This window comes from Gymnogyps californianus, chromosome 4 (genome assembly GCF_018139145.2).
Source record: "Gymnogyps californianus isolate 813 chromosome 4, ASM1813914v2, whole genome shotgun sequence".
Classification (NCBI taxonomy): Eukaryota; Metazoa; Chordata; class Aves; order Accipitriformes; family Cathartidae; genus Gymnogyps; species Gymnogyps californianus.
In genome coordinates this window covers 14,764,155-14,835,849 of record NC_059474.1, presented here as the reverse complement: position 1 = coordinate 14,835,849, position 71,695 = coordinate 14,764,155, and the positions used below count along the sequence as shown (strand labels likewise).

At 37.9% G+C, this 71,695-nt stretch overlaps 4 protein-coding genes across 4 annotated transcripts in view; 1 reads left to right on the top strand and 3 right to left on the bottom strand.

Annotated features, from left to right (window-relative positions):
* OTOP1 (otopetrin 1) overlaps window positions 1-10,723 on the bottom strand; it is a 14,859-nt gene extending 4,136 nt beyond the window's left edge. The window contains exons 1-3 of the mRNA XM_050896564.1: window positions 10,438-10,723; window positions 4,488-4,624; window positions 1,445-1,503 (exon numbers count right to left, since the gene is read on the bottom strand). Coding sequence (XP_050752521.1) covers window positions 1,445-1,503; window positions 4,488-4,624; window positions 10,438-10,723 — 482 coding nt within the window. The remainder of the gene's footprint in view (window positions 1-1,444; window positions 1,504-4,487; window positions 4,625-10,437) is intronic.
* A 2,542-nt stretch (window positions 10,724-13,265) lies between these two features.
* TMEM128 (transmembrane protein 128) lies at window positions 13,266-21,577 on the bottom strand. The gene is made up of 5 exons (XM_050895979.1): window positions 21,457-21,577; window positions 20,083-20,224; window positions 17,994-18,155; window positions 16,676-16,784; window positions 13,266-15,084 (listed from the first exon to the last, which is right to left on the bottom strand). Exons 1-4 carry the CDS (start codon window positions 21,575-21,577, stop codon window positions 16,685-16,687), a joined length of 525 nt encoding a protein of 174 aa, XP_050751936.1. The 3' UTR covers window positions 13,266-15,084; window positions 16,676-16,684.
* Window positions 21,578-33,333: 11,756 nt separating this feature from the next.
* Window positions 33,334-44,030, bottom strand: LYAR (Ly1 antibody reactive). Its single transcript, XM_050896507.1, has 8 exons — window positions 43,856-44,030; window positions 42,800-42,914; window positions 40,086-40,193; window positions 38,592-38,675; window positions 36,332-36,668; window positions 35,950-36,054; window positions 34,950-35,035; window positions 33,334-34,633 (listed from the first exon to the last, which is right to left on the bottom strand). Exons 1-8 carry the CDS (start codon window positions 43,975-43,977, stop codon window positions 34,499-34,501), a joined length of 1,092 nt encoding a protein of 363 aa, XP_050752464.1. The 5' UTR covers window positions 43,978-44,030; the 3' UTR covers window positions 33,334-34,498.
* Window positions 44,031-46,356: 2,326 nt separating this feature from the next.
* On the top strand, window positions 46,357-64,151 carry ZBTB49 (zinc finger and BTB domain containing 49). The gene is made up of 7 exons (XM_050896619.1): window positions 46,357-46,521; window positions 48,638-49,743; window positions 55,862-55,908; window positions 59,782-59,855; window positions 60,448-60,530; window positions 60,621-60,782; window positions 62,793-64,151. The coding sequence occupies exons 1-7, from the start codon at window positions 46,370-46,372 to the stop codon at window positions 63,464-63,466; spliced, it is 2,298 nt and encodes a 765-aa protein (XP_050752576.1). The 5' UTR covers window positions 46,357-46,369; the 3' UTR covers window positions 63,467-64,151.
* Window positions 64,152-71,695: the final 7,544 nt, after the last annotated feature.

Below are 71,695 nucleotides of genomic sequence, written 5' to 3'. Positions count from 1 at the left end.
AATTTTAGAGAAACACAATGGCTTAATGTATTAAACCATTAATAGCATGCTGTTATTATTTGTTATGCTGTCTTATGTGATGGTTGTTATTCTTTGGGCTGGACAAGCTTTATGTTAATGACAGTGACTGAACAGTCTGAACAGGGTTAATTGTTTTGCAAGCCATATTTCTCAGCCTTCTGCGGTGCTCCTTCATACTCACTGTGGCTGGTCTTTCTTCACAGATACCATCGCCTTCTCTAACTTCTAGTCCATGCATTTTTGTCTCCTGGAGAGAGCTGAAGCCAACAGAGGGCTTTATCCCATTCAGACTACTGGTACAGTGAGGGTAGGTCTCCAAGTGTTTTTGAGACTCCCGGTTTCTGACAAGCCAGGCATTTTTCTCCTGCACCTGAGGCTGGTAATGTTCCTTCACCAAGAAACAGTTCTTTATTACTGCACTGTTCTCACTGACAGACTTGCAGTTAGGGATTTTTAAAATTCTACTTATAAACAGAGCTGATTTCACCAGCTGACATTGCAAAGCCTTCTGTGATCTCTCTCCTCATTGGCATGAGGCTTGAACTCTTACCCAAGAGAGCAAAACAAAAGCAGAACCTTCTCCATCAATTATGTTTCTGAGTAAATTTCTTTTACTTCCTATAGAAACTGGTCAGCTCATTGATAATTTGAGATGAGTATTTTAAAAGTTACCATGTTTGTTTATTTATGTTCTAGGTACAGATAGATAGATTAATCTACATTAATCCACTTTCTCAGAAAACCAAAAATACATCAGAGCCGGCTCTGCTGCCTGAAAGACTAGTCCTCACTTCTGTAAGAAATGTATGTATTCAGTTGTTCACAGGACACATCAGTTACACTGCGAGAACCAAGTTCTGGTGTCAGAAATGTGCACAACCCTTACTGATTTGGGTATATGGGATACCACCAGGGAGGCTGTGTTTCCCAGTGAATTTGTGTACCTGCACCTAGTTCCAAAAGGTGCTTTCCATAAAAATCAATATAAAATACCTCAGATATATTGCACTGACTTCAGGTTGCTGATGCAGATTCCCTTTCAGTAGCTAAATAAAGAAAACGTAATACAGCACATAGTCCTTAAGACATATACGTGGCACTTCCTTCCTTCAAAAAAAGCAAGTGACACTGTGGTATCACACCTCGCCCATTTCCCTCTCTCATGAGAGAAATATACTTGTTCTGTGACCGTTGTGTATTATAAAATATAAGCACAGTTTAAATAAGAAAAAAATAATTCAGACTAATGATTATCTTCTCACTTGGGTAAATGGAGTTACTTTTTATTTATATTAACACAATTAGGAGGATCAAACTTTGTAAGTTTTCAATGATGTCCCTCATACAGTAAAACTGTAGGTGTTAAAGCACTGTGCAGACCTACACCTATTAGCATTCCCGATGAGGATCAGATCCACTTTACCTTTCAAGTGTTTTGAAAGACTGGATAATATCCTTTGCATGACACCAAAGAAAGTACACCTAAATGAAAGGAATACAGAGAAATGTCATTACACTAATGAGCACATGTGACACTCAAAAAGGAAAGTGCATCTGTAGACAGAAACACTGATGATTATATCCTCTGATGATTTAAACTGAGGTAGCTCCATTTCCACACATGTGAAATAACTCATGATTTCCTCCAACATTCACTCAGAACCTCTCTGGCGTGATGAACCTAAGATTTCTTATATGCAGGGTCAGCGGCTCAACAGTAGAAAGTCTCAGTATGACTCACCAAAACATATCTTGTGTCTGTATCTGGAGAGGCTTTTATTTCAATGACAAAGGAAATATAGCTACCAGCTGCGGACAGCAGTTTGATTGCTGCAGGGTGTGGTGATGCTAAGTTTGAATCATTTATTAAATATATGAAATTCTGTAGAGGGAGAGAGATAAGTGAAAGACTTGATTACTAAAACAAACAACGGACACCCAGGAAGCAAGAGAAAAGTTTGTACTATCAGTCTGAGAGACAACCACATTAGGAACACATGCAGTTGCACTCAGGCATGGTGCAGAAAGCTCAAGCTGGACAATAAAAGAGGGAGAGATAACAGTATTGAGTTAGCAAGTAAAGGGGAAAGAAATATTAAAAGTGGGAATCTCTGTGGGAGGATAACGGACACCTCAGGATACAGATTGTTGCTGATACAAAACTGGTTCCAAGTGCTGATAAGTGCAAGGAGAACGATACCAATATTCCTCAGGGATGTTAGGGTGAAACTGGGGGTCCCGTTTACTCAGAATAGCTCCTACAATACTGAACTTGACAGTAAGTGAATATCAGGAGAGAAAGGTCCAAAAGGTTTCTCTTAGAAACCTGCCTGGTTTGGTGTTCCAGAAATGGTCTGTAAAGTGCAAAGAACTTTGGGTTCTTCTTCAGCAATTAGAGTAACTGGAAGTCCATTTTACCACTGTGCCCATTATTGTGGCACCCTACACCACACCTGGTATTGTCCAAGACATTCAGTATCTGATTTCTGAAAAAGCTAGGAAAATGCAGTTCTCTGTGGGTCGCCTACACCACCCAGCAATAACATGTTCATTCATTCGTCTAATGAAGTGTTTATCAAAAGGAGGTGTGACTACTGTAAAACCCCAGGTGTAGAGACTACAAGATACCATGGAGGTTTCAACTGAAATCAAACAAATTGAAATTAGCACCTTAGTCTCATCTAATGCCGTGTTTAATTTCCCATTCTGGGATACGTGCAGTAAAATCTAACAGCAGATGTGAAAGCATTCTTCAAAACTTAAAAAACATAAGTTTTGAAGATCTGTTCAGACATTAGAGTCAAGAAAGTGGGGGGAAAGAGGAACAGAAAAGTCAATAAGGTAAAGAAATAGCATAAAATCCAATTTTTGCTTACAGAGTACTCAATTGCCTCAAAGGGACTTCTGCCTGCGAAAGAGCGTAATGCAGAGCCTGTCTTGGAAGGGCAGGTACGTGACAGTTCATTGCTTGCACAGGTGCAGTATGTATATATTTATTAATTTAATGACACATATCAGGATGCCTCATTAGAGTAAAATACAACAGAATCTGACATATTCTGTAGAAAACAAATCCTTCGGGTTTTAGATGACACATAATTATGGATGTTCTTTGCTGTAATTTCATCCTGTGTTTCAAAGACATGAGAAGATTTGTCTTAGATACTAAGAGGTATCTGGTAAATTACTTTTTTACTTTTTCTTTGATTGCTCAGGCTAACATTCAAGATTTCATTATTTTAAGCTAAGGAGATGATAAATTCAGCAACATTGGGTGATGTAAAATTTAAATTAGAATTCTTGTTCCCTTTGTTCAGCATTGTTATACACTGTTTCTTCCACACTCCAGTTCACGGTAGCTGGAAACCTTGTCAGCTCAGGGTCACTGGATGTAATGAAGAATGGTGCATGCAGATCAGCAGGGAAAAAAGGCTTAATTTCTTTGGTTTGGTTTTCAGAGGTAAAGCAAAGAAGTTGCAAGACATGGAGAGTGGATATTACAAGAATGTGAAATCAAGATTACTTCAACCAAATCAGAATTTCACCCTCAGAGAAAAAGATAGAAGACATCAGAGTTACTGCTTAAATTTCAATGCTTTTTTTGTTACAGAAATCAGAAAAATGTAGGTTGTTCAAATATTTATTTACATGCAACCACAACTGCTAGGAAAATCTTTTCTTTCTGAATGACTTAATAATCTTGGAAAGTGCATTAAATGACCTGGCTATAACTGCGTATCTTAGCTGAGTGGCTTTTTCTTTCCTTCTTTCCTACAAATCTGCTGACAGGGGCTCAGAGTAATTCATGTGATAAACCATCAGCTATGGAATATCACCATATAATATAGACCCAAAGCCTTAAAATAAACAAGCAGCTGGAATATTTTACCGGAGCCACTGACTATGTTTGCTACTGTGCAGCCACTGATAAGCATAACCAAATGCTTCTAGAACGAAAATCCATGTTCATTTGGTACAGGAAAGATGTGCAAGTATTTTATAACAAGCTAAATACATGGGAAGGGTTTTGTCCCTTTGAAGTATCAGACCTCCACCCCTAACCACAATGGGACATCAGGACAAACTGAATTGAACTTGTGTGGCAAGTCCTACATACAGAAATAAGTGAATTGTCTTTAGCCAAGCTGCCCATTTCAGCCTGAAAATTCTAAAAGTTGTATATGTATCTTGAACTAAAAAAGAGCATGTAACTTCAACTATAAGAGAGCATTTTTTGATTATTTCTTTTTTGAAGCCATGTGAGTTTTACAGCTGAGCAATTTCAGGTTGCAAAGCCTGAATTTACGCATAGAAAGGATATACATGCACAAGAATTTAGCTCTCAAAAGTATCCTGTAATATGCTTAGAAATTAAATTAGTGTAAAATTCACTGATGATGAGAAGATAAAGATATTTTTGGTAAGAAATACAGATATAATATAAAACTGCAACCAGTGACTTTTACCTGTAAAATGGTGTGCACGGCATGGGTAACAGGAAAAATGCCTTCAGTTGGTGATAAACAGTTTGAAAAATCAATATAATATCCAATTTTAAAAGAGTCCAGAATTAAAGTAATCACTGCAAATAATGTAATCCCACCTAGAAATGAAAAAGATATTAGAAAATGTCAATGTACAGTTATAGTGTCTAGAGACATTCTGTACCAATATGCTAAAATCTGTTTAGGGAAATAAAAGTCAATTAATATCCATGTTCTTGTTTAGGGAAATAAAAGTAGATTGATGTTCATGAAGATAATTGACTCAATGTAATAAGTCCCTCTAATTTGTGAAAGCCTCTGCCCAATGTATTACGAAAGCACACCCTGTACACGCCTTGCACGGTCAGTGTAGAGGAGCCAGTCCAGCTCCAGGACCTGGAGACACTCAGCACCTTGCGGATGGCTCCCAGCTCCTTCAAGGTCAGCCTCTCAAGTAACGGTAGCACTGAAGCAGCCATACAGTGCATGAATTAATGCTCTATACAGCCACACAGCAAACTATACAATTCCAGGGAGCTGAACAATCATGTTACAGTCTCCTGGCCCAAGAGCTCGACAGTGGGAAGTAACACAATCACTTGGTATGCCTTCCCCATGGTTCAGGAGGTTGCGCTTTAACTCAGAGACCAAAACTACAATGAGCTATCGTTTGTTCCCCTAGAAAGGAACCAAAGATTTCATTTCTGTATCTATTATTTCCCCCCCTCCCCCAAAAAAACCCTGATATGTTTCTCTAAATATGTATTTCATATACTAAAGAACTTTCAAAATACATGTTTCCCCTTGTTTAATTTTTTTTTTCTTTCAGGAACATAAATATTTATTACAAACTCATTCTGGAAAGCTATATGTAACACAATGTATATTATTAATTATTGGGTTTGTACCCATATGAGTAAGCACAACTGGCAATAACATTACTGAACCAAACTCTAAAGAGTTCATTTGCTTGGGTTTTTTTCTCTCTAGGCTTTTATTCAAACAAGCTTCCCCTGGATTTAATTTGGGCTTATTTGAATTAAGACTAGATAAAAATCTATCCATGGACCTTAACTGGACCTTAAGATATAGATCAGCATCAGTATCTTAATCTTTCTTTGTAATTCCTCACAGAATAAATAACATCACTAGTGTTGACTTTGATGAATATTTATCCTTTATAAGGAACCACAACCTAACTTCCTTGTAAGGACCACATGTTCCCCTTGACTTCTGTTAATAAAATATAACACTAATTTAATAATTTTTTAAATTAATAATACATTATTAAAGTCGCATTGATAAAAATTAAGTGTAAATGATAAAAACACAATGTATTTTTGTTTATTATTTCATTGATCCTTTAAAATTAAACAAAAACAGACTTCAGAAATTTTTTTAACCACAAGGGTATGAATTCCAGTAGGATTTTGTTTCTGTTTTACAATCTCTCTATAATAATAATGTCAAATTACTGATGGAGTGTAATTTCTACCAAGAGATAGAAACTTTTGCTTTCATATTGCAAAATCTAAAACCTCAGCTCTGCACATCATGCACGTGTATAATCCCATACATTTTTTTATTTATGCTTATTATGTCAGCTAATTTGTATTATTTCTAACACATGTAACAGGACTGGAGCCCACATTTAAATAGATATGCCATTTTCATTACGTATAAAACTAAATGACATCACAAAATGCAAAAATCTAGGCTACTCTTGAGATCAAATGATACGTTTCCTTCCTTATTTAAAGAATTTAAATTATTCTAAAATAAATTAGAATTGTTAATTCTTCTGAAATAACTTTACCTGAGGTAATTGGACCTGCTCTGAGCAAGGTGTTGGCCTAGATGACCTCCAGAGGTCCCTTCCTACCTAAATTATTCTATGATTGATTCTGTGATTCATGGTTTATTTAGAAAGTATGCAGGAAACTCAGCCTGTTTCACTATCTGTCTGGACTTAATGTGTATTATAATTGTTTCAATGAGAAGGAAAATGCTATCTTCTGAAGCAAAAAGATTATAAAAATCTTCCACAATTACTCTACAGTGAATTGTTGTACATATGTTGACTTTACAGAGTATTTTAGAAAGGTATTTAATTCCCCAATCGTGACACTAGTAAGGTAATTTCCCAATGAATTCATGGTGCAGGATCAAGCCCTGACGAACTGCTTTAGTGAAGTAGTAATGTCAGAGCAAAATGGGTGGAAAATGTATTTTATAATGCAAAAGTTCTGCATCCTTGCTTCCATTACTCATGACAGTGGCTCAGAAGAACAGGATCACAAGGGACTTGTTAACTAGAAGAAACGGGAAGAGAGAAGGCAGGGCAAGGCAAAGCCAAGCAAGGGGCTCAGGTTTAAATTCACAAAAATAAAAAGCAAATACATCTTAGATTAGTGATCTGTCTCCTGCACCATACGTGCATCTTGTCTTTACAAGGATGACCTGTACTGTGGTTCCACTCTGTCTTGCTTCCATTACACAATATCAGTATTTCAGTTGTATAGTTTTACAGTTTTACATCAATGTCCAGCAGACCATTGAGGGGGGAAAAAACCAACAGCAACAAAAACCAACCAACCAAACAACCCTCCCCCCCCGAAGTTTCTTTCACATTTAGTATTTTGGTTTATGCCTTAGTATCTCTCTTAATGTTCCCTTTACATCCATCAGAGATTTGATGGGCTTCAATCTATTCTCATTGAAATCAGCAGTTTTGCCATTGTCCTCCAGGGATTAGAAGACTTTATATGACTCATTTCTTTTAATGTTCCATTATTTCATTTATTCAAATGATATCTAGATGTTTCTGGCAATCACTCAGGTGGCCACACTGTAAGCATATACAAAGTGTCCAACATACATATTTAAGGGGCTTCAAGAGAGAATGATTGTACTAATTTGCTTAGTCAAAAATCAAAGCACAACTATAATGACCATACATATGGTGTGCTAATGGTTTCCATGTTAACTTTTCCTGATGCAAACTTCAGTATTACGTACTAATACGAAATACTAGATATATATCAGTAATTATAAATAAGGAAGACAGTTCCACTGTTTTGCTATTTCTATTTGAAAGTTAAAGAAACATGAAATGATTGCTATTGAGCACTGTATTATTAAAAAAAAATGGGATTTTTTTCAAATGTTTATTGAAACCTGTATATCTTAGGGGATCAAGAACAGGATTTTCAGCATTGCTAAGTGCTGGCTTAATTCTATTAACCATCAAGAAGAAAAAAAGCCATAATGATACAGTTGTGAAAATGCCACTCTAAACTTAAAATATTGTTCAAATAATAGACAATTTAATGGAAGCAGTAAAAAGATACACGTTGAAGTCTGCCAAGACTAGCTGTCTGTGCTTTAAACAGAAGCTGTGCTGCTGGAGGACGTGATAAAATAAAGCCATTTGCGAAGCCAATTGATTTTCATTTTGAGTTCTCTGGCTCACTTGGCTGAACTTCCAAATAACGGTCAGAGAGCTGTTCCTAACAGGAGAGTGTACTCAGGGGAATAACATTTGGAATAAGTCAAGGAAAGGACTTCCTAAGCTTCTCTGTGATTATCTGGGGCAGGGTAACTGTACCTTATTAAAGACAAAGCTCTTCCTGAAACTTTTCCCACATTCAGACTGTAAGAGTGGTTCTTGGTCTACCACACAAGTGGGAAGACGGCTGTGCTCTAGGGTTCACACAGTTGCAAAAATGCTCAAGGAAACCTTTCTGTGAGCAATTCTTGTAAACTATTTGTCCTTCTAGCGTTGTTAACCGTGTGCAAGGACTCGGTTATAGGAGGTTTTTGTTAAGTCATTCTTTTTCAACATTTGTCATAGCAAAATGCTCTAAGTAGCCAGCTACCACCACTTTTACTGAAATGATATTCACAGTTTGAAGGGAATCATGAAAATATACTTATTTTATACTGCTTAATACAAGAACATTTGCTGTCACAATGACAGCAAGGAGATACTCTTTCAAAAGCAGCTGATAGAGCTAGTCAAAAATTGCGAAGAGCTTTCTGGGGAAAGACTTGATGAAAATTTGTCATCCCCCCCTCCTCTTTTTTGGACTTTCAGTCTTTGAGATAAAAGATTTCTATGATAAAACCATTGATAAAGAGGAGGGCAAGGGCTATCTTGGCAGAGGAATTGCCACCTGAGTTCTTCCTTAGCTCAAGTAAGTTTTCTTTTACCAACAGAGGATAAAGGATTTGTACAGCCTTGTTGTAACTACAAGAAACTCCTAAGAATAGGAAAGTGTAGGTCTTTCCCTAAGGGCGAATTTGTTGAATTGCAGCCTAGACATCCAAGAGAAGCCGTGGAAGCTGCACCACTTGAGAAGCTAGTACAAAGAGCCATCCTGTGCTGGTAAAAGAAATGGATAAGGTAACCTAGTAGCTCAATCCAGTATCTTATTTCTAAGTTTCTGTGACTCCTTATATCCTGTAGGACAAATGAAATGCTGTGAATGCTGTGCCAAAAGAAAAAGGGCAGGGGGTCCTGCTGTACTTACCCGTGTTAAGCAGTATTTATTCCATACTTAGGAGGGGAAAGCTACCCTCTGAGTAACAAAAGCATAGCTTGGTCCAAAATGGGATCAAATTAAGCCTTGCATTAATGAATTTCAGGAGGTTGTAAACCACATAAGCTAATAAATGAAAAATGCCTGAGAGCTGAATATTGTTTTGGAAAACAGTGAATAATCAAGGAGAACAATTCAACAGTTGGTATACGAACTCCATACATTTCAGGAAAGAGTCTACAGATCATGGCTGCATGTTAGCCATTAAAAAAAAATATTTTCCCTGAGCAATTCATACAGCACAATTGTTAACAGCTGCAAAGAAAATAAAAGACACACAAGCACTGAGACTAAGAACAAACTAGATTTCCACAACACAACCTTACTTTTCAAAATAATCAGGTTTTAGATGTTCTCGGGATTTTCATTTAGGTATTTCATTACCTGCTGTCATAATTAACTGTCGTCTCATTGCTAGTAGGTAGGAAATATTTTATGGAAAAGCTGTCTTATAGCACTCCACTTAAAATACTTACTTTCCAACTTATCATTTACAGTGCCAAGACTGGAAAAGAGGTCAGTAAAACTGGGCTTGCCTATTACTCGACACAGTGCTGATGTAGGTTGTTTCTTTTTCTTGGGACCCAGAAACACAGCATTCCTGTCACTATGACTCTGTGATGTGCTCCCCAGCTACCTTCTCTCAATATACCTTTATATCCTTACTCCAGTACACACCTGACTCTGCAGATAAGGGCCATCACATCCCACCACTACCCTTGCAAACTTGCATACTTTTCCTACAAGCTAATGCTAGCTTTAGATTCCTTGCTTAGATGTTTTATGTACTAATCTACAAACTGATCTGGCCAGGGATTTTGTCCTCTTCTGTCTATCTCCAGATGTTTCTAAGACACCACTGTACACATATAAATGGGAATCTCTGATACATATTGGTATAGAGAGCACTTGAGAACCTTTCTGACTGGTACTAGCCTAAAGTAAGTTGCATTACATTGTCTGGAAAAGGTGACAATTCCTCCAAAAGAGTTGCATGACACCAACAAAATTGCCTCTCCCCTTAGCTATATTTTATTTTTCAAGTGTCGCCAAACCAGCCTGGTAAGGGAAAAAAGGTGCCAGAGCTTTCAGCACTGTAAATGGTACGTCGGAAAGTGAGGATGTTTAGCAAACAGCTTTCCCATACAATCTCCTAGTATGTTCAGCTTATGCATATATTTACTTTAGAGTGCACTGCATGCGCGTTAAGTTCATGAATACCAGGATGCCTCCTGGTAGGGATGGAGAGGGTAACAAAGTGGTAGCAGACAGGTGATGGCACGGATGTCCCGTGCGCGGTGCCACCCTTTGTGCCACCGGCCAGTACTTACACTTCAGCCAGCGGGCTCCGGCGTGCGTGTCCTTGTCCCGGATCAGCCTCCTCTGCGTGCAGCTCCTGCAGAGGTACCAGAGCATCCACAGCAGCTGGATGAGCATCAGCGTGATGAGGTAGGAGAGCAGGTGGCTCTTGCTGATGCCCACGGCATGCACAGCCCAGGCAAAGGTGAGCAGCAGCCCGGCCAGGAAGAGGTTGATGCCGTACTGGCTGCTGAGGATCTCGGCGTTTTTCTGCGGGTAGCTGCCGCCCACGGAGCGGGAACCGGCGGCTTTCTCCATCTCCCACGCCGCCGGCCAGGTGCTGCAAGCAGGCCGCCCCGCTTCCCCCGGGGAGCCCCGAGGCCGACGGCTGGCCCGTCCCCCATCGGCGGCCGGGGGCGGAGCGGGGCCGCCGGCCCTCGCCGTGCCTGCCCGCAGCCGCTGCCCGCCGGGCGGGGGCCTCCGGGGGTCCCCGGCTGCCGGGGCGGGGGGAGCCCCGAGCTCCCCAAGGGGAAGGTGGGCTGCCGGGGGGGGGAAGGCTGCTGAGGCTTTGTGGGGCAGGGGAGTCTTGCCTTAGACTCGGCCGACAGGTAGGGTCGAGATTAGGGTAAGGGAGAAGTTACTCAGCGGAAGACGAGGCAGGAGGTGGCCGTGTCCCTTGCAGAGGGGCAGCGGAGCCCTGCGCGGCTGGTTGCGGTGGGGGACACGGAGCTCACGTCCGTGTTGACAGAGACGTGTGCGGCTTAACATGTTCCCTAGATAGGGAGACGGGAAAGATAGCGAGCGGTGAACAAAACACCCCTGACCGTTAATGGCTGGCTGGAAAGCCGAGGAACAGCCAACGTGTGGGACATGTTCAGAGGAAGCGAGGACGGGGCCGATGGAGCCCGCCCCGCAGCCCAGGGAGCGAACAGCCCGGGATGCAGCTCCTTCGCACGGGGGTGGAAATGGGACCACCCGCCGCGCCTTCATGCTCTGAGCCCCACGGTCCACCACCTTTTTGGCAACTGGCACTTCCATTGGTAGAAAATAACCTCGGGTTTCAGGAATTTTCTAGACCTTTCAAAGGCGGTAATTTACCTCATTTTTTTAGTAAGTCCCATTCTGACAACAGAGTATTACAGTGATTGCTAGCTGGAGTAGCAACTACTGAGCTCAAAGGAGCAAAGACTTCTGTAGGATTTAGTCCACTTCTTATTTATTCATTTTCCCAATTTTTATACACATTTTAAGTATTGGCCTTTTTTTATTTAAACTGCTTAGGTGTAACAGTGACCTATGGTCATAAGATATTAAGGTACACAAACCTCAAGATTTGGAGCACCAGGTGGTTGCCTATAGGGGTTGAGAGGAATTTAGCCTAGTGTAAAACACTAAATATTTTAAATGGTATTTTGTTTGCATACAATACAAATTCTCTTAATTCTAGGTATTCAGGTACCTAGCCATAGCTTGGAGGCCAAATACCAAGATAGACTGGTCCTTGTTCTGGCCAGGCAGGTCTTACATTTTTACGCTGTGGCTGTTGGTAGCATATCATATATCCAAAGCATTGTTTTTTACAGTGAGTGACCTATGTCTCACATGAAAATAAGCCAGTAATTCAGCTACATCAAAAAAATGGAAGAAATGAAAAGACAGTATCTACTCCACTTCCACTGGCAAAACTTAGAGACGTTTTAAGCTTTTTCTCTTCTGAAACCAGAAATTATTAAAGAGGGTTTTCTTCTTAAAGGACATTTCTGAACTTGTATGTAAATTTCTGAGGTTCGCATTCCTCTGAAAGAGCAGGGAAGGAAAACAAAATGGCAGAAGGGTGGAATGAGTGAATTCTGGACAATCACCTATTTAGGTAAGCATAAGGAAGTAATAGCTCATGTCCTTTATTCATTTTGGCCTGTTCTCAAGAAACAGGTATTTTAAGCCATCTACAAATTTTCCTTTTGAAAAGTGCACTTAACTGAAAGTTAGGCCTATGTTTCTGTCTGGCCCACAACAGCAGTATAAATAAAAAGCATAATTAGTCAAACAGTTAAGGCCTCAACCACCTCTAGCTCAGAGCTACATCTATCATTATCGGAAGCTTATGGAAATGCCAAGTCCTACTTTTATCTTATGTAATGTAACCTTTAAAGAATAACTAAGGAAGATGCTTTCATTTTACAGAGCTTCTATGGGTAACTGCGATAAATAATCTTCACTGGGTAGGCTATTTTATTTCAAGATTACTCTAGAGCATCCCTTGTCACCTGTGAAGAAAAGCTCTTGGTGCTGGTACACATTCTCATCTTCAAATGAAATTAATGTAAATGGAGACAGAAAATACCTATGGTGGTCTGTAGCCAGCTAATACAGTCAAGCTTTGGTAGAGGTGGGGATTTTGACCACCTAATAATGGTTTTCAGGAAACTATTAAGATACCTCTTTCTATTCTCTTGCTGCAAGTTTGTTATTTGGTGGTACGGAAAATAACAAAAGCAAGGAGTTCACAGAACTGGAAGTGGTAGCAGCATTTTGTCAGGTTGCTAATTACAGCAAACATCGTTTTAAATTCTTACCAGATTCGCCACTACTTCCCTTTGAGCATGTAAGTGAATGAGTATTGCACTGGATACTCATAACTGTTACTGAAAGACGTTGCAGGCTTTTGTACAACGAGCATATCTACCCGGGATTTTCAGAAAAAGACATAAAAGTAGTCAGAGGGCAAATAGCTCTCCAAAGGTGAACAGAATGGTATTACACCTTCAACAAACCCAGCTGAGAGGTCATGAAAGACAAACATACTCCAAGTCAAGTACAGTATTTAAAATCTACATGAACATCTATTTTATAGGCAAAATAGGCAGTCCACAAGAACAGTGGAATTAGACAGTTAAACAATTAAGTACTGAACAATAATTGATCACTTTTATACAAAGTTTATTAAGATGTCCAGAAGAATAAATCTGAAAAACCATGTAGCAAATAGTAATTTTAATTCAAGAGTACAAGGCAACTTAAAACACCTAGAGCATTTATATAGCTGACAAATAAAATACAGTTATAATTACCATCCCTGAGCAACACTGCATTTTAAATACCATAATAAACAAAGTTACCTAAATGTACCTGTGTATGCAGAAGTAAAATTGTTAAAATTTGTTAAAAGATGAAGACCTAAAGATAAGCAACTTGCCCTTTAAAGATGTGAAGTACAACTGGTTTTGGAAAACTTAAGTATTACATTTCAACAAATCAAGCTGTTAACTTACTCTACAAGCTACTTAACAGTAGTGCTAAATGTATTTTATTTTGGTTTGACTGATCCTTTGTATTGCGTAGCCATGGCAACTTTTTTCCTCAATGAAACAGTAGCAGCTTAAGACAATGCCTATCTTTTTTATTACTAAACATTTCATGTCTTGTGTATTCAGCAATGATGTGAATTTGAAAGTCAGAATGAAGAACACAGTCTCCTCTAACAGTCCAGACTTCAAGCAACGGTCACAAGGAGTAAATTTTAACAAGTTTTGATACCCAGCTTCTACATTCTCCTATCTTCCAAAAGGTGCGGATGTGAAAGTATTTGACACAAAGATCTATATAAAATGGTGTAGCAACTAGATGGTGTCCAGGTTTCCAGATACTTCAGTAGCTTAGCCAAGGTGAACAGACAGACAATGTTATTTTATTTTCCCAACTGCATATGACTAATACCATTTAAGTTAATACCAGCCTCTTTATTGCTGAGGAAGAAAAATGGCAACTTCATTAACAGGCACTGCTAAGAATGAAGTTAATTTACAGAAGAAAAACATCCTGAATACTGAAAAATAGTGCATACATCAAAAGAATTTACTTTGTGCTCTTAATTTCTTGTGTAGTGTTAATATTGTTCATTATATTGCTCGTTGTTGACAGCTTGATCATCCATCTCTGGCTGTGGACAAACTGTATCAGCACAAGTAGAATCTATTTATTTCACTGATGGCACTGCCAAATTAACAATGACGTAAACATCAACCAGCTTTCTAGGCCCTTACCCCAATCCGTATCTTTTTTCAAACACTAGCAGATCTGAAGTCAAGAGATTAGGTAATAAAATATTTCCTACATGATAACACACATAACATTGGAAATTTAATAGATCAAGAAATCTCTCCTGTGTCATCTATGAGTATGTTTTCAAGCACACACACAGACTCCAGATAACAATATTTTAGTTGTCAATTCAAATGGAAAGAATATAGTATTAAAAACCCACACCACTTGAATTAAATATCAATTACTTTCAAACCAAACAACCTGCTTTGAGCAGGAAGTTGGACCAAGTGACCTCTGGAGTCCCCAAATAGGATTTAGGACTATATAACTGGCTTATTACCCATCTGCTTAATATTGAAATATGAATAAAAGCTTTACAAAGCAGTGATGAAATGCTTTTGTTACTAAGAGAGGTAAAACCTATCTATCTTTCAATTATTCACTAATCAGTTGCTTTTTCCCAGCCACTGGCTGACCTATGGTTATGGCCATTTGATTTATAAATCAGGTAGTCTAAGAATTACAGTATCAGTTAGAGCAAACAAGCAGTATTAGAAACAATAAAAGTACTGGAATGTTAACAAAAGTGATATCCACTTTGCAGGACAACAGTTACTTGAGTCCTTCACATGAAGCTGAAAGAAAAGAAAAAACAAATCCAACTTTAACGAAAATGCTGTAAGGTTGTATATACTGCACAAGCTGTATCTTGTACTAATTCGATATTTATTAGTTAATGATTTTGCATCACCAAGTAATAATTTGGCCCTAATTATTAGGCCGATAATTATTTGGCCTAATACAGAATTAATAAATTTTGTGTAACAGAATTTACTTGGCTGTTCACATAGAAAACCATAATGTTTTCATAAGGTTCAGCTGTTCAGGATATCTGTAATTCACTTGTACTTCTTACTTTCTAAGTACAAATTAATGCAGAATGGTTGTTTCAGTCTGTTAATACAATCAGCTCTAACACACTGGAATGAGTCCTTTTCCCAGATCCTTCCAGTGCTCAGACAGAACATAGCTAATGACAGAATGAACAAACATGATTTGAAGAAGTTTGTATTAACCAGTGTGACTGAAGCTCCCATAATAGAGTAAAGAGGTTCTGAACTAAGTATTATATTTTTCAGAAGTCTATAGGTGTTCTCAGAGTATGACCTAAGTTAATTACCTCCTTAAAAAAAATCAGGTTTGTTGATATCTAGAAAATAGGGGGAAAAATGCAACACTAGTTTCAGTTTGTTTATGCAAACAAAAGCTATGTTTCAATGTCCCAGCCATTAAATATTTTTTGCCTACAAGTCTGGCACTACAAGAGGCTACACACAAAATCCAGCACTGTCTCATTCTTCTTGCTGCACTCATAAAAATGCTGGGGGACTTCCTCAATGGAAAGGATTTGTGAAGGAAAGCAAAACCAAACAGGCTTCCCCACATTCCCCTGAGAAGTACAGCAAACAAGACCTGCTGAAGAAGTCACTTCACAGGATGATGTAGACACCTGTGATACAGGGGACATCCCTTACTCTATTTACTGAGCGGTCTTTGATGTCTTCCTTAAGCTTTTTCAGTTTCACAGGATTCATCTGAATAGTACATCCTAACAAAAGATGCGAGAACCACTTTTCAACATGGCAGTTATTGAGAATGAATTTTTCAAGTCAACAAAATACCTGGTTTTGCCTTTGAAAGGTTGTTTTTTAGAAAGAACAAATTACTTATGATATCTGGCAGTTTTCTAGATAGCAGGTTGAACCTGACTGTTCATCACAGAAAATGAAAACAGCATACTTAAAGACAAAGATAAGACAAAGAATTTGAATTAAAAAAAAAAAATAGAGAAGACAGTTGCATATAGATGTTAATAGCTTCTCCCCTTTACTATCAGCTCAAGCAACTTCACTAAGAAGTTTTCCCAGTCTGGGTAAAAGCTGCAGGTATTTGGCCTGTACTCCCCCAAACCATCCATTCTCACTAATTGCTTCTTTTCACTGTCTAGAACAGAATCTTAGAGAAGAGAAAAAGGATATTCTTCCCCTTAGGATACTTGCATGTTCTCCGGTTACTCTATATGCCACATAATGTCAATATTCTAAAAGTGTACACAAAACATAGAGAAGGAATCCTTAAATGGTCTTACAATCCTTAAATGTCTAACAAAGCAGTTCATGCAACAAGACAAACATTTTTATGTGCTTAAACAATTTAATTATTTACCTGAAGGACTTATCCCAGGAGTGACACAAGCATCACAACACCCATAAACTGAATGAAGAGCAACAAAGGCGTCATAAACGACCAGACAGGCCACAAGGCAACGTTGAAACTGAGAATAAAAGCAGGAAGTTTTTAATAAGTTCAGTTGTCATACTATGGAAATATCAGCCACACAAAGAAAATATGGCACAAGAGGAAATGAGATTTAAATTACTCAACCTGGAAAAATACTTGTTTCTTTACGACTTGAGAGAAAACAAAATGAAAAGACCCCAGCACCTACTTATTAAATTGGTAGTTTAGTTTACTGTTTGTTTAGTGACAACTCATCCTAGAACTTCAGTAGCTGCTGCTGCAGATTTTACACTGAGCAAGTCCACTCAGTCCCATCAAGGGTAAAGATACCTTTTACTTTCAGAATCCCTGTATATGAAGCACCTGAAAATTAACTACTCTTGGATTTTTCCATGGGCATACATGGCAACTGAGAAAAGCCTTCATTTGTACTTCCAGCCAAGCAGATTTGAATTAACTGAAGAGAAAGGGGGAAAACCAACTTATTTTACAACTGAATTACAAGGATTATAGATTTGACTAATTCTAAACTATAGGGAGCCTTTATCTTCTTCAGTCTTCCTTTTTTTCCCAGAATTGCAACAAATACTGACTGACGTTATTCAGATACAACATCAAAACTTAAAGAGAGAACCAGCTTTCATGCAGAGAGAAAATAAATATACTGGCACACACGTATACAATTTTTTCATTCACATGCACATTTGCTCAATTCTGACTCCTATAATCTCAGAAATAAAGTAGCTCTTACTATAAGTACCATGCTCTGACAAGATATAAACCCTTAAAGCTCTGTAACAATAGTTAGAAGTATAAATTTCAGTATATGTTTGCTATTTATAGATTGTTTGATAATGAAGAACTCTGTATTAGAAACTGATCAGGCATAATTTTTTCTCAGCTACAGAATACACCTTTGTCTTAATTTGTAAGCCTCACAAATAGTTGTCAGAGATGAGCAATTTACACTAACAAAGCTAAGGACTTCAGTTTTCCCATAAATTTTCAAGACAGAAGAGATCCGGCACATCTGCAAGTACACTTAATATACATTTTAGACAGTTGCAACTCTTGCTTTGTGGATGAATGTTGAAAGTGGAAGAAATTATGCTACATAGAACTGGTATTGTCACCAATACGCTTAGCAGAATTAGAGAAATTACACTTTTTATAAAATGAGCCCATTAACACAGTTAGACTTGCACAGGTTTAGCAGAAATTTGTACACAGTGTTCAAACTTACCAAATTGCTGCTGCAATAAAGGTAGCTGTTGTGATAGGTATCAGTGCTGGATACTGTGCATCGTAGTCCTCAATTCCACAATACCACTCAAGATATAGTATGCAGTAAAAGGCAACAGATAAACATGCAGCCAATAAACAACTGCCAGAGGCAAACCACCAACTGTGGGGGGGGGGGAAAGCATGTTAAGCACAGTCACATTGCAGTTTGCACATTAATCTTCATTCTAGTCTAGAAACAGAACAGACAATACCTGTTAATTATACAGATTGGTCTAGAGTTCCTGTAGTTTTTTCTTAAATTACTTTTACAAAACATTTTTTGTCCTTCTAAAGCTGTCTAATATACATAACTAATTAAGTTTAATTTTGCAATGCAACATTCCTGTCAATTTATTTTTCCCTCAAATATTTTGGAAATGCAATGCAACAGACCTTGTCAGTGATCTACTATACTACCACACCAAAAATACTTTGTCAGTAATGAAATAAAATAGGCTCCACTGCAATTGTGCTCCTCACTATAAATTAACTACTGATTTTTGTGCAACAAAAATGTTGCAGAAAGCTTTAATAAGGCTTCAAGTTTATGACCGCTCAAATTTAACAGACAAGAAGCATGAAGATTTTTCTTTACAGCAGCTGAAGAAAACCATAGAGAAATCCAGGATTTCAAACTCAGAATCAAGAAAACACAGGGTATGTGATTATTTAGGAAGATGCACTTTTGAGCCTCTTTGAGGATATACCTCAATGGTAAAATGGGAAAGACAACTTGGGAGGAAGATACACTTTAATAAAATCTTATACTTATCTGAATGCATATTTAGCAAATAAAAATTTTAAAAAGTGAATTCTTATTACCATAGTTTGATTACTAAATTACAAAGGGTAATCAACTACTCAGGTAACATTTGCTCTAGTACGGTACAGCAAATATCATATGCTATTTTGGTACCTCAGTACTACCAATTAAGAAATCTGCATTAAGAGAGCAGTTGCCATAGTCTACCTAAACAAGCAATGCAGGAAGACAGGGTCCTGTAGGGAGCAGATGGGGCCACCCAAAACTTTGCTCACATCCTGGAGTCACTAGTTTGTATCCACAGCCAACTGAATGTACGGTGTATCTAGACCAGCCTGGAAGAGCAGCTCCAGAGAACCTCACAGCAAAGAGTGAGGCCCTGTTCAGCTTCCACGTACTGACACAATAATGACAATGACAATGAGAAAGTTTTAAAAGCACTTCCAGGTGAAGCTATATAAAAATATTTAACATCCATCAATCCCACTGAAAATAATTTAATAGAAAATAAATAGAACAGAAATAGAAATTATTTCACTAATCTTTCACTGGTCTACTCAAAGAAGTCTAGAGAACTTCTAGAGAAATGAACTTCACTTTGACATTTAAAGATTAATTTCAGCTTTTTTTGAGTAAAATAAAATCAAAACCCCAACACTTTCAACAAAACAGGCAGCAATTTCTTGTACTTAAGTGTAAACTTGAAGGTACAGCATTAAAACATCCTGCTGTTAGAACAAATTTTGCATGTACACAGATGGCTCAGTAGAGCCTAAAGAAAAAAAATAATTATAGCAAAATTTTAAGCATTGTATTTACTTAAAAATTAGTTTAATAATGATGACTTAGGTGGTCATCTGGTCCAATCCCCCTGCTCAAGCAGGGTCACCTAGAGCCGGTTGCCCAGGACCGTGTACAGACAGCTTTTGAGTATCTCCAAGGATGGAGACTCTATGACCTCCCTGGGCAACCTGTGCCAGTGCTTAGTCACCCTCACAGTGAAACAGTGTTTCCTGATGTTCAGAGGGAACCTCCTGTGTTTCAGTTTGTGCCCATTGCCTCTGGTCCTGTCACTGGGCACCATCTTCTTTGCACCCTCCCTTCAGGTATTTATATACCTTGATAAGATCCCCCTGAGCCTTCTCTTCTCCAGGCTGAACAGTCCCAGCTCTCTCTATTCTTATTGTAGATCTTGTTTATCCAAGATTTAAAACACTGTTCAAATGTAACAAACAGTGTTCAAAGGAGGAAAACACAACTTTCTTTGTAAGAAAAGGTACCTTACCTATCTGCTTGAATAGTTTCTTTAACAGTTTTAAAAAAATCAAAGTAGTATGTCACAGCAATCGATGCCAAAATCCAGAATGCAGAATGAATATTCAGCCTGGTAAGAGGCTTCCTCTTCTTCTCTACAGCTGTAGAGTCTTCTGTAAATAAGAACATAATTATAGCACTAAAGCCAGTCATTAAATGGAGTATGATTATAGTTACATAAAACATGATGCTTTATCCTTTTAATTCATTTATCTTTGGAGATGATTATACTCAGTATGATACACTTTGTATTACAGAGGAAGTATTCTAAGAAGCTCTGCACATTTCCTGAAATAAAACAGACTAAGAAAGGTACCCTTTGAGAAAACGATAAAGCAGTACAACCAGCACATACTGTGTTTGTGTACCCTTTTAGGAAATTAAAAGCTGACTAGATTATGAAAGGGTTATTTAACTAATTAAAAACTACCTGGTGTTATTAAAGCATTTTTATTAATCTAGCATATAGAAAGTGAGGTTGGTATTTCCAATTGCTAATTTATTTGTATCCTTTTTGTTAATTTTAATATTTGCAAACCAATTTCAGGCATAAATAATTTTCTTGTTCTCAACGGCAGTTACTTCACAAATTTTCAACTTCAGTTTCAGGAGCGAGCTTGATTCACGCTGCATACCTTCAGCAAATAAACTAAAACTATCATGCAGAAAAGTATCTTTTCTTTTTTCCCTCATCACCGTATATTGTTTTAGAGAAAGCAAAACAACAGAGCAAGCAGATTTGAAAGCATATTTTTGTGCACGGCAGTAACCAACTAACACACTCAATACTTATACACACTGTCAAAAAAAGGTGTCAAAGGTGCCTTTGATGTTTCATACTTTGAACTTTATCACTGTAAGTTATCGGTGGCCTGTGTGCCTCCAGCAGTGTAACGTACGCTGACTCCTCCACATGCATTATCACCAGCTGAGTGTACTAGCAGCTCTGCTAGTATTTCCTAGATTTCTCCTCATCTACTAGAGCTTGGGTCTGGAGCATTTAAGCACTTCATCCCCATCAAGAAATCCGTGGTTGCAAGTCTTTTACACAACTCACGTCTCCTTTTTCACATCCAACTCGCTGTTACGATCAGACACCTGAGGGAATATACTAGCAGGCAGCATCCCACCGGCAGGGCAACGCGCCCGTTCACCCGAGGAGCCCCCTCACTCCTGCCGTGGGCAGGGTCCGTCCCCTTCCCCCGCTCCCGCCGCGGGGGCAGCGCTGCGGCAGACGCTGCTTGTCACCGCTCCCCGCCCGGGCATTTCTGTCACACCGCCCGCCTAGCAGAGCCTGGCCCCGCTCCCCTCCCGCCGGGATCTCCGCGTCCTCGGCACCACCCACCGGCCGTCCCGCCGCCCCCGAAAGGCGGCTGCGGCAGCAGCGGGTCGCGGGGCTCTGCCCCTCGCCGCAAAGGCCGCCTGAGCCTCGGGAGCGGGTCTCCGCTGCTGACGCCGGCCTCCATCTTGGGCCGCTCCGGCAGTGACGCCAGGGCGGGGGCGGGAAGCGGCGGCCGTTGCGGCCGTTGGCGTGAGGGGCGGCGGTGCCGTGTGTGGGCGCCGAAGGAGTTGGCAGGCGGAGGGGCAGCCGAAACGGCCTCCTTCAGAGTTCAGCGCCGCTGTCGCTGGCATAGCCGTGCCAAGCCCGTGGTCAGTCGGAAAGCGAGTCTGGCCGGCTGGTCGCCGCGGCGGTGCCCGGGTGCCGAGGCGGAAGCGGGGGGCAGAGCGCTGGGCACTGCTGGAGCACGGCGATAGTAAGTGATGACCCGGGTAATAGCCCAGTAATACATTATAAATCAACAGTATCATAAATTTCACTAATCCCCATTGAAAATAGTGAACAGTGTGATGTAAATCCAAGTGGTGGAGTGAGGACTCTTGTCAAAATAATTAAGAAAAATAGGGAAAAACTGGGTGTGTGTAAATATTTTGCTCGTCACATTTTGCAAACCAGATGCTCTTGAAGACGGATGTTAGGAAAATATCAATTTTCCTGACACAGAGCAGTGGTTTAGATGGAGCAGGAGTCAAATAACAAAGCTCTGAGAGGTTTCAACCATAGGAATCCTGTAATACTGGACACTGCAACTCATAATTGAAAATAATAACCATGTTTACAAGACAAGCGAGATAAAAGTTAAATAAACTAATAAAGTGGTAAAACAGATTGTTTCAGCTCTGTAGCTGAATTCTTCTGCATAACTAGATACGAAGTCACATCAGCGTGTTTCTGCAAACAAAACCTTATTAGATCAGTATTACTTTCTTGTTCATTCACATGAACAAACTCAAAACTACTAAATTATATTGACAGATTAATTTTAGGTCTGGTCATTATAAGAATGCTGTGAATATATGTACTGTATCTTTTGGGGTGTGTTCATTGAATAAGTAATACGGCTTTTAAAATTGAAATTTGTTTCTAATAGTAATGATTTATTGGGCTAATTAGATTATATGTGTGGTACTTACAAATCCCATGCTTTCTTAGACAAAATCATGTGTGGCATAACATTCCTACTAAGGCAAAAATCCCACTGACTACAGAATGGAAGTACCTGTCCAATATGGCACCTGCTATGGATAGCTTTTCTTTACAGTGTAATTAAATGTAGAAATATTCAATAAAAGCTCAGATTATTATACGGTAGATTGAAGAAAAAAAATTAATTTCACTACGTGGGTTTTCCTTACCAAAATCGAATTTATAGTCCTTCTAGCTGTATACAGATTAAAGTTCAAAAAACAAATGTTTAATTACCTGATTATACTTTTCCTTTTAGAAGGCAAACTGAGTATTTTGCATGAAAACAGTGAGTATGAGAAATATGTCAAATTTTCACTTAACATGTGCATTCTTTGCATATTGTGTGGCATTTATCAAACTAAAAGTTTTGCAAATACTTCCTCTGTAGTTTCATGTTGAGGAAACAGGAAAAGCAAAAAGAATGGAATGTAGGCTGTGGATAAATAATTATGTATTTTATCAGTAAACCTTTAAAAATGTTAGGCCATCCTAAGGGTAGAAACTAACTGGTAGAAGCTAATTAGGGTACAAGCTAGACTTGCTCTGACCTGCACTGTTTTTAAGCAGTTCTAAACCTGTTGGGTAACTCATGACCTTATCAAATACCTTTTGAAAGGGGTGGAAAAAAACTGGAGTAAGTATTAGTAAAATAATAGATCTTCTGCATGTATAACATAATTCATACAGTGTTACGGTGGGTTTAACTCAGTAGACTTAGATCAGTTTCACTAGTGTAATGATGAACCCTAAAAGTTCAGAAAGACCGTTTTTTCAACATATTTATCACAACTTTTTCTTACATTTGGTTTGAATTTTAGGTGCTAAAATAATGGAGAATTTGACTTAATCTGTGCATTCTACAATTAGAAGAAAAATAGCAGTGGCTTTTCATTTGTCATGTAACCTGATCTGTAGATACACTGTGTTATATAATCTACCTGGATGTTATCTTTTCAGCAAAGGGGCTGCTAACAGTAATTTATCAGGAAAAAATTACTCCATTTTCCTAAATATCCTGTCATCTGTTTTATAGATGAGTGAGGTTCTAGGGACAAGGGAAGCAAGGGTTCTGGTTATTCTTTATTACTTTGTGTTGAGTTTTGAGTAAATTCAGCCTAAAAGATACAAGAATGGAACAATTTTATTTTTTATTTTTTTTCTGCAGAAAGCAGGGCCTTCATTTACATCTGAATTTCACGTGAGCTATGTCATAGTGAGTAGAAATTGTTTTTCCCAGCCTTAGAACATGTCTCACATAAGGGCCAACCACATCATAATCTTTAGTGACTACAGTGATTATTTTTTATTTAGTTTTGTTGAATATTTTGAAGTTAATAGCTCATGGGAGCCTCTGAGCTCTGCTTTCTTAGCAATGAAATAGAGGTTTCTTTGTTTTATTTCCTTTGAGTGAAATGATTACTTCAGCCTTCACTTTCATCGTAGTGATTCAAATAAGAAACAAAGGAAATCTTCATGTACTTTCTTTGCAAAAGCTATTCATAGGAAATATCTGTGATTTAAACGTAGCAAATAAATAAATATGTATGCTTGAAAAGGTTAAGATCTGTTAGTGTTGTTAAACTGAAGACTCCTGTTTACCTACAGAGTAGGTATTGTGCAAAGAGCTGAAATAAGAGCTTCCCTTCCCTGACTCACTGTTGACCTTAACCTAGACCACTCATGTTCAGTGTTTGTAGAGCTGAGATGTTTTCTGTGATCCTTTCACAGAGCTTCTCTCATTCAGAAATTATTAATCTGTTAAAGAGTAGATAGCGATCAGGAGCTGAACTGAGACTGTTACAAAATGAACAACATAATTAATAAAGCATCTAAACAACGGGCCTGTTATGGATAATTAATTCTTGCAAGTAGAAGTTTAAGAATCCCTGCAGAAATGTTAGGAAATGTTGCTCACTGAGTACTTGCCATTTACTGATTAGTTGTTTTTGTGTTGATTTTCAGGTAACTCTTAACAACACACACAAGAGGTAGCTTTTTATGTTCCTTGACTGGGAATTAGGCTTCTCAGTTAAATTCTCACTTTTAGAAAGTCAAAGTAGTTTTCGAGTATTCTAGCAAATATTCGTAACTTTTTCCCCATTACAGAAGTCGATAGCTAAATTAGCCCAAATGTTGTCTATTCTCAAAAGACCTGATTGGAATTTTCTTCATTTCTTATCTAAGTAGGGCTGGCGTCTCTCTGCCTATGTTCATTTTTAGCTGAAGGAGGTTGGCTACAGGGTAGGCATATTCTTCATTTTGAGGAATGATTGTACAATATACTCTGTGCTTTCTGTTCATGAATTAAGAAATAATGAAGTGAGTAGTAATCTGCTGCTTATCTTCCACCATCAGGAGTAAAAGGATCGGATGGGTAGAGATTCTCAGTCCTTTCTGAACGTTGTTCTTGGAGTAAAGCATTGCATATCCTTTCTTACACTGAGTGAAAAAGTAAATGCATTGTCTAACTCATCGAGGTAAGAAAAAAGCCTTCAAAGAGTGCTACAGTTCTCTTGCTTTCATCCAGCATTCCTTTAATTATTTTAAATTCAGCACAATGGAAAAAATCACCAAAGGACTTGAAAGCACTTGGTATGAATAACTTAATGCAGATCTGAAAAACAACTGAAGGTTAAAACTCAATCGACTTTGAATGTGGTACATATACAAACTATTGAACTCAAGTTGAATTCTCTTGTGGGTATTAAATTACAGTGCAGCCCTGAATTGACCCTTTAGGAAGGAAACAATACATATAATAGTGTGTTTGATACCAAGAATGCACTATATATAAGCATGCAAGCGTTTGAACTTCATGAAGGAAAAGAAAGCAGAAAAGATAAAGACAGTTAAAAAGGTGAAGAGGGCATCTAAGAGAACCCAAAAAGAATGCACCACATAATGTCATCTGATTTATCTAGGTATGTTGTTCTTCACCTTGAAAGTTGTCTGCAAATTACAAAAAAGTAGCTGGTCCAGAATGTTACTTTAATCTGAAGTATCTATTTGATGGAATACCATTTCAACACCCTCAATTGTCCTGATTAAAAATGTTAGGTAGCTTCAATGTTTGACTCTTGCCTTTTGCTATAATTGGCATTAAGAATATAAATGAGAAGACTGTTCATTCCAGCTTGGATCTTCAAACGTGTAAACAAAACCCATGAAATAAATCCGGATAAACCATTCTCCTGGCAGTTGCTAAGTATATCTTCCTACTCTGTCTCCTAAATAATTTCTTGAGTTCAGTTTCACTTAACTATGCGTACTTTCTTAGGGAGTACAATGGCTCTCAAAATGTTTTCCTAAGACTACAGTTTAATGATACAAAGCACTTGGCAGCAATACTCCAGCTCTAATTGTTCTTGACTACTCAATCCCCAGTAGTGGTATATAATACCTCTCAGTTTGAGGATTTGATCTGGTTTTAAAAGCCTGCAAAAATGCAGGGGGTGGCAGAGAGGCAAAAACAAATGGCCAGATGTGGGAGGGTGGGAAAGAGAACACTTGGGAATTACTGAAACTGATTTCCTCACTGCGGAAAAAGTCTGTGCAACCATGCATCTGTAACAATATGACAAGAATTTCATACTTAGGGCATTTAGGAACATCCTAAAGTTTGGGGTTTTTTTTGGTATAATGGAGATCACAGATCTAATTCACACAGGAAAGACTGTGTATCAATTGTGGGAATGGGCATTCACGTTTATTATTCATAGAACATTGCCCTACAGGAGTATTGCTCTCTTTAGGCATGACACTATTTCTGTATTGATAGAGGTTAGCGGTTTTTTTAGGCTGTGGTAGGCTATTAACTATTGTTTTGGAGATGGTCTAGTGTCCCCACTGCCTGTGATTTGACTGCTGTAATGAAGCAGGGACAAAGCTTCTTGGGCACGTGGACCTCACTGTTACAAGATTGGGAAGTACAGATAATTTTCATAATGTGTTCAGCATAGGAAAATCTCACTGATGTATACAGTGTGGAATTCATGCTGTTTGCCTGGATAATTTTTCTGTAGAGTCCTGAAAAAAATAAAGAGGAAACAAAGCTCTTACACACTTCATTCAGGTTTATAAGCAGGTTTTCTTTACCATTGTCCTTCACAGTCCATTACCACTTATGTATCCTGTAGGGTCAATTTTTCATGTATTTTGATCTGGTATTGTAATTGGACAACAGTGTTAGAGGGAACAGTGACAGAGTGCTATACTGTCAGAGACAGAAAGGAAGAGAGAAAGATGTTTGCTGGTATGAAAACCAAATTCAGCAATACCTCGATTTGAAATTTTAGCTGGAGGATGGTCGTACAATTCCTGTTACTGTTTTGGCTAATCTGCTTAACATGAACAGGTCTTTAAGAACACAGACAGAGTTCATATTTTTTCTTCTCATAGAAAGCTTATCCAATGCTAACCTCTGAAACCACTTCAGTTCTGAAAGTTCACCAAAAAAGATGAACTTTCAAAGGTAGGTGAGACAGAATGGTAGCAGCAAGAAGGAAAGAGGAAACATATTTCATGGTGTAAGACAAGGAAATTGTAGGAACAAACAGTCCATAAAATGTCTTATAGTAAATGGTAGAATGGATAGATGGAAAAAAAAAATCAATAAAGCGCTCTAAGCATAAAAGATGTCTGTACAATTCAGTAAAAGCTTTTATACTGGCGATTGATTTAGAAGTACAAGGCAGAAATGCAGGCACAAAGTATTGGCTTCAGTAAGTGAAGCACTTGGTTTAATGGTAAGAAAGAAAAGTCTAGGAGAAAATTCTGGTCCTATATCACCCACAAAAACCATTAGCTTTTGTCATGCATGGATACTATACAGTGTCAATAGCTGTGTATTCCTCCTTGAATTCCTTCTTATCATCAAGAATCAAAGGCCAGCAGAAGGGCAGAAAATCAAATGTATACAAGCGCACTTCGTGCTTTGTATTTATACGTTAATGGCTGGATTGCGAGAGTTCATTACATGGCTACTGCAAAGAATAGAACGGAGTAAAAATCACATGTTTTGAGCCATCTGCAACGCAGGTGAAATTGTGGTGTTACTTTTCATTCAGTTTGTCCCTTAAATGAGATGTAGTGACCTGAATACTTTCAGAGGGATTTCATGCTGCCTGAGTGGAAGATTTCAGTATGTTTAAAAGCAATTTTTTTTTAATAAAACAAATACATGTGAGAGTTGAGCTTGACTCTGTAATTAGGCCTGAATTAGGATTTTGATACTAATTTAGTAGTAATGCATTCCACCTAAAAGTTTGAGAATAGTTGTTTAATGGGTAGGCATACAGAGAGACAATTTCTGGTTTTCTGTTACTTTCAAGTCATTTCAGGAACTATAAAACTACTTCTGTAGGAAGTCGGTTATTTTACTTCTGCTGTAACTCAGATATGGAGTTGAGTAGCAAGGGTAGTTTCTATACAAAAGATCTAATGAGAAGAGCAAAACAGTCTCTGAAGACTGAACAATTCTAAGTCTTCTAGAATAAATTTTAAAAGGAAGGATAAATAAAAAATATGTTTGAGAAAAGACTAAGCTCTGTGATCTGCAGTCTTGCAGAAAAAAAGTCCAGTCTAAGCAAAAAGCTTGAAGGTTTTTCAGCCCTTGCCCTGTGAGAGCGTAAAGCATGAGGATTCAGGTGCAAAGGAATTTTATCTCAACAAGTGCAAAGAAAAGCAGTAGGTTACAGGTGCGAAAGGAATTGTATCTTAACAAGTGCAAAGAAAAGTTACTACTAAAACTTCCTCTAGTCCAAGTGAAATTTAGAATTCAATATAAAATAACACTTCCTGTAAAAGTACTAATGGGAAACATGATATGCTGCTTTTCTTGGCTGACAGAGCAGAAAAGAAACTTAGAGGACTTATTCTTGTTTTTTCTTAAAAGCTAAATTGGAGGAAGAAAGGGATAAATGTTGAATATATTGACTGAGATATCTTGTAACCTGTGAATATGGCTCAATGTATAGAACAATATGTCTTTTTTTGCTTATCTTGCATAAAAAGTTTAAAATTTGCTCTCTTATTTCTTTAATAAGGGTGAGTGTTACAGCTTTAAAAGTTTCCGAATGAAATAATGTATTGGGTCTCTGTATCCTGTGGTCATCAGCTATAAGCCACTACTCATGTCGGGGTCTGACTACATTGTACTGATGCAATTGGATTATAGCACCAGGTGGGAGGATTGGTTTTCACTGGGAGAAAGAAGAATGAACTACTCTAATGCACCAGTACAGTGGAGGGCTGAGCACAACAAACAAGTAGCTGTCCTTTGAAGCTTTTTTCTTTCAGTGCTTGAACTCCCTGCTTAAATGCTTATGCTATACTTAATAAAGCCACGAGCTTTCAATGATTTTCTAATTTACAATACTTCTTCCTTCCCTGCCCCACCACCAAGACATTCAATTTGCAAGACACTATTTTAGAAAGGAAAATTTTAACAATAAGGCGTATTTTATTATGGAGATACGTTATGCTGTTTAGAAAATCAATAAAACAAACATATTCTGTAACATTTTATAATGCTATGTTACTATTATCTGATGGTTTCTCATAAATTTATTGTGACTGTTGACATTAACAACAACTGCTAAACATATAATCTGTGGAAAAGAAAATAAAAAAATAAATTCTGCATGATTTTGTCAATTTGTATTAAATGCTAAGTGAAGCTTTATACAAGCATTCTCTTGCACTAATTTTTCAGTACCCTGACCCATGTTACAACAAAGAAATTTCCTGTAGTTACAGCACTGAGTGAATACTGGAAAATGGTAAATTGTTAACATCCATTTTATCTGTTTTCACATCTCAATTTGAAATGGAACAAGTGTAAAATATGTAGTTACAAAGTAAATATTTAATATTATGACTTTTTTCCATACTGTAACACTTAAATACCCAGCTCGTGCTAGTAAAATCAGAACTCTATTTACATTCTCATTTACTGAGATCTATCTGTACAAACTATATTAAAATACTAGCTTTAATGGTATAAATTCATGCAACTAAACTAGGAAATGCACAAAATAGAATTCACACTTGTGCTACTTTATCTCCTTTTTTTTGTTACGTGTTTTACAGTAGCTTTTCTGCTTCTGCAAAAGTTTGGAAGGTTCCCTCTCTTTTCCTCAGAATCTAGAGTGGCAGCTGCAAGATAATGAAGTCCCTTTCTGAATATTACTGTGGGTTGACTGCAAGTGAGAAAAACACAAGAGGTGCATGTCCATTAGCCGCGTGATTCTGCCACACTGCAGAATCAACATTAAGCAATGCCCCTTTGTCCGTAAAGCACAGAAAAAAAAAAAAATAGTGGGAAAGGCAATGATGCTTTAAAAATACCTGGTCTAAAGAACTTGAAGAGGTGCTGCAGGTCATCAGGTTTTGTGTTTGTTTAATGTTCAAACACTTAAGTCGTATTTTAATGACCTGCATAACACTGGTGTTATCTGAACTGCACAGCAGTTCATGTACCAAAAGATAAGATCTGTTAGAATTAGAAAGCTATCAGAGCAAAAAATGGAAATTTTTTGATTTTGATAAATTTTGATTTTGAGGGTCTGCAACAGATCAGTAGTTGCTGTTGGGTTTGGGTTTTTTTAATGATATGACTGCAATGTGTGCTAGATTTTGCTGGATCTCCCCATGTACACAACTGAACTCATTACTCAGATCTGGTTTTGATGGCTTTGTGACCAAATGCTACAAGAAGTGAACTCAGTGGTTCAGTAGCTGAAGTCCTTTATGGCAACACAAACCCAGTACACTGGCATGCTGTTAAAAGAGACTCCAATACTATAGCTATTCTGTCAGATAAAAGGATAAAATAAAGGGCTACTTAGTACTGTCATGACATTCTTTTAAATATTCTGTACTATATATATTTTTTAACAGGAGGCCAGTAGTGTACTTGATGAAGGCATCCGCAACTTTCCTGTCCATGCATAACGCTAATCAATTGACTTTGCTGCTGAGAACCTAGATCAAAGATGACTAACTTTCTGCTTCATCATGTGCCTGTTGTCAAATCTATTAAAAACATCTGTTGTGGATCATGTCAGCTAAATTTCTGTGGGCATCAAACTTGGCATCAATGGCAACTGCTCGCAGTAGTCGATTTTGATGATCAAAGATAGAGCAAAAGGGAGGGATGGCAGTCATGCAATCAGCATATGCACAACACCCAGAACCACTGCAATTACTGTGAGCTGGATCTTCCTTCAAGTACATGCATGCACGGATGGATGTCAATCCTGTCATTTGTTCTTGAAGGTGACAGACCCTAAAGTCACTCAAATGAGGACTTAAGAGCTGTTCAGTCAAATTAATCATCTGACCTAGAAGCTGGGATCAGATAATAATGCTTCATGAACATATTAAACTGCAAGCAGGTGCTCAGCAAGTTTCCACATTACCACTGTGGGTTGTGCCTTGCTGTTCTCTTATGCTGTCTGGAGTAATGTTTTTTAAACGTTGCTCTATGAATGCAATCAGGTAAATTGATACTGTTGCCCTCTTGCATTTGGTAAATCTTAAGGTTGTACACCCTCCCCCCCACTTAAAACAAAAGAGCATCCAAGGTACGTAACTTCATTGCAACAGATCCATGGGATTTAAAAAAATACTGGTAAATATGCTGGTTAATCGCTGAATAGAAATTAGATAGGTCTTACTGTTTTTCTGTCTTCATGAAATATTCTGAATGGTCTGGAAGGGATTATGCCTCCCTCTGAAACAATTACCACTACATTGGTAGTTTTAAAGAACAGGGTAACTTCAATCTGATCGAGACATCATTAGTTGCAAGGAGTAAATTAAAGCTCAAATCTGTTGTAAGTGAAAAAGCCAATTTCAGTCCTCTGAGGAATCTATTAATTGTCTAACGAAAAAACACAGAGGTCTTTTTTTTTTTTTTACTGGAGAGCTGCATGTCAATAATGTGACTACACATGGACTTCAACAGCACTTGAAGTCATCAGTAATTAGAGGCATGGACTCATCTACCATACTACAGTACTTCCCAGGAACATTCAGAAAGAAAAATAGACCTGCAAAACATATTGCTCCCCCCACCCCTTCTTTCTTCCAACAGACTAGGAAAAGGTAATACTACTATAATGATGTATAATGAGGTAATACTACTGTAATTATAACAGGACTTATTCGCAGTAGACTCCCACTAGTGACCATCAATAAAGAGGCATTAATTTGATCCGTGTCTGCCAAATCATTAGGAAAAAACTGAATGGCAGCTGGTGCTGCTTTGCCCTTTACACAGAGAGGGGAAGAATAAGATGCAAAAGTCACGTTTACTACCCCATGTAGGCACTACCAGCACAGCTATGGCAATGCACAGGGGAAGTCAGGTGTTTGAACCATTAAGAATCACAAGTTACTGCAGGAAAAAATGCCAAGGTCAAATCCTACTCAGATAGCTCATCTGCGTACTGTTGATTTGATATTCCTTATTTTCAGCTTTAAACTGATGTGTGGTGTTTCTGAACATTTAGTCTGCTGCTTCGCTTCATTCAGTGATCACTGAAGTAAACCCTGAGCATCAGGCACTAGAACTCTGCAATGACAGGAACCAAGTATCTGGTTATCTGTTAGACTGAATAAAAAGAACTGTTGCACAACTTCAGAGGTTCTTTTAGACTCTTAACCTGTTTCCATCTGATATAGATCAGCTTCTTTGTCTGTAGATTAGAAAATGCTCATGCTTTTCACCAGCAGCAACTGTCATTCTCCCCAGCTGTAAAAGATATCTCGCAACACTCTAAAGTAAGAATTAGCTGTGAATATTTATTTTTACATGCATAGCATAAACAATCCAAACTGCCCTTACCAGTTTGAAAAAGGAAAAAAGATGCAGCTGATGAGTTCATGAGCATGTCAAGAAAATAGTAGGCCTTTATTGAAAAAAACAGGTTGCCAACAGCGGTATGGCCAGCAGTGCTGCTCCACAACTCACTGGGCAGAGCGAGCTTCTGCTGCCCTGTTCAGAAACTGCCCTGAGCTGCGAGATACGCTCCCACAACAAGGCAGCTGGCACCAGCTGGCTGATGAGAGCGGAGGCAGAGAGCAGGAGGACAGTCCTGGCTTGTGGGCGTGGGACTGGCATTTTGAAGTGCTGGATAGAACGAGAGGTTAGATCCTAGTTGGAGGGTAGGGAGAAGAGGATGGAGGCATGGCACAGAATTAGCCGCCACAACTGTAGCAGCTGCTGACTGCACCCGTAACTGCTGCTGTCATCACAAGAACTTAAGATATCATCAGCAAAAGTTCAGCAAATGTTTCTATACATGTGTCAAACATGTGCTGTGGTCAACAACAATGGAAGATGAAAAGTATAAGAGAATGGCATAATTTGGAATTAATTCTAAACAAAAAAAATGAAAACCTGTAACAATTGCTGTAACAAAACTATTTAGGATCTTAAGGTAACAGTATTTGTTGTAAAATACATACAGTGAGTGAAAAGATTAACAGCACTGTATTAATTTCAGTTTCACTAACAAGGACTCATTCTTTTATATGTCCTTTCTTAAATTAAAAACAAAAAAAAGAAATCTAAGCTTTTGAAATGTGTTCAAACACTTCTCAAAGTTTCTCCAGTCTGTAAATAAATTTTATTCTATTTACCTCCAAAGCCATTTTCATGAATTAACAACAAACACTTAGATCTTAAATTTATTAGGTATTTTTATTGCAACTTTTATATTAAACAAGACAAATATGTACTCAGAAAAACTGGACCCAGTGTATCAGATAGTTATTTTTTTCATATTTATACTTTTAAAATATTCAATATTGCTATAAATTCAGGTATTTTCATTATGGAGTTCTATAAAACTGTATCTGCGTGAAATCACTATGCAATTTTCCAAAACACCATACCATCTACTGCAAGAAATTTTCACTGGCTTTCTACCACTGTTCTTAACAGATTACTTCATGGTAGGAAACTCCCTATCTGGAATTATTTTGCATTTGATTAAAACCCTATAAACTTCAAGTAACTTTCCCCAGGCAACTCTGTCTCTTAAATACATGTAAGATTTCTGGCCTGCCTACATTGTTTTGGTGACTGCAATATAACAGCCTCTTCAAATTTTGTATAATTTGTGGATTTATTGTACAATCATAAAGTGGCAAGATTTATTATACTTAAGGTGGAGTTTTAAAGTCATTTATTTCATCAGTCAATTTTTAGTCCATGTGATCACTTATACTGAAGTCAGTTGCATTACTAACTAAAACATTCAGTAGCTATGCATATACAGGTAACAGTCTTTAGATTTTCACTGAATGTGCAATATTACATACACAAACTTGACAGACACTTTAATTATGCATTTTACAACACAGAATTAACAGGTTATTAAAGCCTGCATATACTAGCTACAGTGCGTAAAGGGGATATTAGTCATACCATTTTGAATTTTAGCATAACAAAACATTTATTCCATGGTGGGTTTTGAATATAAAAATTCTATTTGCTCTTACAATAGTTTCTGCAAAAAGCCACACAACCGAGGTCCCGATAAACGTTCACGCCTATAAATTATATCCATTACTGGAAGAATTTTAATACAGTAGGCAGCAATTATTTTCAATGCCTCTTAAAACTTGTACCAAAAAATATACATTTTCCATAAAATCAAAAAATAAAATATCTGAAAATGTTCTGTGATAAATCTAGAAAAAGAGGAGGAATACAGTCTTAAAAGTTAAATTCTGCTCTCACATACGCAATTTAAATTGAGACCAATACATGATATTTGTACAGCTGACAGAAGAATTTGACTCAGTCTGCAAGATCAAAATGCAAAGGTTATTAAAAGTATGCAAACTCTTATTTCAAGAGTTTAACTTTGTCCTTTAAAACTTTAAATTTGGGATTGTTATTCACTTTCTTATTAAATATGACTAGAATATCCTCTTCTGATCTGTGATGTTCACCAGCTACTGCGTAATACTGAGCTATAACCTGCACAAAGACAGAGGAACAGTTTTGAGTTAGTAAAGAGGATTCCACTTTAAGCAATAATGCATTCATGTTACTGTATTAAAAGTAGCATGGAATCTATCATGCTATTACTCCTTTGCAGAATTAGCACTAAATTTCTTCTGTAGTCCAGTAAGCAATAAAGAACATGTCCTTCAGCAGACATTCTGTCAATTGCTATTCTGTTAAATAATGTCAAACTTTTTTGCTTACATGGGCCGGATTTTATGAACATCAGCATTACAGAAAGAAATTCACAAGACCAAAGGAGATTAAAAAAACCCATGTTGTACAGTACCTTTTTTCTTAGTTTTTTAATTGAAATTTCATTGTCTGGGGCCTGTTTCAGAACAGCTTTGATGGTTCCCTTCCAGTTGAATTTACCTAGAAAATAATAAGGTGTACAACATTATTAGTAAAATCAGGTATTTCCAGGTTGTCTTCTGGTAGGAACCGGCCTTCAATCTCCTAATTTTGGAGCCAGTTCAGCTACCACAGCAGTTGTTATCTTACTGACCCTGCAACAGCAGGCTGTCTTAAGCATAAAGTCAGGTAGGCTGTTTCAGAAGATTATAATAGGATGGACATGAAGAACCAACGATACTACTTGAACAACTAGGGTCAGGATTGCTTTTACTTATCTTGTGTGCTTCAGCTATTAAGCAGCAACTCTTACCTAATGCAGGACTAGTTGGGAAGATCCTGCCTCCTCACCCTTAGAGCACAGGCAGTCAATTTCACACAGTACCCACTTCAGAGGTCATTAACTGGTGGTTGCCAAACAAACAATCTGTATGTTCAAGTACAGACATCCCCCAACAGTAATGGTGTGTTGGATGACAGGCATAAGTAGGTTTAAGCATAAACTAAGGTCCAGCACAGCTAAACTCCAATTTATGATTCACTGAGCAAAAACTGGGATATAAGAGATACAAAGAGGTATAAGAGAGCCGTTACCCTTTTTCCTCTGTGCTGGCTAATGTGTGTGGCAGCAGGGAAGAGACCTGCTGTGGTGAAACAAACATGCCAAATTCCTCACTGCCCAGTGAAAGCAAGCGTAGCCAAAGGTCGCTAGCACAGCAGAAGCAACAAATGAGAGAAGTAATTCAGCATCAGGTGTTAAGTGTAGCACAGACTACTTACTGTGGAACAGATATGTATACTGAATATACATATGTATATGTATACTGAGGCACAATTTATTTCATTGCTTGCTGCAAAAGCACTGTATTTATATTCTGCACTAGGTCTTTTGCCGAATAGTTTTGTAACTTTCTAAACTCCTCCTTTAAGAATACCTTTATCGATTCCCACATTTTCTTCATTGCCATTGGTGTTTTCTGTCTCCGTGTCTTCTGAAATGTTTTCAGTCTTCATTCTCTTTGTTGTGATATGAGGTTCCTCTAGACATGGAATTGGATAAACATACACAAAAAATTATAAAACTAGAAGAAAAGTCCTGACATGACTTAAAGTTTCTGTTCCTGTAACATGAATTTATATTTGCTAAGAGGTTCAGATTTTATAAAAGGACTGTGCAACCACGGTGTTAAAAAATAATTTAATTTGTATATTTAACTTACTACTTAAAAAATTCTACTTAGGTAGATTATTGAGCTTTAAGGCATTGAGAAAAAGCATCTTGAAAACAAACAAGAATATAAGGTGTAGGATGGATACCTTCTGCATGTTTATGTTTGCGTTTCTTTACATTTGTTTCCTCTTCTATTTCACTCTGATGGCCATTTCCATTTATTTCAAATTCATTCTCCAAGCTCTCCTTTCCTTTTTTGGACTTTTTACTCTTTTTCACTTCTGACTGGTTTTCTAATTTCAAGTCTTTTTTCTCCTTCTTTTTGTTCTTTTGTCTCTCTTCTTTTCGTTCTCTCTTATTCTTTTTCCTCTCAATTTTATCATCTGTAATTCCATTTTCTTCTGCCATTGTTTTTTCCCCAGTTTCTGCAGACTGCCCCTCTTCCTTCTGTTGTGGTTTGTCTTGTTCTTTTTCACTTGAAATCTTTTGTTGAAAGACAGATTATTACAATTTTTACATGCCTTTTTTGACACTGCAACTTTTCTCTACTATATCATTCACGAGGAACACTAATATCTTGAATTCAATTAAACTGCTTACATGTGGTGACACCAGTTACCTGAGAAATAGCACTAAATAGCGTGGCTGATTCTTCTTTTAACTTAACAGCCTAAATGCTAATTACCTTAACATCACAGAAGAAATGTTATCTTACAACATATGTAATTTCTATTTGAAATAATTGTCCATGTGTTTTTTAACATATTTGCTAAATGTAATTAAGTTAAGGGAAAGACAACTCTTTGATTCATGCAGACAAAAATACAGCATATTACAGCAAGATACAGAACCTATTCCCAAATATGCGGCCCTTAAGATTATTAATCTTAGCTCTGCCATCCAGTTCCCCGTCTTGGGATATGTCTGGGACAACAAACTATTATTGCGTGATGTCAACAAAGGCACTGCTGGGCGTTTTAATTGTACTTTTCTCACCTTAACATATTTGGTTTTCTTTTAATGTTCCTGAGCTTATAATAATTTTCTTGTAGAAGAATTAATACATTAATGAACATTTTTATATTTAAACTTTAATTTTAATAATTACAAGTGAAATACAATTACTGAAATGTTAATGTGGCTATTTAGAAAGAGAATATATGTTTATACAAACAACTTAATACCAACATGTTTTTGTAAAGAGTAATTTCAATTCAATTTGAATTCCACTTAAGAACTTCCTTTGAGTACGTACACTTCAAGGTATGTATTACAGAGAACATCTTGAGATGTTTTTAAGAACTCTTAAAGGTGCATTGAAACGATCTGAACAAGCAAGTTGTGTTATATATTTTACTTTAATGCTATATTCTATGGAAAATGTAAATTGCTTATGTTTAAATAAAATAATTGTTCAGGTTCAAGATTTATTTTTAAAAAATCAGTTTAAATCAAGAGGGAACTGCTTATGACTTTAGTTAAGTTGTATCAACTCAGAATTAATGTTGCAGCAAGAGAATGTACTTGAAATTCAGTGCCCAGAGTTTGTGTGATGTTCATATCCTTTAAAAAAATGTATTTATTTCCTTCCTGGCTCTTATATTTGGATTCTTCAGAAAAACTACAAATAGATTTAACTGGAATCATCAAATCAGGAACATGAAGCATGATCAACAAGGGATTAATGTCAAAAGCGATGCCTGCGCTCTTCCTCAAAAGAAGCTGGGGGGAGGGGGAGAGCATCTTTACATCAATAGAGAAGTAAGCTTCTGTAACAGCTTTCTAGTGGCAGTAATAGAAGTAAACAATCAAAAGAACACCCTACCAAAACATGCTAAGCTAGTACTGAAATAGCAAAGAATCAGGCACTGAGAAAAAAGGTCATCGTGAGTCCACGATTTGGACACAGAAGTGGGACGAATTTGCACCACAAACTGGAGGATCTCATCTCTCTCCACTAATACAATAGGTAAACTAGGTGCTGTTAATTTCCCGCTCCAATACACATACATTTGAGGCCAATACAGTTCTGAAAAGACATTGTTTTATTCCTTCTTAGTGTGTGGTAAAAGATTGGAACCAAAGATAAAGGTAGTGTTTTTCCCTTTCCTTATGTACTAATAGCATAGAATAAAGTTAAATTAGCCTTCTGATTATCATGTCACAATTGTGTCACTGTGTCCAAGTTTTTAATCACAACCTGCCCAGTATGCACAACTACTTCAGCAACAGTATGTTCCACAAATTAGCAATTTAATCTAGGAACATTACATTATAACATAATCCATTGTAACAATGGGAGACAATATTTCTGTTAACATCTACAAAGAGAGTCTGAACGGTTTTCCTTCCAGCATTTTTCACTGCATTCCTCTTCTACCATGTTGTACCTCTAACTTAACTTACGTTTCTGGTTGCTTCAGAGAAAATATCCCACACCTGGTCTTGCAAAGTGCTGTCAGTAATTCTCAAACTGTTCTTCATCCAATTCTGTGCAGGAAAAAAACAATAACTGAAAAGGTGCATCTCTGATTTTTTTCTTGATTACGATATATTTGGTTCTTATTTTTCATTTAAGAATCTAATCACTTCTTCTGATTAAGAGCTAGTTAGACGTTTACTCTCTATGAATCTCAAACCTCCATGCTAAATTGTTTTGCGTAATGCCTGCGTACTGTTAGGAGGCTATACCATGCCTCTCAATTGCCTCACCAATAGTAATCCAGAAGCGGTAAATATAGAGAAAAGATAATCCTCAAGCTTTTGAATGCAGCTGGTTATGTTAATGTCCTACCAAACCTTCTGACTGTTCCCATGAGTTAAAACATTAAGGATCTGATCTTATTTATTTATTTGTGTACTCGACAGATAGTCATGCTCCTAAATGGATACCTTAGTTTATTACAGAAAAGTAAAATTTAAGCAAATATCTCAATGCAAACATTTGAAAATTGCTGGGGCTACTGCAGGAGTTCCTGCTGAAAATGAAAACAAAGCAGTAAATTTCTACTTATAATATGCTCACACTATCAGCAACAGATCAACTTTCAGGAATGTGGAATTCTAAGTAAAACCTAATGTAAAGATTTTTGCATTGCAATGAAAATCCCAGGAAAGCTGCATTAGTAAATTGGAACAATGAACTGCAAAAACTTTTGATCTCCCACTGCAACATATCTTACCAAAAAGAAAGAGGCTTCTTGACAATATCACTTTCCCTACTTAGAACATTAATTTTGTAGAAAAGTATTCTAACCTTCAGCTTGCTAGCAGCAATTTCACCGCAGCTCTATTAGGTTCTATCTGAGCGCTTTGGAAGCACATGATCTTCTCTCAGCCTCACAATCTGAGGCACAGAACGGGGGGGGGGGGGCAGGGCCAGCTTGTCAGTAATTCTTCACTGATACCACATGAAACATTTGGAATTTGCTTTGGCTGTGATGCAAAGTTTAGTGAAGCATGCAGTATGGAAGATTCTGTCAGAATATCGAGCAACAGGAAAACTCTCAGAACAGTTATCTTGCCTTTACCAGGAAAAAACAAAGCCACAGAAATAAGAGTCCTTTAAAAGTATGTCTAAGAATTTGGACATTCAATAGAAATTGCAAACAGAAAAAAAGAAAGGTATTAAAAAAAGAACAAGCCTACACACGGAGATTAAGCTTGAATGGTGAGTCTCTGGCTTAATACCTAATTAAAATGGCACCCAGAGAGTCCTTTTAAGCAAGGAAATGTATTTTACAAACATTGCCTATTTGAAACTCAGCTATTATACCATCTATTTACCAATGCCCAAATAAGCAATTTGTCCCACCTTTGTTAAAAGAGAGTGGCACTTGCTAAGAAAGTCTATTTTTAAGCTCACTGCATGGATTACTACAAATCTCTATTAAAACATACCTGAAACTTTACTTTTTTTCTTGGAATATTATCAAAGACACGCATTTGCTCCAGAATGTTCCGCACTTTAGGGCTTATGTTTGGCTTCTTCATTACTTCATGAATTTTCTGAATGAAGAAAAACAGAATTAAATCAGCAAAGAAGCATAATGATCAAATGATACATGCAAGGTATGCAAGTCGGAAACACATTGGACAGAAATCACCCAGTACCCACAGACTGTATAGCCTGCTTGAAAGAACTGTTCAATACGCACGGGAAAAACACTAACCTTTGGTTTTATCATAGATCATAAGATGCATCAAAGTTACCTATATAAATATTTATACCTATATAGTAAGCAGAGGCAAGCAGGACTGCTCACCAATGCTTCCTGCTGTACAAGTTACAACCTGTAATAAAAACATTTAAAAGTAAAGTAACTATATCATGTAGGGAATTCTTGCAGTGTGAAAAAGACCTGCATTAAGAAAAGCAATTATCAACTGATTGGTTTTTGCAAACTTCTGGAGTTAATTGTGAAAAATCAGGCTAACTTTGAGGCTACAGTTTGACATGCATTTCTTTTGGCAGCAGTGCCAGCTTCAACAACCATTAATCCCTATAAGACAGCTCAGGCATATTCCTATGCTACAGGTGCCAGCACAAGAGAACCGAGGAGGTTAGGCCAGGGCCTTACAGCAGTTACTTGAACAGATTGCTGCTTGTGGGGAGAAAAAGGCTCCGAGTTTTCCATTATTTAAAGATGTAGCCACTGGACACTGGAGAGCCTTCCTGTACTTCTGAAAATCTGTTTACTGAAAGGTTTTGTGGATGTGTTATAACTACCAGAAAAGGACGCTCTGTAATAATCCCTCACTTTTCTGTGTAGAAAGTACTTACTATTGAGGAAGGCTAACAATTTTCATAAGCAATAGCATTCACATCATGCTGCTTTTGAACAATGCACTCAAACAATGTTCAATCTCAACAACAGCACTAATCTGTTGACTTCAATGGTATTATTCATATGCCTTGAGTATGCATGTAGCTTAGTACTTTGTTAGATTGTGTTCTATACAAGATAGAAATCAACAAATCCATGGATAAAGGTGATCTAACTAATTATATCTAATAGGGTTTTAAAAACCTGTTTGAGAGTTCCTTCCTAAAACCTTTAAAGGAAACTAACAGCCATAAGAGGGTAGGTTCTTGCATAGGATAAATAACTACCTGAAGGGTAGGACAGAAAGGCTAGGAGACATTTCCATCCATGCTGGAGCCTCTGCTGTTCAACGTATTTACAAAATATCTGAGAAGAGGGCAGGAAAATTTTCCTGATGATATGAAGCTATTCAGGATGAGGACTGTGAAGAATTCCAGAAAGGTCTTAAGAGAATGAGTGACTAGGTAATAAAAAGGTGAATTAAATTCCACACAAATTCATGTAAACCAGCATGCACAGGAAAAGCAATCCTAACTTCATATCTAAAATGGTGAGCTTTAAGTTCATCACTAGAGCTTAGACACAAGATCTTGGGGTTAAAATAGCCAATTCCATGAAAATGCCAGCACCATGATCAGCAGCAGTCAAAAAAAAAGTAGATCAAATGACAAAAATCAGTAAGACAGGAATAAAGAAGGACACAGAAAACATCATTATGACAGAGTAAATCTACGCTTCGTCCGTATCTTGAACAGTGTACGTAGTTCTTGTAACCTCAGTTCACAAGGTGTCCTGGTTTCAGCTGGGATAGAGTTAATTTTCTTCCTAGGAGCTGGTATAGTGCAGTGGTTTGGATTTAGTAGGAAAACAATGTTGATAACACACCGATGTTTTTAGTTGTTGCTAAGTAGTGTTTATACTAAGTCAAGGATTTTCCAGCTTCTCATGCCCAGTCAGCAGGAAGGCTGGAGGGGCACAAGAACTTGGGAAGGGACACAGCCAGCACAGCTGACCCAAACTGGCCAAACGGATATTCCATACCATATGACATCACGCCCAGTATATAAACTGGGGGAGTTGGCCGGGAGGGGCGGATCACTGCTCAAGAACTAACTGGGCATTGGTCGGTGAGTGGTGAGCAATTGCATTGTGCATCACTTGTTTTGTATATTCTAATTATTTTAGTAGTATTATTGTCATTTTATTATTATCATTATCATTATTTTCCTTCCTTTCTGTCCTATTAAACTGTCTTTATCTCAGCCCACAAGTTGGGTTTTTTTTTTTTTCCCGATTCTCTCCCCCATCCCACTGGGTGGGGGGAGTGAGTGAGCGGCTGCGTGGTGCTTAGCTGCTGGCTGGGGTTAAACCATGACACAAGGATACAGTAGAACTGGGAAGACTTCAGAGGACCAAAGATATAATTTACCTGTGAAGAACAACTGAGCAGGGTAGGACTTTTCAGCCTGGAACAGAGACTATGAGATGGGGAGGGATGCCTGACAGAGGTCTACAAAAGCGTGTGGCATGAAGAGGGTGGACAATGATCAATGCCTCTGTATGCAAGAACTAGGGAACATTAAATCAAACTATTAAGAGATAGATTCAAAACAAACAAAAGGTGAGCTTCTTACCAGGATAAGCAATAGACCTACCAAGGAATTGCCAAAAGCAAGCTGTGGATATTGGGAAAAATAGATCTCTGGTTTGATCCAGTATAGCCTCTTGTGTCCTTAATGATTATAAACAATAGTTATTTATCATGCCTGTATATAGTACAAACCTTACCTGAATCCACTCCTGTTGTTTAGCATCTCCTTTGTTAGTTTTGGCTTCAAAATCTTTTCCACCGTATTTCTGGTCTTCACTTACGCACTTCACATGTTCCTTATAATCGTCACCCCTGAACATAGGAGATTTTTAACTGTAGTTCACTGAAGTGTTTCAGTCCTTCGAACTATGCAAGGCTTATGTAATCAACAAACTGAAGCAATAAATGACAGCATCTATCATTTAAACCTTAATACTGTCAATGCTTTTATGAGTGAAGTTCGATGTGCTTAAAGTACATGCTTATAAGACTGCTGACATTTCTGTCATGCTACAGCCTTCGGTGAAAATTTCTGACTTGGAACATCAGATCTGAGTCTTCAGTATACTGCTGCTTTTCTTAATGACTCTATTAACTTATGCACATTTGTACATGTAACGTATGCACAGCTATTACGCATATCTGTGTTTTACTACTCACATTGACACGTTTTAAAATTACAAAAGCAGACGAAAAATGCTTGCAAAAACCTAATTCCTAAATATAGATATACTAATGTGGTAGTGTAGTTCTGACCAATGTGGAAGTGCCCCCAAAAAGGAATGAGTAACATAGATCTTAATCTTTTGTCAGTGAAGTATTGAGAAATATAACCATTATTTGAGGACAATCTTATCTTCTCATGCAAATTCATATATTTATATTTCGAAAGCAGATAGTAGCACTGCGTTCTGAGAAGTGACAACCGAATTCATAATTTTTGATGTTACTGCTAATTCACTCTCTGCAGTAGCAGAATAAGTAACAGTTGTTGATGATCAGAAGCTGAAAGCACTGTCACTTATAACTGTACAAGAAGAAATCGCAACTCTGTTTACTGTGTAGTTTAGTTGTCCTTGTGGTTCAAACTTGGATGATTAAGCTTGGAATTACATAAAAACGTGTATAATTTTTAAATACAAATATGAATTATTCCAAAATTGCCAAATTTAATTCTAATATACCATAGGAAAATCTTGTATTTGTGACAACCACTGCAGAGTAAGCAAGGCTCTTTCCCATCCTTTACCTACCAGAAATCCTTGCCACAATCCATGCAAGAAAGGCACTGACAGTTTCTGCAGATGTTCACATGTTTTTCAACTTGTGCTTTCTTCACAGATTCTCCACACGCACTGCATGTGAATACTACCATGTTGGTGAGTGATCAGTAGCTTCTATAAACTGGGTACAATCTTTTTCCTCCCCACAGAAGCACAGCCCTAGAAATACAAGGAGATCTTACATTTACAGCTTGAAAGAAGCACTTGGATGGCCAAAGAGAAATGCAACTCTGCATCCACCAACAGAAAGCCTAAGCAGTCTGATTTCCACATGCAAAAGTTCAGAAGAAAACACTCGTTTTGCCTGATACCTTCAGCACACGGGAAACCAGTAACCCTGAAACTAGCAAGTCCCCCTACTCCCCCACCCCACGCCGATACACTTCGCAGGCGGCGGTTCACGGTTCCCCTCCGCTTCCCAGCGCGACCCCCCCGCCCTTCCGTCCCGCTCCCCCAGCAGACCCCTCTTCACCGGGTCCAGGCGAGCGGCGCCGCCGTGCGGGAGCCGCCTGAGGGGGGGCCCGGCCACACGGGGCGGGAAGGCCGGCCTGCCCGCCACCCCGGCTCCTCGGCGGCAGCAGGCTGCTGCCGTGACGCCTCACCCCGCTCCCCCCTACCGTTACCTGTCCCTACCGTTACCTGTCCCCCCCCGCACCTCAACCGCCGCCTCCAACCGCCACCCCGCGCGGCACGTGCAGCCGCCGCCGCCGCCGCCCTGCCCTGTCCCCTCCGTCCCTCCTCCGGCGCCGCCGCACCGCGCTTGCGCGGCCTCCTCCCCCGCCCCGCGCCTGCCGCCCCGCAGCGGAAGCGGAAGGAGCGGCTGCGGAAGCGGCGGGCCGAGGCCGATGGTGGGGCTGGGGCTGCCGCTGGGCGGCCGCGCGGCGATGGAGCTGGGAGGTGGCCGGAGCTGGTAAGCGCTGGGCTGAGCAGGGCCGGCTCCCTCCCCTCGGCCGCTCTCCCCGCCTCTGCCAGGCCGCGCCGCGTTCGCCCCGCCGAGGGCTGTGTGGCTGCCGCGGCCGTGTCCGTGTCCTCCCGCCGCGGCGGCTGGCGCTCGGCCCGCCCTCAGCCCCGTCCCCCTGCGGGCAGCGGCTGCTCTGACCCCGGTACCGGCCCCTCGCCCGCCCTCCGCCGCCTGCGGCGTCTCCGCGCCTTGCCACGGTGCCGCCTTGTCGCCTGCTCTCGGGGCAGAGCCCGCCCTCGCCTCGGTGCCCGCTCTTGTCTTCTGAGGCAAACCCTTCCTCTGTCCCCCTTCTCCGTGACACACCTTTAGCTAGGCAAGGCTGAGGGGAACCTGAAATGGCAGCTCAAGCATAAATAGCGAATGTCTTGCTGGGGTTCCTCTTGTTCGGGAGCAGCTCGATGTGTCTGCCTTTTCCGTTGGGAGACAGGCACCTGATGGCTGAGAGACTCTGAATTCACAGGTTGTTAAAGTACTCGCAAGATGCTGTGGTGGGAGATGTACACGAAGAAAGCAATTATCTGGCAAATAGATGTGGCTTCTTTATTTTAAAACCTGGTAAAAGACATGATGAGAATAAATAGAAAAAACCTACAATATAAGAGCCCCCCTTAATACAACAGGAGGCAGTGAATCACAGTGTAATAGAATAAATTAAAATGTGGAGCCTTTAGCGCTCATGAGAATTGAGAATGGGGGCAACCACTTTCTTGTCATGTTTAACCCAAGGTGGTTTTTCCGCTTCATTCATTAGTTAGAAGACTAGAGGTTCTAATTGTCCTAACAGTTGGAATTTTTCTTTCCTATTTACAAGTGCGCAGGGGAGGAGTTTCATCTTTCTTCAAAAAAAAAAGTATAGAATGTAAATGTGTTGTGTGGGAATGTTACTTTTCTTCCCTTCAACCTGTTCAAAGAAGTGATTTTTAAAAGATACTTTACATTGTATTAAATAAAAAAAAAAACAACCAAACCATACTAACTTGTCTAATGAATCAGATCCATGTGGGAAATGTGCTTAGCTACAACAGCAACAAATATGGCATAAATAATGCTACTACAATGTTCTCCCTTTTCAGTTTAGACGGTGAAGAAACTGAGGTTTTCCTCTACAAATGATATTGATTTTGTAGGTGTGATATGTTTTTGCCTTAGAACCTAATTCTTGCCGAAGTTGTCTAAATTGGTTTTTTTTTTTTTTTTTGTGTGGTTATGGAGTTCAGTTTATTGGCGGCGCCATTAGCACATTTTTGTGGAAGCTCTTTGTTGTAAGCAAAACTTCATTAAAATCAGTATTTCCTGTGTATATTGCTGTATATCTACTGGTGAGCAATACTGTGACTTCGTCTTTAATCAGAAAAACTGTCATTAGAGCTCACATTGCAGGTGTAAACTGAAGTCTGTTTCCTTTGGGAGCTAAAACAAATTGTAAAAATGTTCTTCATATTCTAAATTCATTTTGCAATTTAATATTTAAAATTCATCTTAGCATTTTATTTCATTGTAGGTAATTTAAGTGATTTTCTAGCATGGACACTGTTGCTAGCCATAGTTGTCATCTTCTCCAGCAGCTACATGAACAGCGCATTCAGGGTCTTCTCTGTGACTGCATGCTGGTGGTAAAAGGTGTCTGCTTCAAAGCACACAAAAATGTATTAGCTGCTTTCAGTCAATATTTCAGGTATGTGATAGAAAATTCTTCTTTTAAAAAAGTGAACTAAATGCTGTTGGTTGAGGTTTCTCTGAGAAGGGTATGTTTTTCTGGTAGTTGCAGACTAAGTAACTATTGGAGTGTAAGGGGAAAAGTTAAATTGTTTGTCCAGAGATAAATCTGTATCAAGTATTTAATCTAATTAAAAACTGTGGCCATCGTAATTTATTTTCTAGATATACATAGTTAACTACCACACTGAGTTTGGCATTCTCTTGGTCTTGACTTGCTTGCGGTGCCTCATCTAATGGATTCTGGCATGGACCTGCATTCAGTATTTCAGTATGAAAAGATAACTGTTTAGAAGGAGCATAGCAGTGTATGTGAACAGAGCCAGATAAGGGATATAATTGATGAAACAATTCACATTATCCAGAAATGGATAATGTGAATTGTTTCATCAATTATATATTCAAAATAAAATTTGAGTATATAGATTATTATTGCATCTCTATTTAGAACAGATTCTCAGAGAGACAACATCTCTGTTTTTAAAGTATACAGGTGGCCCATGAAACCAACTGGCTTCTTTCCCCTCTGTATAGCCCTCACTGACCCTCCAAATTTTGGGGGATGCTGGATCTCCCAACTTAGTGTTTTATATTAGTTATGAGTAAGCTGTTAGATCTGGCAGTTTTTAGACCTTGCTTCTTGAAACATCTCTAAAGCTTGACTACCAATTCTTGTGTAAGAAAATTATTTTTATGTTATGACCAGGGAAAAAAGATGAGAGGTTGTTTTTCCTTTCTCTTTTCTAGTGTTGTAATCCTGATGATGAAGTGAAATTATGCTCAAAGACTGAATTTTTAAAGTAGTTAAAAAGAACTAGGCACTCAACTCTTACTAAAATTCCATAGGATATAAGTGACTAATTAATTTAGACTCTCAACCCAGATCTGTTCATTGCAGTTCTGGTTTTAACTTAGATAGTATGGGCTGGATTTATGGAAGAATTTGGATGTGGGCACTGGCTTTAGAGTAGCCTCTGCATTTCTAAAGTTTAAGCCTAGACTCTCATTTGCTTAAGATTCAGAGCTCATTGATATTATGCCCACCTTTAAACAAAACCTAATTTGAGAGTTAACCCACAGAAAGGAATCATCAAGTTCAGGGCATTTCCTAGTGCAGGAAAATAGCTACATAGGAGTGACCTGACCCCGTTTATATATCGTTGTTTACTGTGAGAGTATCAGGTTAGAGACTGGGGGTTTTAATGGAAGGGTGTGAACTTCCTGACTGAGGCAGAGTACGAACCCACTTAATCTAGGACTGGTTATGTATGTGAAGAACTACAGCTCTGATGCTAAGAACACTTTACATCGAATAGTAAGAAGTCTTGTGAATTCAGACACTTTAAGGATTCAATGACAATTCAGTGGGTGTTGGCTGTACTGCTGTTTTAGGCTTATGTACCTGTACTCTTAATTATTCTTTTACTTGGTTCTCATCCAGTACCAGTAAAAAAGTACTTCTTTTGGATATGAGAGAATAGATTGAAAATAATGCCATCCTCTTGTTTACTGTTACTATCCTCTCATCTACTTGTGGAGAAAGCACTAATAATAAGAGCTTTAATAAGGTTTACTGATAAAGTTTGATGGACAAGTTGCCGGAAGAGAATAGTTCAGCTGACTTTGAAGTCTATCCTCTCCTTTGTACTAGAAAATTTCTCATGTCCTGTTTTATTTGCCATGATGGAAGGAGAAACACCATTCTGAGTCAACCAACTTTTGCAAATAGTCCGTAAATACACCACTGCACCTAATATGTAAAGAACATTGAACAGGAAACCACAAGTATAGGGTGTGATTTCAAAACATTAAAAAAATAGAAAATTAAAGTTATATAAAGGATCATTTGCTTTGATTTATATGTTAAGTGTACTAGTGTAGGACTAATACATAAGACAAGTAATTGGGCAGTTTTGAGATGTCCATCTGCAAAAACACAGCAATCTAGATAAGACCATGTAGTGTAAATTGTTGTTTCATACCAGGCAGTCTGTTTGAGATGTACGTGTGGTTTTTTATAAAAGCGTTTGTGAATTATTTGTGTTTGTGTTTGAATATTTGCCTTATTTTATCAGGACCCTTTTCCAGAATTCTTCAGGCCAGAAGAATGATGTCTTTCACTTGGACATTAAAAATGTAGGTGGCATAGGCCAGATCTTGGACTTCATGTACACCTCTCACCTGGATCTTAGCCAGGACAATGTACAAGCTATGTTGGATATTGCACAGTGTCTGCAAGTGCAAAATGTGCTGAACATTTGCCACACCTTTTTAAAATCTTCTACAGCTGTAGAGCAAACAGCCAGCATGCCTTGTAATAGCATATTTTCACTGCAGAATACTTTGACTGCAGATACTAGCTGTGCCAGTGACAGTTATGGAACAAACCTATTGCATGAATGCTCATCTGACACACAAGGTAATAAAGTCTTGGCTGACCATCATTCTCATGCATCGCAGACTGTTAATCTTCACGCACCCTCAGGTGATGTACAGAAACAACCACAAGACTCCTTAGACGGCAACTGCACAGAGCTTCCATTTAAACAACCAAATTACTATTATAAACTACGCAACTTTTACAGTAAACAGTTCTATAAGCAAAATGCTTGCTCTAATCATGAGAGAGGAGCAGAACAATCCTTTTCTTACAACACGTCTACGGAAATAAACACAGTAGAGAATAATTCTTGTACTGTCAATCAGTCTGAGTGTATTCTGGAAACCTCTGATCATTTACCATCAAACTTTCTGGTTCAGTCTGTGAACGAAGCTGCTCCAGACCAAGATGCAGAAAGCACCCTTATGCAGCCCACCAAACAGATGCGGCTGAAAAAGGCAATACACCTCAAAAAGTTAAATTTTTTAAGATCTCAGAAATCTGCAGAGCAAGTGCCTGAGCCTAAAAGAGATGACAGTAGAATAACGGGAGTAATTGAATCTGTAAATGAAAGTACCATGGACATGACAAATGTTAGAGTTACTGATGAAAAAGAAGCTGAAGATTTAGTAAATTCTGAGAATTTTGAACAAACTGTTGAAACTGAAAGATCTCAAGGCCCTTTGGAACAAGAAGGGCAATCACAGACTCTTCAGTCACAGAGGCAATATACTTGTGAATTATGTGGGAAGGCTTTCAAACATCCAAGCAATTTGGAGCTCCATAAAAGGTCTCATACAGGTATAGTTATCAATAACTTGGTCTGCGGACCAAATATTTCAATTAAAGAGGATGTCTTGCAGTATCTCTTGATTCAGAGATGCTGGTTAAGGGTCTGCTTTCAAAAGGCTGTGGTTTTGTTTTTTTTAAAAATGAATAATCATACAGGAATAAAGACTGTAAGACTGAGTTTAGCTCAGAATTGTAGTAGAGATTTCTCCTTCATATTTGTCGTTTTAGGGTTCTTTTTCAAAGAACATTGTGTGATATTTCAATGAAAATTTTATTTTTGTCTTGCATTTAGAAGAGGCATTTCTAGTCAGTTTGTCAGATGGCCCAGAAGTCCGAGTCAGATAACAGTGAAAAGTGTAAATAGATAGAAGACGATACTGCAATGTTCTAGATGACCTCAGTTCTCTCTGATCATATATTCATTTTAAGATACAAGTGATTAGGGCTTGGCGGTCATTTCTTTTTAACCTGTAGAAATATGCTTTATAATTAGTTTATACCTTTTTCCTAGTGTGAACAACTTTCATTGTGTTTGCCTAGAGAGTAATGCTCTTGCAGACAAGTAGGCTGCAGACTGAATGGGAATTTTGAATTAATTTACTTTGTTTTAAGAACTCACAGGTAATATTATTTTTAAACCTAGCATAGATTTATTTATAAGTATCTTTTTATTATAGTGAAAAACAAGACCTAGTCTAACTTTGAATTAACTAATTTGTCTGTTCGGTTTAACCAGCATGTTCTATTATATTTCTACAAATTTAGATATGTTTTTTTAAAAATGGTTTTTAAGAATTACCTTAGCCAGTCAAGTAACACCATTGATTCCAAGTCCTTGAGATGGCATTATTCCTGATTAAGCTGTTGAATATTTTTTGCCTTTCTTTTTCCCTGTATTAAATATACAAATGCATCTCTCAGTCTTGTCAAATAAACATTACTTTGCAAATGAACATACATGTATTGGTACTTTCACAGTAAATATGAATCCCTCTTACCAGACATTAATTTCTTTTGTTAATTGATCCTTAGTATTAAGAATTTATTTTTGCATGTTATTAGTAGAAAAATTTTTCCAGAACCTGAAACTATGAACATTTTGCATTAGCTTCCTGAAGTTTTCACTTGGTATCTTTGACTACTTCTGTATGTTCACATTACTAATTTTTTTTTTTTTTTTTTAATTTGGTCTCCTGTGAAAGAGTTGCATATGTCTCTTACCTAGGTCCTCTCTTTGCCTTGTATTTTTTTGAATCTATTATCCGATTTGAGCTGACATCATCAAGTATATTTTAATATCTTAGAAATTTCAGGAAAATAGGTGATCAGATAGAAGATAGAGCATCTAGAGAAGTCCCAACTGAGGGAGAGAGTCTGAAGTCGGTAATGTGAGTTTGTGCTAGAGCATCTATGTGAAAGAGAGACCCTGACTATGAGAAACGTGTTAGAATTTGCCCTTCCTTAGACATCTCAATCATTGGAAGAAATCTGGATTTTGTGAGTTCTGGTGCGCATTAAACTGCTTGGTTTTTTAAGAGTGTGTTGCCCGAGTGATAGACTTAATTATTGTATGTTTCCGAGTCTGCTAAACCATTTAAAACATGAGGTTCAAAGTTTAGTTTACGTCTTCTAATGTATTGTAACTTAAAGGTCAGGGGAGTGGATTGGGTACTAAGCTTTATAGAAGAAAGCGACTATAGCCCCTGATACAAGTGTTTTACAAATTATTTTTTTTCTTTAGACACAGCAAGGCCAGCAAATGCTTACAAGTGTAGGAAATGGAAAAAGAGAAAAAGGGTTGCAGTAGCTTTGCAGGGTTATTTATGTGTGTTGCAATTCATTTCTTCGTTCTTATTTGAGGTCTGTGTATTTACACGTGCTTCTACTCCACTTAAGCTCTGGTAGATGTTGTTTCACATTCCACAACACTGCCTGATATGAACTAGCTGTATACATTGTCTAAGAAAAGTGATCATAGGCTTGGTTTTGTTGTTGTTGCTGTCCTTCTCTGCTAGTCTGAGTATACAATGGATTCAGGAATTCCACTCTGCATTTCATACACTATGTTCTTGCAATAGTTTTCAAAAAATTCCAGACTTGAATGCTACTTAATGTGGCATTAATGTTCTTCTATAGATGGGCTAAACTGACAAAGTTTAAGAGCATAAGTTTAACAAATAATAAGCACATGAAAGAAGGATGGAAAAACTGAGGCAAGAGTATGACTAGATAGGCCTGTTTGCTTGCTTTTTATTTTTGGGTCCTGTTAATTTGTTTTTAAATATTCAACTAGTGCAAAAAGAGTATTTGGAAAATTGCAGTGGATAGTGAGTAGGATGTTAATATAGGAAAGATCTGTAGCTGAAGATACAGGGCACATCTGTATCATTAATATTAGGTATACTGGTAGTTAAGTAATGTAAGTGTATGCTAAAAGCCATTTCCATTCATCTGCCACTTCAGAAAGCATAGCAAATTGCTAGCTAATCAATTTTATTTAAAAACATTAATTTTCTAGAGCTAAGCAAAAGGGTTAGCAAACATTTAAGTATTACAGTACTTACTGAAAGTCCTCCAAATCTGGCTTTGCTGAAGAGATGAAGGAAGCAAGTTATTAAAATGGACCTTTCACACTGGCAAGCCAGTTTTTAACCCACAAATGACAACTCTTTCAACACAAGTGCTGTGGTGGCCTGGTTGTAAAGAAAAAGCACATGTGAAATTCTCTGTCCCTGAACACTAGGAACTACTGAAGAATTTACAGGTTAACATGGTTGCATTGATGAGTTTTCTATGTGAAGGACAGGCATACTGTGTTCAACACAAGTCATTGTATTGGGTTGTCTAGCTGGTTTTATTGTATTGCTAGCAGATATTTAAAGGAATCTCTAAACTGAGCTTATTGCATTGACTTTAAGATTGATTTTGACTTGACTGAATGTTATAATTTGTTTTATATTAGATTGACCTGTCTGAAAAAAAGGAAGGAAGTATATCTCTCTTATACAGTCCTTACCTGTCCAGGAACATCCAGTGTTTTGGTTTTTTTTAAAAATACTTTCAGGAAACATCTCAAGGAAAAAAAAAAAAAACAAACCAAGCCAACCCTGTGGAAAGAACTCTTGGCAGGATGGAATACAACAGGAGCAGAGTTACACTGTCATGTAATACACTGTTGATCCTCAGCCTTTTCATTCTGAGCTTTGCTTGAGCAAGTTGCCAGCGTTCCATGCCTTAGTGGGTCCTGCTCCTCACCCTTCTGATCTCTTCAGGAACACCACTTCTGCCTTCATGCCTTTCTCCTCTGGAGCTGACACACCACTGCTTTGATCCCACTACTGTGTACTTTATCTTCATCTCTTCTTGCAGTGGTGAACAAGAAGGATGCAACAGAAGATAGAAAACACAAGCTAGTCCAAGGGTTCAAAAGTAAAGTCCCCTGGATGTGTGTTTAAGCATTGTCTTAATTGTAGTTCAGTTACTGCTTTTCCCCAAATTTTCTCTATTGCTGTTGATCCAGCCATGGTCTTTGAGAAGATAAGTGTTCTCAGATAAGGTTTTTGGTTTGGAATTTGACAGTCATAGAATCATAGAATAATTTAGATTAGAATGGACCTCTGGAGGTCATCTAGTCCAATCCTCTGCTCAAGGCAGGTCAAATTAAATTGGGTTGTTTTGCTCATGACCTTGTGTAGTCAAATTCTGGATATCTCCAAGGACAGAGATTCCACAACCTCTCCAAGCAACCAGTTCCAGTGTTTGACCACCTTCATGGGGTAAAAGATTCTTTTCCTGTATCTAATCAGAATTTCTCATGGTCTAACTTATGTCTGTTGCCTCTTGTCCTGTCGCTGTGTACCTTCAAGAACAACCTGGTTGCATCTGTCTTCCCATTGCACGTAGACAGCAGTAAGATTTCCTGTGTGCCTTCTCAAGGCTTCTCAAGGCCTCACCAGTGATAGGTAGAGAAGAATCATCTTCAGCTTACTAGCTGCACCCTTACTAATACGCCCTAGGAAGCAATTAGCCTCACTTTACCTGAGGGATGCTACAACACTATGAGTAATTTAGTATTTTGGCTGGAATTCATTCTTGGAATAGGCTACTTGATATGCCCGGTGGTTGGGAGTTTTATGCAGGTGCAGAATTGTTCTCCAAAAACTAATTTGATGTTTCTTTTCAAACAAAACTTTTTTGTTTTATCTTTATCATGGGGAAGAAAACTCCAACTCTGTACATCAGTACAGTTATAATGAGGCTGCATGCAGCTTACAGCAATCATTTTGAGAAAGTTGAGCCTCCAATTCCCTCCCTCCCCCTCTAGTTATTTCAGTGTGGATTTCTGTTCAGATAATAGTCTTTGTGTCAACAGTAACTTTTTTTTGGTGTAGGTAATTTCTGCGGAAATTGCTACTAGTGTTTTTTATCCTCCATTTCAAATTACCTTGATGCTTTTATGGTTGTCAGAAGCCTTCCCAGTTGGCACAGATCTGGCTCCCTGTTGGTTTCATTTATATTTGTGTTGTCAGTACCAGAATTTTTAGTGTTTTGCAAATATAGAGCCATAATGAGATCAAGCCTCAGTGCTCTTTATAGTTGAGTTATTGGTTTCTTAATTTTTATCTTTAATTGAATAAAAGCTTTCTTGAAACTGCCGTAACATTTCCATTCTTCATTAAGTAGAAAAAGTAGATATAGCCTCAAGTTGTCAGACTAACTGCAGGATTGCTATCTGTGAAGCCACGTAACTGTGTATGTTTAGTCTGTGCTTTAAAATCTAGGAGAATTGCATTTAGTCCTTGGTCATGAAATATGGTGAAAGAACATCACCTGTATTTGGCAGCAGGGAAGGAAAATGGAACCTCAGCACCTGGGTATTGTAGATGTTGCTCGTAACACTTCCAAAGATGCAGGAAGAATACTGATGTAGAGAATACTTGCTGGAAGAGAAGGCTACAAATAGCCAAGAGGTGTTCTGTAAAATCAGGAAAATTATAATTTAAAAAGTAAATAAAAATCTTTAGACAGATTTTGAATCAGCACCAAGATGAAACACACTGTAAGATCCCTTTCCTTCTGAAAAAATCTGCATTCAAAATGACAAGGATTTACACTAATTTTGCTTCCCTGTACCTGTGGGCCAGATTATATATGTCCTTTTAATGTACAGTGAGACTCATGAAAATATCATTAGAAGTCTGTCATTGAATTCAGTGGTATTTGAGCATTATTATTGTTTTAAAAATTCTGGAAGATGCACAGAGATTTTTATCAACAGTGTAAAAACCAGGAAACCAAGAACTAAGCAGGGGAAAAAAAAAAAATACCTTTATGAAATACTGTAGAGGAGAAAAAGTGATTAGAAAAAGATACTGGTCTCAAATTGACAGCTAGAGAATTGAAGTATTGTGCAGTCACATTCTAGATTGAAAGTCAAGTTATTTTGAAAAGCTGAAGTGGGCTGCACTACCTTTTTACTGAAGCTGCTCATATGTTTTTGGAGATTCAAGAATACCAGTTTTATATGTATAAATGTAGAATTTTGGAGCAAAAGACTTGGGTTAATTATCAGATACTCTTATATAGGATGAGAATTTGAAGGCAAATGTGTATTTCCTGGAAACAAATGCCTACGTGCTGATCAGAGATGTATGGTACACATTGAACAGAGAAAACAGAATCCTTCCAAATTAGCTTCTCTGCATTCCTTATTCTTTTTAAGAGTGGGCCTTTGTGTGTACAAATGGAAAAACTGGTGCACTTTCCATAGCTGTTGTTGTTGTTGGACCTTGTCATCTATTCTGTTCTTCCTGGAGGTATGGTACCCCTTTCATTTGGAAAAAAAAGTATTTTTAAAAAAGTTACAAAACACTCCCATTCATATCAAAACTCTTCTGCCTACTTGTTTTGAAAGATAAATTGTGTTTCTGAGCAAGTCTGCCTTACAAGCTTAATGGTAAATGCTGTACTTCCCTCTTTAATTTCCCCTTAAATATATGGGTAAGTGTCCTTTTGGGGATATTTTTACTCTTACATGACATGTTTTAAAAGGAAGCCTACCAATTTAAAACATTTGTATTCTATTGCAACTATTAGAAGTTCTATGTTCTGTTTCTTCCCCTTTTAGGTGAGAAACCTTTTGAATGTAACATTTGTGGGAAACACTTCTCACAGGTGGGAATATTTTATATTATGGTACTTACACTTGAAAATGAAATGCATCTATGTGTTGATTCTAAAAAACTTGGGTTTAAGTCTATAGATTAGATATTTTTTGTTCAAAGACAGACTTCACTTTAGGGATAAAATATTAAAATGTGTTATTTGAAAATAACATGTTAAATGTTTTAGATTTCTTTGATACATTTTGTACCTTTGATTCTGTCTGCTCTCAGTAGATGTGTTATGTACTTTACCTTCAAATGAATGTTTAACTATACAGAGCCACAACTGTATTTGAAATACAGAGAACATTCATTCTCGGACTGTTCTTTTGCCTTATGGTTAGGGATATGTTGTGAATAGCATTTTTACAGTCTCTGAGAAAAATACAGGTTAGAATTTTGTATAATGTTGTATTCGCAATACAGTTTCATCTTCCTAAATGGCATAAATTGTTAAGCAGATTTTTTTGAGTCAGGTAAAAAAAAATTATATCCATATAATTGGGCTCAGTTTCCTTCTGTGAAGAACAGCAGCACAGTCTGTCTGAAGTGACAAAACTCAGCTATGATTTAAAAAAAACTCTTGTGAAATTCCCTACTTACATACAGGACCTAAGCTTTAGCTGTCTTAATTTGCCCTCTAGTGCTTGCTTCTTGTTCTAGGTACAACAATTAATTTGTATTTCTACAAATTTGGTGCCTAGTTGTCTCACATTTCCAAAATGTCTGTTTCTTTTCTATTTTCTTGGTTGGAATATGTGCACGTAAGTACAGGAGACAATAGACAGGTGCATATTTTTATACTAAGATTAAATAATAATCATCATTTAATAACTTTGGTCTTTCTTATGGGTCCTGGTTTAAGGATTAGAATTACGTTGTCTTTGTCTACCCACCCACCAGTGCTTGCGCTTCTCTTGCTCCAGCTTTGTAGTCTACCAGTGGGACTTCTTTGACCCATGAATTTGATGCAGTTGCATCCTCCACTCTGTTACTAAATGTAACGCTGTATCCAGTGAACAATACTGTTTAATCATGCTTATCAAGCCATTTTGAGCAAAACTTGGTCTGCTTATTAGGCAAAGAAATTTTCATTCATTTTGACGGCTGAACTTCTAGTTATTGAAAGAAAAAAGTGGGTATTTCCAAATTCCATTCAAAGTACTTTTGGCAAATGTATTCTGTACCATTACTGTGGGGGAAGAGGGAATAAAAAAGCTTCACACACTCAGAGTGTATGACGGGCATGACAGACTCCTCATGCAACATGCGTTGCTCCTCTTTAATTAGAAACAAACAAAAATCCCAACAAAACTGGAAATTTCTGCCTTTTAATTAAACACTCTTAAACAGCTTCCCTCCCCTCCCCTTCCCTCTCCGTTACCTCTCTTGCCTGAAGGTATAAGTAAATACATATTGATGGACAATACCTACACATCCAGAATATGAGCCATAGCATTCAGCTTGTGTGCTGCAGTTCTCTCTCTGATCATAAAAGGGAACTTGCATACTTCCGAGGTACCTGCTTTTGAATCGTGCAAATAAGTAAGATTCCACCTACCAGAAAGTAAGATGCAAGGATAATTGCTATCTACTTTTTGCTGAAAAGACCATCTCTGATCTTGTTCTTGATCTTCTCAGTCTGCAGGCACAGAAATAGCAACACTTTTCTTATTTAAGCCTTCATGTTCTGTGCTTTTGAGACAGTGCAGTTGTTGTGCCTGGTAGTAGATGTCTGCTCCTGCTGAATGTAACTGATGTTCCATGTGTTGGAATGTGAAACAGAAAATGAAGAAAGTAGGGAAAATTTACATAGGAACTCATAGTCTGGAACAAATAACCATAAATGTCTTTGATTTTTGGAGAAAAAGGTTCCTTTTGTACTTCCAAGCCTGCATCTTCCCTTACTGCTAGTACACAGCCTGTTGCTATGTGGTCCTTCTCTGGCTGGTGATCCTGGATATCATGTTTTACCTCCTGACTACCTCCTGCAGAGCTTCTTTTGGGGGACCATATGCATTAGTTCCTTCACTTCAAGAGCATGCCAGTTACAGATGGACTAAGTCTAGCATATCTCTCTAGTCTCCAAACTTGTGAGGAGTGGTATGCAACCAGTATCGGTAAGAGGATTCCTCTGAGCATTTTTTTTTTTCTTTCACTGAAATGCTAGCAAAAGTCCTCTTATGCTTTTTCATTGGGATGGCATATTATGCTTTAACCAAGGTTGTGTATCATCTTAAAAGCTTAGGAAGAATACAAGTTACTGATGTTTTTACCTTTGTTTGTCTCAGCACAGTTAATAACAAGCTTTTGCCCTCATTAGGAGGAAGTGGCATAGGCTTGTAATAAAGAAATCAATCTACTTGCTACTCTCTGGAAAATGTTTTTATTCTGGCTAAAAATGCCTCTATGGGAACTATTTCAGGATAATTGTTGCACTTCAAATTCACCCTCTGTCTTTATACAGAATAACTTTCAAATGCCTATGATATGGTTTGGTTTGTGACGTGGGTAGAAGTAAAGGTTCTGTCTTTCGTATGTTTCTCTCAAATGCACCTCTGCATAAAATCCCTTGTCTTTGCAAAGTACAAATTGTTCCATGGAGAAGCCAGTTTAGTCTTCTCCTTCCTCAGAAATAAGTGCCTAATGCCTCTCTTCGAATGGATTTCAGTACTACAGAGTTTAGTCTGAGAGAACAGTGGTTCAGTCATACTGTTGTCTGAAAAACTGTACAGGGGTTCAAGAAAGCTCTCTCAGGGTTCAAACGGTGATCCATTTAATATTGTCCTCTGTGTCTGTTGTGTGTGTCTGCAATACTTTAGTTCTGGTATATTATAAGCTCTGATAACAGTGATTGATCATCACAGGTAATTTATTATCTAAAGGAGTCGGAAGAAATTACTGATGCGTCTTATTTTTGTTGTCTTATTGTGACTAAGGAGGACATGATAATCTCTGCATCACCAATTTTCTTTCCTGATTGAAAGGACTTAGTGTTGCTTTAGTGTACTTAGATAAAACCAGGCAGTTATCCATCAAAGAGAATGGAAGGGTTAAAAACTGACTGTGGAAGTATGCACAATTTATGGAACATCTGCAGCTCTTCTATCCAGACTAGCTGTATCTTGTGCTTTGAGAACTGGACTCTCAGTGGATTAGCCATTCAGAAGCACCAGTGGCTTTAAAAACATTGTTTAAAAAAAAGTTGGAATGAGTAAGATGGTTTTGTCTAGTCATTATCTGGTTTGCCTGCTAGACTAGCATAATTTTTACAGGATTGGGAGAGGAAAGATATGTAATAAAAATTAGTTGCCAGTAATCCCATTTGTTCATTTCTGTACTTCCTGTTCTGTTTTCTTTTGATATGAGTAAATATTTATAGGTTTGGAGCACTTGGCTCTGAGTATTTTACGGACTGGAAAATGTTTACCCTATTATTTTCTTTTTAACCTCCTGGTAGGTGAATTCAGACATCCTGATGTAACAATATTTTATTTGTAGGACAGGGAAAATGAGACTAACATGAACCATATTACTAGTAAGTTTTCTTCTTCACTGCAATCTAGATAGTGTAATTTTCATTTATAATTGGATCTGTTTTCAACTATAGGTATTTCTTTTTCCTTAGCATTTGATTCTAGGCTTCTTTTTTTTTTTTCTGTTCTTGACAATGTATAATTGTATACATAAGCAATTTGATCTTGAAGTAGATGGTAGTCTGTCTTTACTATATAAGAATGCTTGAGTTCATACATGCTTTGTAGTCTTCACTGCCTTAGAATTAGGAATAAAAAGCCAGTCTCATAGTTCCCATCATTGTCTTTTTATCTGCATACAACAACAGGCTAGCTGTATTTAAATGTTTAAATTACTGTCCCTTCAGGCAGGTAATCTCCAGACACATTTACGTCGACATTCTGGTGAAAAGCCATACATTTGTGAAATCTGTGGGAAAAGGTGAGTAGAATTGTTCATCTTAGTAAAGTTAACATGATAAAACTTGTTCGTGTTATCTTTAATCTTCATGATAAACTAAAGGCCAAGAGCTAAGGCAGCATCCTGCTCAATTTTGTTTAAAAGACACTGGGCTTAAATGTGTATTGATGGGATTAAAATACATAAATGTCTGCAAGTGTCTTGTTGCAAGTCTCGATAATGAGACTAACATGTCACCACATAGATAGTCTGTGGTCTTACTTAATTTTTTGTATATTGGTATCTTTAGTTAAGGATATACTGTTGTGTGTATTTTGAACAATGTGAGTCACAATAAATCATGCAGTTTTGTACCTTTCCCTCACATTTTTTTTTTTTCATTATTTGGTCATATGATGAAACTTGATGAATTTAACCAAAGCATTAAATATTTCTGCCTTCTGCTAACAAGTTCAAAATGTTTTTCTTAAATGCATCCATTTATCTGTGTTTTAGATTTTAATCTTTGTTCAGAACATCAGGCATTCATTATAGTTGATTTCCACATGATACTCAGTTTAGGAGAATAAGGGTCTTATAAAGACAGTAATTGGGTTTCTGTATTCTGTTACAGATTTGCTGCTTCTGGTGATGTTCAGCGTCATATTATTATTCATTCTGGAGAAAAGCCTCATCTGTGTGATATCTGTGGCAGAGGTATATATGAACCAAAGTTTCTACCTCTGGGGTTTTTTGATTGAAATGTGAGTAGTCATTTTAATCTCAGTGTCTGTCATATTTTTCTAGGGTTCAGTAACTTCAGTAACTTAAAGGAGCACAAAAAGACCCATACAGCAGATAAAGTATTCACCTGTGATGAATGTGGGAAGTCATTCAACATGCAGCGAAAATTAGTAAAGCACAGAATTAGGCATACCGGAGAGAGACCATACAGCTGTTCAGCATGTGGTAAGATTTAGTGTGCATAGCTTGGTTGTGTCTTTGCTTTTTAAATGATAAGTAAAAGTTCCTATGTCAGCAGAATAACAATTAACCAAAATGATTTTAAATTGAAATACCATGTTGTGAAAGTTTTCCACAAAATCTGTCTTGCATACTTCATAGTCTTTCATTTGGTGTATTAAACTCCTTTAGCTGTTGTAAATCAGTTCAAAAGTGAATTTCAGTTGAAGAATAAAGAAAGGAAATAAGAGGAATCAACATTGTATGTGTACATGCTTGCTAGAGAAGTAGTGATACTAGCTGCTTCAAAAATTGATTTATTTTCATTGTAGTCCTTTCTGATGGAGAGCTAGGTTTGGAACCACTTGACTATTGATGGACTCTTCCCCCCCCCCCCCCAGTTTAATGCTGTTTGGATTTAAGTGCATTCAACCATAGAGTTTGATAATAACAACCTTTTGCTGCTTTGCTTCAACTTCTGGAATAAAATCAAAACTTGATCAATGCTTCGTACCAGAGAACACCCATTTTCAAAATCTGCTAGATAGGTCATCCTTCCAGGTGGTCTGAAAATGGCTCTTTGATCAATGATTCATCCTCGTATAACATAGTTCTCAGAAACTGCATTGTCTATCCTTATCTCATATGTTACGTAGCATCCTGCATACTACTTACTTTTCTGCCCTTAAGTGCTATTTTGGTATAATTTCATTCATGTTCTGAGGAATCAGCTTTGGAGGAGGGTAGCTCCATATGATAACGTCCAACTGCAGTATGTTTTATTTGTAATGTCTTGAGGCACAAGAAAAGCTAATATTATCGGGAGGTCTTGCATCAGAAGGAGGAAATATAGACATGCTGGATATGAAAGTATAAACAAACAGTTGTGTTGTCATTAAAATAGGCTTATTTTCATCTTATCTTGTAGTGGTCTTTTGATGATTTTTCATTTTAGCCAGGTCATCTTGTACTGAGAAGGCAAAAATTGTGCAAAGAGGATCTGATCAAGCATTAAGAAATCATTCACATTATGCAAAAAATCCACATGTATTATTCCAGTAATTTGTAATCTTACTGTTACTGTTTAATGGCTTTTCTGAAGAGGAATCTGGGCAGTAGAATAAAAAGTATGATGCCGAAAATTGAGACTGCAGTTTTACTGGGCTTTCAGATAATACAGTTCACTTTAGTTGGTATCTGTCCACACAGATAATCTTTAACCTAGGTAAAATGAGATAAAATCACAAATAGGTACCAGCTTATTTCTGCTATCCTAAAGAATGTGAGGTGTCTGAATCATGTAGCAATTCTGGAAATTAATGCTCTCTTGTTCTGCTTGTTCTTCTATACTTTGCCTTGGTTCAGCCTCAGACACTTTTTTTCTTTGCAGTATGGTAATTGGGCTTATTTGAGCCTGTGGTTCTGAAAACAGGCAAACAGTTGAATATTTTATTCTATTCTAATATTTACAGCAATAAAAAATTACTGTTTTGACACATTCTCTGGCTAGAATATAAAAAATGGACTGCTGCATTATGTTAGCTCACAGTTAACAAAAAAGCTAACTTTGTCAGCAGTTTAAGAATAGTTCCTTAGTAATGAACAAACCATTACTTTCTATGATGCAGTTCTCACTGGAAGACTATATTTAGAAGCTTATCAGCATACTGTTTTTCCAGACAGACGAATTAAATTGATTATTTTTAAATTTTTTTTCCTCCACGAAGATTGAGACAAAGTGAGAGCACTCACAGCTTTCAAATACTAATGGATATTCCTGTCTCTGGAGACAAAAACTATAGCACTGGGAAACACAAGTTAGAAAATCAGATCAAGAAGAAGAAACAAGTCATTGAATTGTAAAAATAGATGGAACTTGTTTGAACTTGTTCTAGATAAACAAAGTACCACGACTGAGACATACCATACCTCATCACTTGATATTTTCTCTAATTAAAACATGTTTATGCACTTGTGTTAAGAACAAAATCTTAATCTATCACTTCTGTCTTGTAGGGAAATGTTTTGCAGGCTCTGGTGACCTGCGTAGACATGTGAGGACTCATACAGGAGAAAAACCCTATACCTGTGAAACTTGTAACAAATGCTTCACTCGCTCTGCTGTTCTACGGCGGCACAAGAAAATGCATTGTAAAGCCACTGACGAAGGTCCAAACACACTAGATGAATTTACTCAAGGGATTGAAACTTCTGACCTTGACAAATCTCAGAGTTCTGACTCTTTTGGCCAAGAAATGTCTGTTACATTGTTACCAGTGTCCGTTAAATTTCCCATTCGTCCAACTGCAAATTCAGCTGAATTTGATAGTTCTGTGGATTCTTACTGTAAGTTGCGATCAATGGTTCAACACCATGACTCAGCAAACCAACAGAAACTGAATGTGGATTCTGCTAAACTCCCAAAAGCTCAGACACAGCAAACTCCTCCTCCACCACCATATGCTTATGCAGATGTAGATGTGTCTTCTGCAGAAGAACCCTTACAGTCTGATAATATTCCCATGATTCGTTCCTCTATGGTTAGCTTGGACAGTCATTGTAATGATCCACTAGGCAGTCGAACATCATCTGCTGCATACAAGAATAATGAAGGACCATTCTTCTCCAGCATGACCCTCTGGGGTTTAGCTATGAAGACCTTGCAGAATGAAAGTGAATTGGAACAATGAGGGCTCAGGTGACAGTATCAAAACTTCTTAGAGGCATTTCATGCTAAAGCGATTGTGATTGCACTGCAGTATAGAGAGAGCAGAGCTAGTTTTTAAGCCAGCTAGCTTGGATACTGGTAGAAATCAAGATACGCATGCCCAGAACCCAGTGTAGGCTGCCTTTACACTGCTTCTCGGCAAAGTTCAAATCTAGTTTCGGGGACCTGTGTTGTTCTGTGACTGCACTGTGTAGCTCATGTGTTGCCAGGATTTACTAAAATTTGCCATTTACTAAATTTACCATTTAACTTGGTATTTTTTACCTGATAATAGAGGAAAGGATGGCCCAATGCCTGATTTCATGATATGGGTACAATTCCAAGTATGTGTCATCAGAGTTGTGTAAGGGTGTAGATATGAAAAGAGGAAAATACTTAATAAATCCCTAGCGAACCTGAGTTTCAGTAGTGGCTTTCTTACCAGTAGGATCATTGGTTTACATGACTTGAGTATTGTGATATTAAATTTAAATGTTAAATACTGGACAATATTTGTGATAGTGCAAAGTAACTGTATATCTAGAAACTTTATTTTTTTACAATAAAAGCTTTTTTTAGTATTTTATAAACTATTTTGCACAGCGGATTATTTGTACAATGAAGACCAAGATCAGGAAATGTCAATAAAGGGAAGTTGTTTTACATTGTATCCTAATTGCTCAATGTGTTTCATCTTTCTATGAAAGATTTTCAATAACATAATTCTATCTATTCCAGGTATCTTTACAATGCTAATGGGGATACTGCAAGAAGAGCTGCACTATAAAATAGGTGCAATCAATACACCAGTAGATTGTCTTGCATTTCAGTGAATTAGTGTAAAACATTGGCTAATTAATGGAATGAATAGACTGTTACAGGATAGAAACTTTGCTTAGAGGCCTTTTTCTGCTTTGGTGCTTTGAATGGTTATACTCATTTGCAGTATAGATCTGTTGCTGCATTTCAAACTGCTTGTTACAGTCACATGAGTTTTACTGGGCTTTTTCCAACCCATCAAAAAGTTTTAGCACTGTGTTGTCAAGCCTTATGCTAAAACATTCCTTAGATACTGTAGTTTCTGAAATGAAAATATCCTTGTGCTAACCTTTTTTCTGAAGTTCATTCACAGGCTGGAAAGTCTGTTTCAAGTACATACTTGTCATTTCCTATAAGGAGTCTCAATGTTTGCAGGCTGAGAAGTAGATTTCAGTGTTTTGCAACAGCTAAGAAGATCTGCTATCACCGCTATTTTAATAACACTGCAGTTCCTCTGCTGAAAAAATCGTGTTTGTGTAAAACTAATAGCTGGAACTGTCTAGTAATTACTATGTAGTGTCACATTTTCCTGGTATTAGAAAATACATTGTCACTTGTATCCCACTAAAGCACAAAGATTGAAATCTATTATGATTGTTCTTGGTAGAACAAGAATTAGTTTTGCCAGAACAGGAATGTAGACCACAGGTGACTTATAGTCCACAGCTTGCATTCTGTGGAAGTTCAGAGCCTGGAAAATATAGTATTTTTTTCATATTTTTAAAGTCCTCACTACTTTTTTTTCCCTCAGGAATTCAAAACTAGCCTTTCAGTTTCTTACTGTGTTAACACCATGCATTACAGTTTGTGGCTTCTCTTCCTTTACTTGGGCCCTGTACCTCCCTGTTTTTAACTGCTTTCAACTTGAGTTGAAATGAGAAAGATAATATTGCTGGGCAGAGCATAGCACTCAAAAAAAAAAAGGGGGGGGGCAGAACATTACACTGTATGTGTAAGTCTTGAAAGATACAGATTTCTCTTAGTCGTCATTTAATGTTATGAAAAACTTTTTTTCACTACATTAACAGACCAGTTGGGAAAAAAAAATCATCCAGATGCACTGGAGAGCAAGTTGGGAATTTTTTTCACCTTTCTTTTCTTGTAGTGCACATATACTAGGAAACTCTAAAACATCTATGTTTTTCCAGCCAGTGAAGTCAAAGCAAAGAAGCTTTTGCAGTGCCTAATTTTAAAAATAGCACGTAGGCTAGCAGAACACAGTCCCACATAGGATTAAGCAGGGAACACTTTGTATATTTGAACCCCTAGCTCTTCTCCCGTTCATTTTCTTTTACATAATTTGCTGGTGAACACTGCAGATCTTTGTGGAAATCATCCACGTGCTATTCAACAATCCATGTATTATGGTTCTGTCCCTGACCATGTGAGCTCACGCTCGCTGCTCGCTCTCATTCTGCTTTCCTTGCACTAGTGCCTAAGGCAAAATGTGGGTATCTGCCAGTCACTAGCTCTGTAGCTTTCCCCTTGTCAGAAACTATTTTTAGATTTACTTATCCCAAGAGAAAATAGAAATTTGATTCTGTTCCCACGAGGATTCTGTTGCTTGGAAAGGACAAATCTGCAATTTGTGAACCTCCTAACTTTTTAGTTGCCTCTGGTTCTGCAATCGTTTTGCTTTCTCTGTTGTATTTTGGTGGAGTCAGTACAGGATAGGTTTAAAACAGACCATGCTGCAAGCTTTGTGCTCTTCTAACAGAGTATTGGAGGTCTGTACGCTTTGTTTTGGAGGAATGTGTTATTGCTGAAGACTGTCTTAAAGTGAAAATGGCATCTTGAGACGCTTGTAAGCACATAGATTAGAGTGCTATGTATGAAGTGCTTTGTGCCGAGAAGACAGCCATGTTGCACTAAGGATAACTTCTCTTGCTTGGCAGTATTTCTTTCTGTGAGAGTGTTTCACGCCAAAACCATGAAGGTTCTCAAAGCTGCTACCAGATTGTGAATACTGTTTGCAGTTTGGGGAGTTTGATAAACACTGTGTTGCAACGTGGCATCTTTGAGAAGGAAGTAGAGAAAACACTGGTAGCAGAAAGGAGTCCATCTGAGTTTGCGCAGCTGGAACCAGAAAAAGCAGGAGTTGCAGCACCAGGCAGGAGCACTAAGAATTGTTATTTCTGGCTGGCTTGAAGGAGAAACTGAGCAAGAGAGAAAATTCAAAAGATGAGTAGATGGATGGAGTCAGATGGAAGAGAATGAATTTTTATGTATGGAGTAAGAAATTTTGGATTAAGAAGCCCCATCCCTGGAGCCATTTTGCAGGGATCAAATATCACTGCCTGACTGCAAGAAGATGTATTTTGCTTTTGTGTTTCCAAAATCAAACATAGTATGTCATGTCAATTTAGTACTGTCTGAGCTTTTCTCAGTGAGACCTCTGTAGAAAATTACCTTGAAAGAGGATCTTTTTCTGTATCCTAAGAATTTCCTATGCCAACCTGTAGGTCCATAATGAAGAGGATGTTTGAGTGGGAATAGCAAATACAGTCTGATAGTCCTAATGCTGCCATAAAGCTGGCACAGTTGAAAAACAGCAGCTACCCCATGACTTAGAAGAAGAGGTGGAAACAGTGACATAATTATTGAGCCAATAGTATTTCACAAGCAGCAGACACCCAGCCATAGCTATTGCTCATAAATATCCATAGCCAGGGTGCTGAGGGGTATGAATAAGCATCAGTCAGTTGGCTGGTAGCAGGCACTGCTGAAGTGCCATTATAGTCGATGTAAATGGCATGCTATTTAAAAAAAAAAAAGTGAACCAACCTGGCATAGTAAAATCAAAGGACTGCTAATTGTTATTTATTAGAGTAACTATCCTGCAATCCAGAGCTGCTGTTCAGTTCATCTTGCAAACTTGAATCACTTTTGTTTCCAGAAGATGCAGGTAACTGCTCAGGGCTTAGTTCGGGTTTGTTCAGTGCAGAGATATCTCTGTAATTTGACTCCTGCACAATATAAAAAAAAAAAAAAATTGTAGTGTTTAAACTTTTGAAGGCATTACTGTTTTTTGGATGATTTAAGGACATTAAACCTATAGAAAATTTAACCTGCCATGTCTACGTGGATATGTTTTCTGTGTGTACATAGGAAAATGATATATCATATAATTAAGTCTAAGTTCAAATAACTCCCCCTCCAAAAAAAAATCTTCTGCTTGTCTTGAGATTTACGATCTAGTTTAGTTAGAACTGAAAATAAAAAGTTGTATAAGGAAGGAGAACTTCACTAGGAAGAACTTATCACTTGTTTATTACCTGTTGCCATTGAGCACGTACAGTGTTTTTGTGGTCTGAGAGTTTATCTGCCTTCTCTCATACTCTTTTTAAACCTGGCCTACTAGATGTTTTGCAGTGTCTTGAATTCAGAGATTGGGCTTTAGAATGGAGCACTTGTGCTTTGTTTCCATGGCTTCTTTAGTAAGTCCAAATAGGCTTAAACTCCTGTTGATAATTTTATAGGGAAGTAATTGCTACACATGAAGTCTTCTCAAAACATCTAAGTGTCATATCCAAGAGCAAGCCAAATTTAAGACAAAATCAGTGTGAAGCAAGTGGAACTGGCCCCATAGGCCATTTGCTTCTGGAATCCACTTTTTTCTTTCCTTTCATTGTCTTCCCCACTGTGAGTAGCTCTATTCATACGTGGACAGCTGCATTCAATTCTTGCTGCTCACTTCATGCCACTTACCCACCCCTCATAATCCAGACCAGAGGTTAACATGTTCATGCTCAGTGAGGAAAAATGTAGAGGCATATAGGTAAACAGAGTCCCACACAGTTGTAAAACTCTATAAAAATCTCCAGTCTCCATGTTTTGGGGTGTGTGCTGGGGTTTTGGATATTTAGCTTTCTTCCTGAAGAACTTGTTTCGGAAGTGGTATGTAAAACAAACATGACAAGAAATGTAGATGATCCTGCTTGTACAGAAGACTTAATAGGAAGCAAGCAAACATGAGCTTTACAGGCAGATTTGAAGGAGGAATATGTGATAGCTTGGGAAATGTGTTCTAATGACAACTGAAGGGCCTTAGATGCAGCTATTTGGTAATTCAGTATGCTAATGACTTCAAAGTGACCTGTGCTCCCCTGTGCTGCAAATAGATTTCTTTGTATTGGTACACACAGGCTTGTGCTTTCTGGTCCATAGCCTTATTCATTAATCCTTACTGACATCTATTATTGAATTTGCCTTCTCTAAACAGTTGGTTTCCATCTCCGTTATTAAATCTCCATCCTAGCAAATAGATAAAAATTACCTTTAAAACACAGCCTAGTGAAGACACAAGCTAGTGACTCAGATGTTCTTTTTTCTAAAGACAGTACCCCTACTGTTTAAATATAATTTTTTTTTTTTGTAGTTGATATTCACATGTGTGTTCAGATCTGACAACAGTTTTGTTCTCTTGGTGAGGGAATTTTTCCTGGAAGGTTACAAAAGCCCATTAATACAACTGCACAATGCAGTGCTGAGGAGCGTGCATGCATGAACTACAAGTCTGCCAGCTTTTTGTGAAGCTCTGCAGGGGACAGTATACTGAAATAAAGCCTTTCAGGCCCTTTTAGTGTAGTTCTGACCTTCCACTCTATATTAAACAGATGACTGGAACCAGAAAGATAGGTCATTGTGATTGCAGTTAATATTTGTAAGGACCAAAGCAGCTCTCAGCCTTTGAGGTAGAAGGGAATCATCTTAAGTGTGAAAATGTATCATCACAAGAATGGAGAGGATCAAAGGAAGGCCAGCTGGTGCTCGGACATCTTTTCATAACCTTTATTACAATGCTAGAATACACTAACCTCAATGGGAAGTCCATTCAGTTTGTGTATTTCAAATAGATAATCTGTATTCTGGTGAAACAAAGAAAGCTAAAAAAGCCCCTTCTAAAAAGGGGGTGGTTGACACAAATTTGCCTATGATTTAATCATATTGGTTTTCTAAAATCAGCTTAGCTCTTTCAATGCAAATATATGAATGTACGACATGCTTATTTTAGAAGTGGCTGAAAATTTGTAAATTTAGGTACAGAGAGTTCTAGCTGATTTTACTGTGTTTTACTTCCACTTCAGAATAAAGGCCTTCCACATTTTCACTTGCCATGCACAAAAAGTAAGGCACAGTATTTCAGGGAAAAACTATACAGAACAACCATAAGCATTAAATCATCCAGGAGACATGTATATGTGGAGTCATGAACAGGCCAAGATGAAGGCTGACTAGTTTTGACAAACACTGAAATTTAAGCTTCCAGGGAATATCATACCACTGTAAGAATATATGAAATTTGCAATATCAAAGCAGAAAATCAATGAAGATTGCTGTTTGGAGGTAGGCTGTTAGAGTAAAGTCCTGTGTCCACAGGCTGAGGGCGGTGCTACCAGATCCACGCTAACTGGATAGGGAAAAGCAGTGGGACTGTAGGTATAGACCAGAGGTGAGCACTTCTGCCGTGGTATTGTTCACATGGGGAATGCCAGAGATCGCTAGAACATCAAAGTTCAAACTCAAATGGTTTAGTCATTACTTTCAGATTTGGATTTCAATCAATTTGAATTTGTTCCATGGATCCAGAATGGGGAAAGTATCCTTCTTGTTGAGCAGGGACTTACTTCCAACCAACTTTATTAAACGTTTTGTCTGAAGATTGACACCTCTGTAATAATTGCTTTATTTATGAAGTTAGGCCTTGACAGGAAATTCAGCAGTCAGTCTTTTAATATTGCAAAACACCAAACGGACAAAAGAATATTGCCTTTTCCTACCCAGAAAGCGACGGCAGACAGTCATCACATCAGCTGAGTAACGACTGCAGTCTGTGAAACAGGTCTGAGGGGTGCTGAAGTTCTGACAGCTTCAGGAGATGCAACAACTTCGTTTAAATTCAGAAGTCATTAAAATCATTCCTAAATTCTAAAGCTCAGAAGAAAAGGTATTTAATTTCTTTTTCTCCAAGTAATTTGCATGTCAAATCTCTCTCCCTCTCTCACACACTCTCTCTCTCTCCCCTGTCGGTGATGTCTCTCTCAGCAGCTGTCTAGTCATGAATCACTCCTGTCATCTGAAGCATATTTTTAACACTTCTGGACGTGCTCTAAAAGCAAATGCTGTCGAGCAAACACTTTGCACTATTTTTCCATACGCTCTCTTCACTTCCCCAAACCTTTCATAATCATGATTTTAAAAGCTGGGTCACAGTGGAATCAGGTACTGGAAAATACAACCTTTTATATTTATGAGAGTATCATAATGTTACATCAAGTTCTCATGTAATGCAGATCTTCTGTCTGACTTGCAGAAGACTTGAAGTTGCCTGAAGCTTGAGAATTTCACTTCATTAAGATTCATATGAACGTTGCCTTTGGTTTCACTCATTGTAGTCTGCACCCTCTCAAGTTCAAACTTCAGTTTGCGTTTAGGAATTGAGCATACAAAAAGAAAATCACTATCAAAGCTTAGTTCAGCTGCTGTTACGGTAAAGTAGATTAGGTTATGCCATGTTTGCTTCAGAGCAGTTATTTTACAGCCTGCAATGGAGAACATAATCACAGAGCCTGATAAATTATTTGTCTTGTAATCACGAGTTTCAGAGCTACCAGAAAAAGGACACTGACCAAAAAGGTTTTGATCTTAAAAGGTTTTCTGCTTTTCTCATCTCTCCTTTGGCAGAAGGATGCCCGCTGGGGCCTTAGGGCACCAAGGATCTTCGCTACATGCCTGGAAGGCCTTTGGAATCATCCAGTAACAAGTCAAATAGGAACAACAGTGTATTTTGTTCTTCTCCCGCTGGCTAGTAAGTGACTCTTCTGGTAATTCTAATATTTGTCAGGAATACAAGTTTTTGAGCTCTGGATCCAAATGATTACATTGGCACGTGGGGAAAACAGGAATCCTGATTGTGCCCAGCTGGAAAGAACTTTCTCTTTCCAAATAAAATGTAGCTTTTAAATACCTAGGACCAAGTTAGTTTTGATTTTCCAAAGCCTAGAAGTGATAACCCTAAAGGATGCTTTTGACTGAAGTCCTAATGTAAGTGGTACACAAACAGTATTTATGAGCCATGTACTTCCACTTTGTGTTTGCATCTGGAACTTCTGCTTTTCTTTCTTGTTGCTTTGATGTCACATCTGTTTGTATTTTTTAAGTGCTTAGAAGAACCTTAGTGTGACAAAATACTAAATTATAATCGAAGTCTAGGACATAAAATGATACTGTGTAATGTATTTCTGATAAGGAGTGCTCTCATACATGGACTGCAATATGGATGAGCATCTTGAGTGCTCTGACTGCCCTGCATATATCATTTGTCTTTGGCTGTACTGGAATCATCAAAGAGTTATGACTTCTGAAAGCTTTGTTTTAAACAAGGAAGCTTTGT

Excerpts from the sequence above, each read along its gene's own strand:
- TMEM128 (XM_050895979.1), bottom strand. The coding sequence starts at position 21,577 with ATGGAGGCCGGCGTCAGCAGCGGAGACCCGCTCCCGAGGCTCAGGCGG. Across the intron at positions 20,225-21,456 it reads CGGGGGCGGCGGGACGGCCG|AAGACTCTACAGCTGTAGAG; the intron begins GTGGGTGGTGCC and ends TCTTATTTACAG. Across the intron at positions 16,785-17,993 it reads TTTATTGCAGCAGCAATTTG|TTTCAACGTTGCCTTGTGGC; the intron begins GTAAGTTTGAAC and ends TTTTATTCTCAG.
- LYAR (XM_050896507.1), bottom strand. The coding sequence starts at position 43,977 with ATGGTAGTATTCACATGCAGTGCGTGTGGAGAATCTGTGAAGAAAGCA. Across the intron at positions 38,676-40,085 it reads GAAAAAAAGTAAAGTTTCAG|AATTGGATGAAGAACAGTTT; the intron begins GTATGTTTTAAT and ends TTTCCTGCACAG. Across the intron at positions 35,036-35,949 it reads AAATGTGGGAATCGATAAAG|GTAAATTCAACTGGAAGGGA; the intron begins GTATTCTTAAAG and ends ATTATTTTCTAG.
- ZBTB49 (XM_050896619.1), top strand. The coding sequence starts at position 46,370 with ATGGACACTGTTGCTAGCCATAGTTGTCATCTTCTCCAGCAGCTACAT. Across the intron at positions 49,744-55,861 it reads CCATAAAAGGTCTCATACAG|GTGAGAAACCTTTTGAATGT; the intron begins GTATAGTTATCA and ends TTCCCCTTTTAG. Across the intron at positions 60,531-60,620 it reads GTGTGATATCTGTGGCAGAG|GGTTCAGTAACTTCAGTAAC; the intron begins GTATATATGAAC and ends ATATTTTTCTAG.